The sequence below is a fragment of the Tasmannia lanceolata genome, unplaced genomic scaffold (assembly GCF_043159265.1).
Source record: "Tasmannia lanceolata isolate RefF3 unplaced genomic scaffold, GAP_Taslan_0.1 ptg000018l, whole genome shotgun sequence".
Taxonomy (NCBI): Eukaryota; Viridiplantae; Streptophyta; class Magnoliopsida; order Canellales; family Winteraceae; genus Tasmannia; species Tasmannia lanceolata.
In genome coordinates, this window is record NW_027518695.1 from 16,043,066 (window position 1) to 16,099,894 (window position 56,829).

The 56,829-nt window shown below is 40.9% G+C and overlaps 3 protein-coding genes across 6 annotated transcripts; all 3 read right to left on the minus strand.

Moving 5' to 3' along the window:
- Positions 1 to 521: 521 nt before the first annotated feature.
- Positions 522 to 15,040, minus strand: LOC143851703 (uncharacterized). 2 transcript variants are annotated; one of them, XM_077361186.1, is made up of 9 exons: positions 14,828 to 15,040; positions 14,334 to 14,537; positions 9,062 to 9,147; positions 6,793 to 6,846; positions 3,221 to 3,484; positions 3,077 to 3,139; positions 2,751 to 2,819; positions 2,620 to 2,665; positions 522 to 776 (listed from the first exon to the last, which is right to left on the minus strand). In XM_077361186.1, the coding sequence occupies exons 1-9, from the start codon at positions 14,985 to 14,987 to the stop codon at positions 715 to 717; spliced, it is 1,008 nt and encodes a 335-aa protein (XP_077217301.1). In that variant the 5' UTR covers positions 14,988 to 15,040; the 3' UTR covers positions 522 to 714. The 2 variants fall into 2 exon arrangements, with proteins under 2 accessions (XP_077217301.1, XP_077217302.1); XM_077361187.1 differs by having other exon boundaries at positions 14,853 to 15,019.
- A 1,240-nt stretch (positions 15,041 to 16,280) lies between these two features.
- Positions 16,281 to 24,589, minus strand: LOC143851959 (GDSL esterase/lipase At2g31540-like). Of its 2 annotated transcripts, none has more exons than XM_077361472.1 (3): positions 23,719 to 24,589; positions 17,596 to 17,857; positions 16,281 to 16,658 (listed from the first exon to the last, which is right to left on the minus strand). In XM_077361472.1, the coding sequence occupies exons 1-3, from the start codon at positions 24,325 to 24,327 to the stop codon at positions 16,468 to 16,470; spliced, it is 1,062 nt and encodes a 353-aa protein (XP_077217587.1). In that variant the 5' UTR covers positions 24,328 to 24,589; the 3' UTR covers positions 16,281 to 16,467. The 2 variants fall into 2 exon arrangements, with proteins under 2 accessions (XP_077217587.1, XP_077217588.1); XM_077361473.1 differs by lacking the exon at positions 23,719 to 24,589 and adding an exon at positions 18,866 to 19,519.
- A 6,755-nt stretch (positions 24,590 to 31,344) lies between these two features.
- Positions 31,345 to 38,388, minus strand: LOC143851823 (GDSL esterase/lipase At2g31540-like). Of its 2 annotated transcripts, none has more exons than XM_077361312.1 (3): positions 34,185 to 37,626; positions 32,919 to 33,180; positions 31,345 to 31,987 (listed from the first exon to the last, which is right to left on the minus strand). In XM_077361312.1, the coding sequence occupies exons 1-3, from the start codon at positions 34,791 to 34,793 to the stop codon at positions 31,797 to 31,799; spliced, it is 1,062 nt and encodes a 353-aa protein (XP_077217427.1). In that variant the 5' UTR covers positions 34,794 to 37,626; the 3' UTR covers positions 31,345 to 31,796. The 2 variants fall into 2 exon arrangements, with proteins under 2 accessions (XP_077217427.1, XP_077217426.1); XM_077361311.1 differs by lacking the exon at positions 34,185 to 37,626 and adding an exon at positions 37,672 to 38,388 and having other exon boundaries at positions 31,520 to 31,987.
- Between the last annotated feature and the right edge of the window lie 18,441 nt (positions 38,389 to 56,829).

Sequence of the window (56,829 nt, forward strand, 5' to 3'; positions counted from 1 at the left end):
TTTCGAGAGAAAACTAACAAGTTATCAAGTAACTTTGGCTAGGATGTCATGCTCGAAAAGAAAATGTTTTTCTGGTTTTTGGTTGTAGTTTGCATGTTGGGTTTCGGCCACTACCGGCAGTCTGAATCGGGTTTTGATTGTAATGCTTGTCGAAAATCTAACCCTGAAAATGTTCATATGGACATAACATTCATAAACTTTCTAAAATTCCAACTGTGTATAATGTAATGTATGTGGGTAAGACCTAGGACACTCTGATGGAATCGGATCCATTGACGAAGACATTAAAACTAGGATCCGATGCACACTCCACATAGGATCCGAAAAGAGATTCAAAAGGGCTCGAGACCCACATAGGTGGATCCGATCCAAATTGGATCCGTTGCTCATGTTCGTACAATTTGAGCATGAACCTGTCACTGAAATCTGTAGCAAGATTTAAGTGGCACGCCGAGGGGCTTGACCCATGGAGGAAGCAAGTAACATTCTGCAATCAACTCTGATAAAAGATGGATAAAAACTGATCCATAATTCTAAAATTTATTATTTCTCCCAAACAGTTGATTACTGAAAAATCTCTGAAAAAATATCACTTATTAAGTATCTACGCTCACTGGTCGGCAAAACAGAAAAATTATATTGATTGAGAAGCGGGGGGACATCCAAACCTGCATGAGAAAACAATGGAAGTAACCACTGCTTGAAAAATGAAGCTCACTTGATCCCATGAAATGAAGGCAAGACAGCAACAAGTGGATCTCCATAGCCAACTGCTTCTGCAAATCGGATAAAGCAAATAAAAGAAAATAATCAATGAGGGTTCTTTATTGTGTTGCAGGTGTATTTGTGTAATTCTGTGTAAGCTTCATGCCCCGTTTTTTTTTTCCTTTTTTTCTAATTTTTTGCTTTGAAAGACGAGAACTTTTCCTTAGTAGGTAGTCTCAGATTAAACATTCAACTCAAAGTTTTTTTTTTTTTTTAATAAGATAGCGTAATTTTCTTAAAGCACAAACCAACCATATCACGTACAGCAGGGACGAGACATCCCAACGAGTGTATATAGCCCCTAATCCCAAAACAAAGGTCCCACCTAGACCAACACCATCCCAACATCACTACCTTCTACCAGATAAGGGCAGGTAATCATCACCTCTTCTTTCTCTGCTCCCTCTTTCCCCAACTTATCTGCTTGTTCGTTTGTTGACCACTTCATATGAATAAACTCACCTATAAACAGGCATAGCTCACTAATTTCTGCTATTATGTCTGCCAACTTCCACAGACAAGAAGCCTTTATTCCTTGCCCAAGACATTAGCAGAATTCCCTTTAATAATTAAAGGACCAGTCATGAAGCTCATGAACCGTCTCAGTCCACAAAGAAGAGCTCTCTCTTCTGCCTCATTAGAATCACACACACCCATTGGTCAACAGAATGATAGTAGAGTGCGCCTATTGTTATTGCGGAATAATCCACCAATACCTGCTCATCTTACATTTCCTTTAGAGCTTCTATCAAAATTAAACTTCGCCATTCCTGAAAGAGGAAGGAGGAGGTCGCCATCTTGGAGAAATTTTAGTCTTCACCATTTTTTTCTTTCATAGCTGTTCTCCAATATCTAACAAAGCCCGCCTACGCTGTAAGTAAATAGTATCTCTCCATTTCTTCCCCATGAAATGAGGTTTATTTTTATTTCAGTTACTAATTGAGCTAAGTATGGGTCATTGGTTGAAACTGTGTTTAAAATATAGGTCTGGTTGCATCAGCCAAAAGTTTTGATTGGAATAATACTATTATCACGAGAAATACTAGGCGCATCCAGTCTATATGGATCTTCGGTTCAAAATGTGTTAAAAAAAATATATGTTTTGGTCGTATCAGCCAAAAGTTTCAGATGGCATAATAGCATTCTCATGAGAAATAATACAGTAAACCTATTACCTACCAAAAAAATAATAGCATTTTCATGAGATATTATACACTTGGTTTTGGGATCACATACTGAAGACACTGTGCCACGGGGACATTGATACTGACAAACTCATCTATCTAGGATCAAATGACTGCACATGTGAAACCGCTTTGGCACTCCTCTATTTATCATATTAAAGATGGCCATATTTTTGTTTGACCATTGGTTATGGTGTTCAAACGCAGATATAATTGTTGATACAGACAGACCTTAGAAATTTCATGGGAACATAGATACAGACGCAGCTGGAGATACTGTATCTATATCATATTGTATTGTATCTGCATGGACACCTTGGCATGGTAGAATAGAAGTGTCCAAGAAGCTTTCATGTGGATTGAGGGTGTAAATGGGCCAGTCCTGGACCAAAGTTATGGTCAAATAATGAAGTAGCAAAATCCCAAACCCCATTTGATTTGAATGTATATTTCGGGAGAGCATAAATTAACAACCCCCCCCCCCCCCCCCCCCCCATGACAAAAGACAAATGCAATCACTAAGGGGGGGGGGGGGGGCATTTACAGTTTACAGTTAAAAGGAGCGCGCGCGCACACACACACACACACACTATCTTACTTGGTGGAGCTGACATTAGAAAATCACACACACAAATTATCTTACTTGGTGGAGGTGACATTAGAAAATTACCTCCATCCTTGAATAGAAGCTTTAAAACTTCCCCAGCCACATCTGACTGCTCAGAAGAAGACAAGAAACAAGTATAAAAAGCATGCAATCACAAAATACAGCAATTGAGAAATGTGAGAGCAAAGACTCACTCTAACTGGAAGCTCATTGCCAAACTGATCCAAATAGCCAATAACTTGTCCCTCTTTGATTATGTCCCCCTGTTTATTTCAAGGCGTAATTTTCAAGAACTAAGTGACATTAATCGCTATATATACTAATGCAATCATCACGATAAGTTACAAATTGTGATCTACTTGTCTAAGGAAGGAAAATTTCATTGCAAATTGTCTTTGGCTCCGGTAACACAGCCGAGAACGAACTCTGTGGGTTTGGGGGTTATCAAATTTAAATATTTATCAAATGTTAAAAACTCTGGAAGACAAAAGAAAATCAGTGAGAGGTATTATAACCATACCTCTTTACAAATAGGAGGTTGTTTCTTCCCTTTCACTGTTCTCCCCCTTCTAAATGAACCAACCTAGCAAAACGGGAACAATGGAAATTTTGAGATTGCTATCAGATTAAGAACTCAGAGGACAATGTGATCAACAACCCATACCGTAGGAGATGATACTAGAACATATACATTTGATCCAGAACCTTCTAAAGCTGCAAGTTTTGATGAGATTGCCTGAGAGACATTTGCAAATGGATTGGTAGTAATTGGGGAGGAATTCTGTGGCAAAGCTGGGGGTGGAGCAGCAACAGATTCAATCATGGGTTTGCTTGGAACAGGTGGTGGTGTTGAAGGCGATACAATGGGGGGTGTTGGAGCTTTATTACTTCCTATGTTTCGTTTCAGATGCATTTCAAAGTCTCCAACCTGTAGAAGAATTAACCCATCATCAGTGTGCATTTATATTGGAAATCTATGCAGTTTAATGTTCTAACGGACCTGAAATATGGAAGCTGAAAATGCTCATCAAAATGAATAACAGTTTGTCATAATATTAAAATGGGATTTGCTAGGCAATTTTGCGGAAAGCCATTACGCAGCTGACTTTTGCATGAGAGAACAGCCACCTCAGATGAATTAAATGAATAAGACAAAATTTGTGGAAAAGGGAGCCTGAGGTGGCTGTTCTCTCCTGTAAAAGTTAGCTGCAAAATGGCTTTTCATGAAATTGCCTAGCAAATCCCTATTAAAATATATGTTTTGCAGTGGATGTCTTAAAATATGCACAGCTTAACCTTACCGAGAATATCATGTATGCTAGAAATCCTGAAGAATTTCAAAGGATAGTTTTTACTAGATTCAAAAATGCATAAAGCTGTTTGAATCTAATATATTTTCTCATGAAGCACGCATATTGCAATTGCTGATAATAATATGGTTAATGTTACATAGGTGGTCCACCGTGAGAATCCTAGCAAGGCACAAAGTCCAACATAATGCAAGAACACTGGGCGACATAGAGATTATCTGATGCATGCAGCCACACTGTTGAATGTAAACTGACTCAAATCCTTCGTTCACTCTATCGAAAAATGTTTGTGAAATCTGACATCCTGCATGATCATATCATTCTTTTTTTGGAAGGATTTGCCCACGCTCGCCTCATGGGAGGCCATTTGAACAAGGCAAGATAATCCTTCAAGGGTCGACGCAGCACCATGGGCCAAGCCAAAGGCACACTCTGTCACCAAAACCCAAACCCATGCAGAATCTGCAGCTCTTATGAAAAGCCTCCAAACCACACATGATCACTGTCCAAACTGTGGCTCCAGAGAAGTGGTAAGTGTCGCTGGAAGCCCATCCACCCCATCTGATACCGTACTTCTCCACCATCATTGCGCACCGTAAGTGACAACCTTCCTCTCTAAATCTCCGAAGTCACTTACCTTGCACAGCCTTATTCATTGCTCTAAGACTCCTAATACCAAGGCCCCCACCCTGCCTCCCAATAGACCAGATTGTAACGCACGCTCCCATCCTTGTAATCCCACAGAAAAATCGTCTACAGCGGGTCGATCATATCAATCACATTGATTCGGCAATAGAAAATAAATATGAAATACACAACGGCATTTTCAGTAATAATGGGGTCATGGCAGCTGTTCTCCCAAGTTACTAATTATATTTCCTATTATTCTCAAGGTTCCAAAAGAAAATCACTTTGGAGAAGTTCTATACTGTCAAATTTGGAGTTAGTTATACTGAATTGATAATATCAGACCACCACCTCTTCTAGATCCTTCTATCTAGGACTATCTCTGTATTCTCATTTTTCTTTAATAAAATTAAGCCCCCCCACTCCCACCTCCCACTCCGCCCTTTCCCCAACACACACACAAACGCACACCACCACCACCCAAAAAATACGGTACACCTATTCTTTTTGTGCACTTTCTTTCAACTTTATTTCTACTTGTATTACCCGTCAAAAACAAAGGAAAAACAAATAAAAAATTAATATCTCTAGAGGAATACAATTAATGAGAAATTTTCAACAACAATATCTGTTAATATGCGTAAAGACATCAAGCAACCAATTCCATAAATCCAATCTGTTTTTTCAAAAGTCCTTAAAGCCTACACGAAACCATGAAATTTTTACATTCATTAAATATGTATGCATCTATATTCCAGCAGGAGAAGGTATAATATTTCTAACTAGACACCATGTGAAGGTAATACTAGTGAGTTAGAGGACCTTAGATGTTAAACCTCAAATAGGGGATCACATGCAATTCCGAATTCAGGTAAACCTAAAATAACAAGGATATACACAAATGTTATGGTACCGAAAGATTCTATCAATGAGAAAGAATTTTATGATAGCGACTCACTCACAGAATAAATTCTTCCATTTTTATTTTTTTTGAGAAGTAACAGTTTTATTAAGAGTTGTAAGTGAATTCCATTACAGGGGAGGAGGCATCCCACCCAATGCAAGAAAAAAATCAATGATCCAAACCCGCCTACCCACTCCCCTTTTATATACAAACAGCTCAACTACCTACCTCCAGATCCAAGATCAGCGCCTGATATAGGTACAATTCAATCAACTGAAACCAGATAAATAAAGGTAAGAGAAGTTATTCCTTACAGCCTGTTCCTTGACCATTTAGCTGGTGATGATCCGTAAGGCATTTAGTTGGCGGTAGAGTAATTACTACCATTATCTTAGTGAGGCTTTGTCAATATATATTGCTTTTTTCTAATGGAAAAGCATTTTATTGAAGAAAGGAGAGAAACCTGCAACCAAGATGGTCGGATACAAGCCAAAGGCAAAAAACAGGATACACCATTTCAAAAAAAAAAAAAATCCATTTCAAAAAAAGATGGTCGGATACAAGCCAAAGGCAAAAACAGGACCACAAATATATTTATCCGAAAATGAAGCAGCTGCCATCTTAAGTTCTTAACCTTAGATATCAATTGCACCGGCGAAAAGTATAAAACAAGCTATTTTAGGACCTAAAGGAATCATGTATTCATTACCCCAGGTAAAAGATTCTTGCAACTATCATTCAAAAAACGAAAAAAAAATCTTGCAACTATAATCTCCAAATACTCCTTTATCCATCCATAGAGCCCGAAACTGGTATGGAAAGCATCCCAAAGACTACACAGTAGGGTCTAATATTAATGTTAAGTGCATTGATCACTTCCTTTTAAAAAAAATGCATTGATCACTTGCGTTAGCAACAGAATGCTGTCAAAGCTTGATCCCACATTCCTGAATATGACGACATGTCTCCCCCCTCCCTCAACTAAAGTAAAAACCAACAAAAAGAAACCACTGTTTGGGCTACTTTCTCTATCAATCCTCCATGCATGCCAATGTGACCTAGTTGAAACAACTCACAACAAGTCTTAAATACTGATAGGGAACAATTTCCAGGAAAATAAAAAATAAAAGAAGCCTATATCAAGAAATCTGTAATACTGTGATGCAAAAGACTGACCCATAGAACTAATGCCACATAATGTTCTAGAAAAATCATAGATTCACAGTTAGTTGATAACCAACAAATAGATTTCAAACATTTATCGTTTTAATTTGGTAGCTAAACAAAAATTATTATTCTCTGATAGAAGACATTGATTGGCACTTCTGACATACACTGTTGAATGACAAAAAATGCAAATAAAGCAGTCATAGAACAATTAGAAAACAACCGCACCTTTACTTTTAGTTCCGCAACATCTGTCTCGTCACACACTTCCAGGATCAATGCCTGCAATGGGAACCAGAGGTCATGAATTCTATCCATGTTCAAGATAAAAAATGGAAAAAGCATACTTTTTAAAAAGAAAAAATGGTACGAGATGTGGTGATTAAATCTGACCCAAATACAGACCTAACGTCAGTATGTGAACCTCAGAAAATTTGATCCAAATACAGACCTAACGTCAGTATGTGAACCTCAGCCTGAATAAAGCATCAAACATATATTTATTTATTGGTAGTGAGCATACAAAAAAGAATTGCTGCGAGAAAAGGAAACTAAGGCACTAAAACAAACATATTTGGAAGGTTCAGAGAAGTTAAAAGGAGAACCATAAATGGTTTTACATTAACCCACAGGTGCCCGCCCTGTGAGGCCAAAGTGGGCTCAGCGGTCAGCCCCCATTTGAATGACGCTAGGGGTGTTTCACCTAGAGGAGATACTACGAGTCATCGGTCCCATATTCCCTCTCCGCCCTGGTTGATTGGACTTTGTAACCTAAAGCAAACTTTTTAATTTTTCTTTCAACTGGAAGAACCTCCCTAACTTAGATCCAACAGAAACCATGGAGTTCATGAGAAATATCATTAGATTCGATGTCACTATTGGGATTAGGCCTTTCTTTCTTTCTTCTTCTTTTCGAATTGCTAGGCCTATCAACCATAGAAGACTGAGGACGGTGTAAATGTTCCATTCATTACGGCAGTTAGAACGGGAGAATGAAGGCTTTCCAATGAGCAGGAATTGCAACTCATTGGATCTGAACCACCTCAAGAAGTCTCATGTTTTATAAATCATAATATCAAAATAGAAGTCAGATATCTCTGAATACAATTTTCTAGGGTGTCTATAAAGTATATGCCTCGAGGTAATAACATCTGCATTCCCATGCTTTGATAATGGCACAGAGATAGTACGACCTATTATAACCATATTATTATGTAAAAGTATTAACTTTTTATAATTGATTAAAATATATTGCCAAATCCATGAATGAATCCATTGCTTGAGATTTGCCGAATTCTACATTCAATGCCCGTGTCAGATTCTAACACTCATGAACCCGTCTAACACTCATGAACCCGTACCCATCAACATAAATTGCTTCTCCCGGTAGCCATGGTGCATCATCTGCAATATTTTGATTATACAATTACTTAAATAGAAGCTTAGGAGGAGCAAGGCAGAAATATTGATGTAGTCAAAAATTAGCTTTTGAGTTTTGACTAAGGACTTGTTTAAACTTTAAAGGAATTTTTAGCAGTGGAGAAGGACAAAATTGGCTAGATGACGCGAATGTAACATCTCAATAAAATAAAGGAAATTTGGTCATTTAACCTTAAATGCGTAGACCTCCAGCTTGGAGTAATTATGATAGTTTTCATGAAAGTTGTTTCATTAAAAGTGCAGTTTGTTCTTTTCGATGTATTGAAAATTGTATGTGCATGGGGTATTAGAGTTTTCAGCATGCCGTGAAACAAGACTTTTACTGTTATCCTAGCTTTTATAAATTGTGTAGGTTCTAGGTTTCATTCATTAATGTTTTTTAGGGCGTTGTATAAGCAATTTATCTCTTGCAGAAGCACGCATGCACGCACAGACACACACACACACATGCGCACGCACACACACACACACAATATATATATATATATATATATATATATATATATATATATATATATATATGGCTGGACTTCCCTTTTGTAAGAGTGCTATTTTGATTAATGGAAACTATATTTAATTGCTAAAACATTTTTGTTCAGTAGAGGTCATCATTGGTCACTAAGGTTCTTCTTTGTATTTAATTCCCCTTTGTTGTATAGCATTAATGTTATCCTAAGGTGTGGATTCACCATTACACGGATACAAAAACAAAGAAGTACCATGAAACAAAAATACAAATTGAAAAAATTTAGCCCAAAATTTGTACATCGATCATATTGAAGAATTGCCTAATACAGAATTTATTGCAGAAACATAGACCAGAATTGCATCTAAATCATTACCATAATTATTCATGGAGTGAGCAATATATTAGACTGACTTTGCAGCACAGGCTTACCACTTTCCCCCAAATAAAAACCTCCCTCATCTTGACCAGTGGCCAGATTATATGAAATACACTCGAGTAACAAACCGAAACAAGCAGTTTTCATGTGCAACCAAAATTTTGCATTGTTGCACTAAACTTTAGAAAAAAAAAATAACACGTGAATCTGACCTCAAAACCACGAGGAAAAGTAGTACTCCGCAGATTTTTCTTCTCCAATGGTCCTTGTGAATTAATCTCTGAAGAAACAGGAACAGCTGCATGGAAGACACGCTTTAGAATGCAAGTCCAGATATTAATTGTAGAACATATATAAATTATACTTTCAGCATATTCTTCGGATCAATACAAAAAATCAGTACCCAACTCTGGTCATAAGAAATAAGCCAATAATACCCAACTCTGTTCATAAGAAATGAGCCTAATACTACCATATAATTATCCAATATCCCTTTTGTTAGAGGGTATTTCAGTCCTTTTACATGTAACCCTATTCACTTGTGTGTGTGTGTGTGTGTGTGTGTGTCATTTTACATGGGAGCTTCCTCAAGAAGACTCCATCTTCTCCCTCACTTCTTCTTCTTCTTCTTCTTCTTCTTCCCCACAATAAGATGGTATTGGTGCTGATCCATTGAACAAAAGAAAAAAGAAAAAAGAAAAAAAGGAAGAAAACCTCCCTCACTCCCTCCCTCTCTCACTCTCTCACACCCCCTCCCTCTCTCGCGCGTTACCCCCCCTTCCATTCTCGAGTGCATCACAGCCCCCCTTTGTGGCTAAATCGAGCGCAAAGGGAGAGTATCGAGCTATGGCTCACTCATGTGGAGAGTTGACATGGTTGAGATCTCTTCTGACACAGATTGGTGTTAATTCTTCTTCTTCATCTCCAGTGCCTTTGCATTGTGATAACAGGCCAGCGCTTCATATCGCCTCTAATCAGTAGGGGTGGACATGGCTCGGTTTGGTTCTACCCAGAACCGAACCAACCCCTATCGGTTCCCAAAACCTGGAACCAGAACCGAGCCATTGACCCATGGAACCTAACCAAACCAGAACTGAACTTGATCGGTTCGGTTCGGTTCTGGGTTTGCCCAACTTTTTTTATGTTTTTATTTTTCATTTTTTTGCTGAAAAATTCATAAGAATAACTTCATCTGCGGTAATTATGCACCAAAGCATTCATTTCATAAACTCAGAATCATCAAAATTAATTTCTATTCCTCAATCAATAACAAAAACCCAACACCCAACACCATAACCCCCAATCAATATCCACCATAAATGCCACAAATCTCGAACCAGCTATACAAACAAGAAATACATCAATTGTTTAAACAATCCACCAAAGTAAAATTCAAAACCCTATTCTTTCATTGTTTTCTAAAAATTTTAATGTTTTTGGTTCTCGGTTCCATACTCCAAAACCACAACCGGACCAAAACCACACGGTTCCCAAACCTTTGAACCAGAACCGAACCACCATCTTTTAGAACCGAACCGAACCAAAGAGGCCGGTTCGGTTCGGTTCCTCGGGTTGGACCCGAACCGTGTCCACCCCTACTAATCAGTGTTTTATGAGAGGACGAAGCATATTGAGGTTGATTGTTTGTGAGAAGCTTCAAAATGGAGAGATTAGTACCATCTTCACTGGGTCTGCAGATCAATTGGACAAAGTGTTCACTAAACCATTGAAAAAATCCACGTTGAAAGATATTTGTAACAAGCTGGGGTTGTATGATACATAAACTCCAGCTTGAGGGGGAGTGTTAGAGGGTATTTTGGTCTCTGTACTTGTAACCCTATTCTCTTGTGTGCCTGTGTGTCTATATATATAGAGAGAGAGAGAGAGAGAGAGAGAGAGAGAGAGAGAGAGATGTTTGTGCGCTCGAGCACATCTAGCTTATATGCGCTCGAGTGCACAAAACTCATGTGGGATGATCCAAAGCATTCATTTGAAATGCCCTTACATAGATAGGCTGTGTACCAAAAATCAGCTCCATAGGATTATCCTAACCCATCTATTTGTATCTGTCCATTTTGACCTCCACAAATGGATGGGTTAGGATAATCCTATGGAGCTGATTTTTCATAGACACCCTATCTATGTAAGGGCCTTTCAAATGAATGCTTTGGATCATTGGAAAAATGTGGGCCCACACTGTTTGTGCACTCGAGCGCATATAAACTTATAAGTGCTAGAGCGCACAAACAGTTTGCTCATGTGTGTGTGTATCATTTTACATGAGAGCTCCCTCAATCTCCCTCACTTCTTCTCCACAATAAAACCTTTCAAAAGAGGATGATGCAACAGTTAACTAGAGATTTTTTCTCTTTTTGGGTAGGTATGCTAGGCTGACCCCACAACCTCTTAGATGCCACACCCTCACAATGGACCTTTTAAATGAGATACGAATCATTCCATGTAACCTAGAGATATTGAGACCCTGTTCTCCATTTTACATCTTTTCCATTCAATGTGTTTTTAATTTGGGTAATTTGATTATGGTCTACGACTTAAATATGTAAAACTTTCATATGGTTCTAAGATAAGGATACGGACACAGACAAGGGCATAGAACAGAGATGCGACTCAGCAGTTTTTCAAAATGGATATGGATATGGGTATCTTGTACCATGAGATAGCTCATTAAGATCATATTGGCATACTCTCCCAAAAAAGAAAGAGCAGACCCCATTGAAGACAGGAGTGAGGTACAACAAGGCCATTTCCGTCCACCACCCTTCTCACAGAGCCGTACATGGACGTTACCGCTCATACAGCTCCCAGAACACAGGACATCTATAAATGAAATTCTACAAACTAGATTTAATATAAACGGCGGAATTGATAATGATTTAATATAAACGGCGGAATTGATAATGAATTTACCACCTTAGCCAAGTCAAGAGACTACTACCCCTATAGCCTGTAAAGCCGCCCTAACTTCCGCCTCATTAGAATTAGCAAAACCTATAGGATTGGAGAAAGCCCAAATCATGGCACCAAACTCGTCTCTAAGGAGACTACCAATCCGAGAGGGACCAGGGTTGCCAAGACTACATCCATCAAAGCTCAGTTTGAAGCATTCAATAGCCGGAGGACTTCATTGACGGCCACCAATCTTAGCACGGTCGCCACTAGAACAAACCTCCCTCCAACCATACCAAGGTCATGAGCCGAGATAAATTTAAATTTGGGAAGGGATCTAGCCCGAGAGATAGTCAAAGCCATAGCCATGGTGAAGATATGATGAGGACTTTTGCTGACAGCTTTAAATACTCTAGTATTTCTCTCCTTCCATACCAACAGCTAACAAAGTCCGCCAACTGAGCAGGAAACACCCAATTAAGTCCAAACTGAAAATGGGTCTTGCACGACTCTGATTTTGGATCCCCTTCAAATGGAAACCACCAGCTACAATTAGTTAATGGCATCCATCAACATATATCATTTGGAGTTCAGCCGATTTAAGCTAGTATTACCTTAAATACTCTAGTATTACCATTAAAAAAAAATCATATGGAGTTCAGCCGATTTAAGCTACAACCAACCCACATTCCAGCCATACATGGGTGTACCCTTGATGAACTCAGAACACATGAAATTACCAACATCTGTCTTTTAGTTTTACTAAAATCAGTGTTTAAAAACGCGGATTTGACGCGGAATGCGGCCAGGAAAAATCCTTGTCGACTCAACGCGGACGCGGCCAAGAACGCGGTTGACGCGGTCATAACTTGGGAGTGTCGAAGGAGTTTAATGACTATGTAGGGCAAAACGCGGAATGCGGATGTGGTGCAATGCGGAACGCGGCCAAGGCAAAAAGGAGTCAACTCGGGGGAGTTCCTTGTCGAGTCAAGGAGTTTTTAAACACTGACTAAAATGTAACAAAAGAAACACATAGAAACAGATAATGTCTCAGAATAATGAATCACAACCAAGGGGTGGCTGGGAAGTAAACGATGACTAAATAGATGGAAATAACTTGCTTGCAACAAGGAAAAAGTATTGAAAATTTCAGGAGGCAGGGTACTTGCAATATCTGCTCTTGGCATTCTCATTTTCAAGATACCCCGGCCAATTTCCTTGTCTTCTTTGATCAGTCCAAGACGTCCTCCTAAACCTAAGTTTTCATTGTTACTTATACTAAATCTATGAGAGTTGAAAAGAGAAAATCGCCCTCACTTAAATTGCTGCCAAAACACGATGGTTTTGGGTAAAAATGTCCAAAACTTCTCTTATATAATGATAGGAGCAACCTCTCTAATAGAATCAAAGAAAATATCCTTGCCTTAGCTCGCCGACGGCCAAACAACCTTACTCCAATGCCAAGTCTAGTAGCTCTGCGTCACACCTACATGAAGATTTTCTCATTTGTTGACAAGATCTACAATCGGCTGGAGAGGGAGTCGGTGTCGTATCAGCATGTTCGTAGATCGGCTAATTCCAATGCCGATCAACTAGCTCAGCCGGGTGTTGAAAGAATAGTTTCAAAACTCCCTTGCATCATCGTGGACTCCCCTGAGTCTACACCCTTTTATCATGGCCGAATTCTTGTCCGTGTCCACGTTTTGCCCTAAAAAGTCATTCAAAACTCCTTTGACTCTCTCAAGTTATGACCGCTTTATGTTTGTTTACAATACCTCTCTTTTATTTTTTATTTTTTTTACCAATCGAGATCATTCAGAAAAGTGATGAGTGAATATGTATGTATTCATTCAAAGGATTAAAGAAAGCTATCAGAATATGGTAATATGCAACATAAATAAGAACATTTGATGGATCAAAAGATAGTCTACCAGTCATAAGAAGAAAATGCATGCATATTTAGGAAGATTATTTAAATATGTGTTAAAGTATAAAAGATAAATAATGCCTTTCTCCAACAGCTTAAGCTTTTGGGGAAGTTGGTAAGTTAACAATAAGCATGCCTACCACTTTTTTTACCAGAAGTGAAAGATGTGTGTGTGTGTGTGTGTGCGCGCGCGCGCGCACTTGTTGCACACTATGCCACAGTTCTAGCAATCGCCAGCCACAATTCTAGCAATCGTCATCTAGTCAGAAATAACCTTATCAGTCAAAGATAAGCACACTTGAATTTTATGAAATAACCAACTTCTGAACTTTTTCAGATGATCAAACCCTAAAGTTTTTAAAGAAATGGACCAAATAGTCAAATGCCGATGTCCCAATGCCTAAAAAACCTTGCAAGTTTTAGAAACAAGAAAATACCCATGTTTATTCAGAAGATAATCTGAATCTCCACAAATATATTAGACCAAACATAAGTGATTTAACAGAGAAAAACACAAATTCATCTACTCTGAACAATCAATCTCTCACACTCCTAAGAATTCAATGAATGGTCACCAAAAAAAAAAAAGGGAAGATCACGACGGAGATACCAGATCCCCAACAGATAATTGAAACTAGAAAGAAACTCACCATCAGATGCCAAAGCTGATGTTGTTTCTGAGGCCTTAATATATGGCAGAAATGATCCTTTTCTATCAATGGGAGAGGTAATGAGCCTCTGACCTATTGTCATCCCTTGAGTGAGTAAAGGCTTGTTTGAGACAGCATTATGTATAGGAATCGCACCAGGCTTCTCAAGGAAGGACTGCCCAAGTGGAATTATCCTAAAATTACCTGTCATTTAACAGTAACATATAGAATGTGAATTGCAGAAACAGCACTTTCATGAAAAATCAAAGCAGAAACATCGTTTGTAATAGGTTAAAGGAACTAAAAGATAAGATCAAATACTGAAATATTGAAATCAATATTGAATGATTATCAAAATCAACAATCACAGGGAAAATCATAGACCAACGTGAGCTCCAATGCTTTCATTAGATCTAACTAAAGATATCACCAAAACAAGAATACAGACAACTGCCACAAACATTTCGCTAAATTAAATGAAGAGGTGCACATACAGAGAGAGTGGGGGTGCGAAATTACAGTGAAAATAACGAAGAGACGCTGCAGCTTCCATGGGGGAATCGGAGGAGAAGAGCGAGGGGTTGTTGCTGATAACGGTTGAGTTTGATTTTTTAAGTGTAAATGTCCTCGAAATGTCCGCCCCCTCCCCAGCATTAGTTTCTCCGCCCCCCTTTATTTCTGAACAAGGGGGTTTTGCTAAAATGTACCCCCGGTGCGTATTACGCACGACTTTGCTTCTTTGGTCCCGTACCAGTATTTAAATAATGTGGGACCCATCACTAGTAAAGGGTTCTTTTTTAACAGAGAGAAATTGTATGATGCCCGACCGTTAAAATAAAGGGCGGATAGAGACAAATCCTATCTCTTGATTTTATTTCACCTTTTCTCAGTTCAAAAACCAAGGCAGCAGATTTTGTCTTCTTCCGCCCTTTACATTTTGACAGTCGGACATCCTATTACGGGACGAATCACCTTATAATGTTCCTTTTTCAGTTTCCTTTCTTAGGGAAGGCAACCAAAGTGAGACTAAATATTATTTTCAATGAAATGACAAAACATTATATTCCATGTTGAATCACTCCGTCTCTCATAAATGACATACTTCCTTTTCACAGAGGATGGTTTGATTGGTTCAGACTGCCAAGCAAAGGAAGTTATGGAACCCACACTTCCATATAATATAGGGGTTGTTAAGATTGCTGATATCACAGTAATATTGGAAATTTTCACATCCCCAATCTACTACAGCATGTCTAGTGTCATATCTCAGTTGTTCTTGAAAATCCATTAATCTACATACAACCCCTTGAGCTCGAAAAATAGGTATAGGTCCAAACTTCACCTTGTTTTAAGGTATAAGTAGGATTCAGGGTTATAGGAAGAGATTATATGATGCGAGCGTGAAATCCGGTATTTTTCATAATTAGGTTGTATGCCGTACATCATCTCCATAGGATGATTCCTAACCATCTGATCTATAGAACTTTCTCTAACGTGCAATCCCTCTACATGATTGGCATAGGATTTAGGATCATTCTATGGAAATGGTCTACAGGGTACGGCCTATTTAGTTGTCGCCAACAAATGAACGGCTTGGATCATCATGTAATTGAGCAGCAGTGTCCTCTTTGGGTGGAAAATTTTTTATAACAATTTTTGCCTCTTTAATTAAAAAACCTAATAAAACTTCATTTCATTCTGTCCTCTTTTTAAGCAAACGCTGGAATCTGCCGAAACCGTAATACGATGCCGATTCCAGCGGAAGCAATCCAATCCCACCTATGTTACACGAATGGAATGCTTAAATAGTAGGGCCTAATGACACCAAAGCCAACCCTAATCACACAAATCTAAGACCCAATTAAATGTACCCTCTCATTCCTCGCGTATGTGATCGGATCAATCGCGACCGCAAACAAGAAAATCATGCGGGTTGGGAAGAAGATCTAAACCGTTGATTTTTGTAGTCCTTTATCTTACTCGAGGAATGTCGATATTCTACAAGATCATCGGTCTTGATTTCACACACATGTCACTCAGTCTTGATTTCACATACGTGGTCTTTCTCAAGTATTATTGGATAAAAGTAATAACACAGAATCAATGATATTATTAGGGAGGGGTGTGGAAGTTTTTAAACCAAGTTTTTGAGGATGTTATCAACCAAGGAATCGGTAACTATTCGATACACAGCTTCAGTGGGATGAACAGCGTCCCAAAACAAGCTTTTAGAAGAATCTGGGCACGGTGGAGTGAGAACGTTGCAGAGGGGTCCCACCTCCAAAAACCCTGTCCCACAACATCCTCTTGCAGTCGTAACAAACCCTGTAATAGACAATGAAAAATGTATAAAACAGTAAGAGGAGTGCTGAACTGGTAATATCAAAACAATAAGCAGCAATGCTGGCGGGGCCCATATATATGGGTGATCCTAACCCCTCAATTCAGAGACGTTTCTGCCTTCACAATCATGTTTAATCACTACAAATGTGAGGGTTAGGTTCATAGTATGGAAAATATTTTCCAACTCATTCTATATTTGGTAGGACCCGCCCCGGAATACTATTCTTGGAGAAATATTATGGTGCCCGATCGGGGCATGCTCTTGTAAAAGAGTGCCGCCCTTAATTATACTAGTTGAAAAAAGGGGGCTGTCGTTGGATCAAATATCAAGGGTGGTGCCTCTTGCACGAGCATGCCTGATCGGGCACCGTATAAACACTCAATATTTTTGCTCCTGTGTAATGGTTTTCGAAAACAAATACATTTGTTGTGTGGTCAGGTTACCTTTTGTAGCAACCATGACAAAAACCACAAAGGAGAGTTAGCTTATATGGTAAAAAACTTGTTTCATACAATCACAAATCATAATTAATAATAAGGGATTTGCTAGGTTATTACATGGAAGAGTTTTTATATGGTGGTCAACCGTGAAAATCAGACGAGCAGGGTGTCAAAATCCTACCCCTTAATTTTTTATCCTGGTCAAACCACCTTTTTTGACTTCCCACTTAGATGAAAAATCAAGAGGCATGGTGTCAGCCCTTTTGATTTTCATGATCGGGTACCATATAAATTATCTACATGGAAAGCCATTTCTCAGCTCGCTTTTCCAGGAGAAGAACCATTAAATCTGCTAAAAGGCCTATGGGCATGTTCTCTCCTGCAAAAGGACACGGCCCAAATTGCCTAGAAAGTCCCTAATAATAATCTTTCAAGCATAAACAGTTCAAAGTTGAGAGAGAAAGAGAGAGATGGTTACCATATTTGTTAGGATTGTTGATCATCTCCATGGTCGGATCGTAAATGTTGACGTAGCTGAATTTGCTTGTTGAAAGCTCAGCTTGCATTTTAGGCAACAGATTTTGGAGCTTGGAATTATAAACAATGGCGTCTGCATTCTGGTCATGGAGGCATTTTCGTTCTGATGGCTTCTTGAATTTTGCAGTTATTTGTAAGGGCACGCAGCCGATTGGAGGAAGGCCAGCTATGATGAATTTTCGACCTCCAAGATCATAGATTAGCTACACATGAATAGTAATAATATTACAAAAAAAATGTTGTGAATCTAAAGTATTTAGCCATGTAAGAAAAGAACAATATAAAATATCTAGCTAATTATGAAAATAGTTTAATTGATCAATTTTCATTAGGAACACATTTCCATTAATAAAATAGGACAGTGATCAACGAGTGCAAGTTTTAGGTTAGAAAGTCATGTAAAACATCAATCTAGAGTTTGACGGAGCCAAAAACTAACAAAGAAATCAAGCAAGCATATAAGATCACAAGTACACTTTACCATCGACAAGCAAGAATTTATACAATATCCCAACGGTAATCTTAGGGGCCTTTTGGATGCGCGTATTTTAGAGTCCTGGATTTCCTTAAAATTGTAGTTGGGAGACAAGAGAAGGAAGAGAGCAGTTGTCGTTTTCTGATTTCTAGCCCTTCTTTCCCACAGCAAGAGAGCTGGCGATCGCCGCATATTTCCAGGTTTAAGAAATCGCGGGATGTGGGATCTCACATATTCTAACAAAATTGTTTCTCATTTGTATCTCATATTGTTGCTTCTTGTCGTGACAATTTCCCATACTATATGTGTTAGCCCAAGGGGAAGGATACTATGAGAACCTTGGCATGGCCAAATGACACTATGTCGACGATACATGGCCATCCTCAACTTGTAGCCAATGGAATGTGAAAATCAGAACCTACAAACATTTCTAGAAATTGAATTATAGAATTTATACTTGAAAATATATTACATGAAATATTTATGGGTCCACTTGTGAAAGAGGGCAGAAGATTGAGAAACTTGAGAACGTGGGAGTGAGGGGGGCATATAAAGCTCCTAAACATCAGGGAAAAAAAAATTCAAATAAGTAATTTTTTTCACTATTTTTAAGGATTTTGGATGTTCTCTCAAGTCTCAACTGCCACCAACTCAACTCAACCTTAAATAGAGAGAAAGAGAGAACTCTTTAAGAAATATTTCCCAATCAATCCTTAAATAAAGAAAAAGAGAGAACCTTGACAAGATCATGCAGCTTTTGTTGTAGAAAATCTTGATATTCACTAATGTTAAACAGCACCCTCCTTGTGGGCAAATCATAGAAGTTGAAAACGAAGTCATTTGTTCCTGCACTAATCAAAATCAAAGCACCATTAATAATCTTAGAACTCTCTTCATCACCTACCACTCCTCTAAGCCTATGCAGATAATCCTTAAACATGTCCAGTTGCCGCATCACGGGAATAACGCCGGAGAACGCGGTGGTCAGTTCATCGAATCCCGACCCCGACGATGCAAAACAGACACCCGTACGAACATCATTGTCGGTTAGTGTAGGATCTAAGAATGGAGGAATGGTTTTCTTAAGTCCTAATCTAGAGGCTAATAAATCCGGCACGAGCATTCCATCGGAAAATCTTCCAGTCGCCTTTTTTCCCAGGAATTTAAGTCCATATGGTGGGTGATCAGCTCTAAATATGGTTCCCACATAGTTGTTGTTGCCCGTATCGACGGTCGAGTCGCCGAACACTAGGATGGCGGGGAATTTCGCCGACGCTGAAGATTGGCATGTGGAAAGGGTAATAGTTAAGTGCAATATGAGGAGGGAGAGAAGAATCGTAGACATGGTTGTGTGAGATATTTGAAGGGAGAGATGGGTTATATTAAATAACTGGGTTAGGATCAATGGAAGATTGCTTTAATTTGGACAGACAATCTTAATTTAGATGTAAAGGTTATCCTCGTGACTCTGAAAATCTTCTGAATCTTCTAAATTTAGATGGGAGATTTTGAAAAATCTTCTAAATTTAGATCGAATTCTTCTTCACTGTAAAGTCCTAATATAGCTTCTAATCCAACTTAGAATTACTAAAACCTCTACAAAACCCCGTAAATTTATGTTTGTCAGTATTAATTTTACAAAGAGCTTTGATTTGTGAGAAAGATTATAACGGATTTTTGAAATTTTTATATTTAGTAACGTGGAAAGAGGCATTACAGCGTGTAACGTGCATGGATGTGAAAGGACTACTCCTTTATCTCATGAATCAAAATAAATTAACTCGTGCCCCTTATTTTTTAACGTGAAAAAGGTATGTTTAGATGTGTGTCATTATCATAAATAAAGTCTGGGCTAATACAAGACGTATTAGAGACAGTTAAAACAAAGGCGTTTTCATATGGTGCAAGGCCCCCGTAGAGTATAATATTTTTCAAAAAAGTATAGTACGGTCCACACTATAGGAAGATAGAAACCGTCCATTTGATGGGCTACGACTTAAATAGGTTGTGCCCTAAAAATTATTTCCATAGGATGATCCCAACCCTCCGATCTTTAGAGGCTTCGATAATATGTAGTATCTAGTACTTTTCAAAAAGTATTGTACGGCCCATGCCATTGGATGATCCAAAGCGTCAATTTGATGGGCCAGACCTGGCAAACGGGTGGGCCGGGCCGGGCCGGGTCAACCCGCGGGTGATGCGGGTGCGGGTCACACGGGTCGGGTCAGGAAATGACCCGCATTTTTGCGGGTCAGAATTTACGTGACCAGCGCGGCCCGCGGGTGGGCTGGGTCAACCCGCGGGTCACCCGCAAATTCAAACAGTGGTTAAATTCAAACGATTTTTTTAATTTAGGAAAATGTTAAAACTTAAAAGTAGGGTATGGCCGTCACCGTGGGATGATCCAAACCGTCCATTAGATGGCCCACAGCCTAAATAGGTTGTGCCCCAAAAATCATTTCAATAGGTTGATCCCAACCCTCCAATCTATAGAGGGTTAGGATCAAGCGATCAACCCTCTAACATTCAAATCGGAGGGTTGGGATCAACCTATGGTGCTAGCCATAACCTATTCAGGCATCAAACCCTTAAAAAATAGATTAGCATGACAAAATTACCATCCTTTGCATTAGAAAAAAAAGCCATCTAACTAGATTAGCATAACAAAATCACCACCCTTAAAAAAGCCAAGTGACTTGCAGGTGCCCGCGGGTTGACCCGACCCGACCCATGTTTTTGCGGGTTGGGTCACCCGCGGGTTAGTTTTGACGGGTCACTAAAACTCAGACTCGTGCCCCCAAATTTGCAGGTGGGTCGGGTCGACCCGCCGGCACGGGTCGCTTTTGCCAGGTCTAGCCACAGCGTAAATAGGTTGTGCCCAAAAAATCATTTCCATAGGTTGATTCTTGACTTCCAATATATATAGAGAAGAGCATATTGTGGAATCCTCTAAAGATGGAGGGGTTCATATCATCTATGAAAATGACTTTTGGGGACAACCTATTTACTCTGTGACCCCATCAAATGGATGGTTTGGAGGAAGGCTAGCTATGATGAATTTTCGACCTCCAAGATCATAGATTAGCTACACATGAATAGTAATAATATTACAAAAAAAAAATGTTGTGAATCTAAAGTATTTAGCCATGTAAGAAAAGAAAAATATAAAATATTTAGCTAATTATGAACATAGTTTAATTGCTCAATTTTCATCAAGAATACATTTCCACTAATAAAATAGGACAGTGATCGACGAGTGCAAGTTTTAGGTTAGAAAGTCATGTAAAACATCAATCTAGAGTTTGATGGAGCCAAAAAATAACAAAGAAATCAAGCAAGCATATAAGATCACAAGCAAGAATTTATACAATAGCCCAACCGTAATCTTAGGGGCCGTTTGGATACGTGTACTTTAGAATCCTGGATTTCCTCAAAATTGTAGTTGGGAGACAAAAGAAGAAAGAGAGCAGCCGTTGTTTTTTTTTAATTTCTAGCCCTTCTTTCCGACAGCAAGTGAGTTGGCAATTGTCCAATGTTTCCAGGTTTTAGAAATAGCGGGATGCGGGAGAGATTTCTAATTCGAAAACCTGGTTTTCTTACTTAAAATTCAAGAAACGCTGCCAGGACAGCATACCGGCAATTTGATCATGACCCTCTTTTACCTCTTTTCAAACTAAAACCTGGATTCTAAAATCCGAGTATCCAAACGGCCCCTTAGTGTAAAAGATTTTTGCATTACAAAAATACCCGTATAAGACCTCGTAGCTGGCATCATAAATGTTGTCCTTTAGGCCCATGTTGTAATTGCAAGGAGCCGTAGGTAGGAATACACACGGGATACATTTCGTGACATAAATATAAAAAAACGTCTTTGTTATGGACTCCACTTGGTAAACAGTACTCCAAATTATGCAAATGCCACATGAGTGATCCCCACAAGGAGAAGCCTTGCCTCATCTCATGCACGTGCATCTGAAGCTATCACATAAAAGCTTAGCAAATCCCCTTTTCTACATATGTACGTAGGCTAATTCTTACTTACGGTAAAATTTGATAAATTTAGGATTTCACTAATTCTTAGATGAATTACAAAGAGAATTAATGGTGCTTATAAAGAGCACTTACATGATAAATATGGAATGAAATCAAGATAACTGTGGAAAGAGAAGAGAATGGAAGATTCTATTATAGCCTAATTTCTAATTCAATCTTATTGCTTAATCTAGCTAGGTTACCTTTCTAAACCCACTTGCCTAATCTAGCACCATGGTGATCGACCGGTGTGATTTCAACAAAATCTGACTGTGAGATCTTGCATATTCTAACATGCCCCCTCAAACGTAGGATTTCACTAACTCTTAGATGAATTACAAAGAGAATTGATGGTGCTTATAAAGAGCACTTACAAGAAAAATATGGAATGAAATCAAGATAACTGTGGAAATAGAAGAGAATGGAAGATTCTATTCTAGCCTAATTTCTAATTCAATCTTATTGCTTAATCTAACTAGGTTACCTCTCTTAACCCACTTGCCTAATCTAGCACCATAGTGATCCACCGGTGTGATTTCAACACCATCCGACTGTGAGATCTCACATATTCCAACAAAATTGTTTCTCATTTGTATCTCATATTGTTGCTTCTTGTCGTGACAATTTCCCATACTATATATGTTAGCCCAAGGGGAAGGATACTATAAGAACCTTGGCATGGCCAAGTGACACTTTGTCGACAATACATGGCCATCCTCAACTTGTAGATGATGGAATGTGAAAATCAGAACATACAAACATTTCTAGGAATTGAATTAGGGCTCGTTTGGATGCGGAGAAGATTTTGATTTGGATTTATCACATTTGCAGCTCTTTTTGCATTGTAATTTGGATGGGATCAAATTCTTGGATTTCCAATTCAGCAACTGACAGTGAAAAAAATCAGATTTCCAAATAAGCTGTGGAAATAAGAAATTGGAAATCCACAGATCTGGCAGTTTCCTTCACCCTCTTTGCTCCTTGACCTCTCCGCTCCAATAGGAAGCACCCACTTCCCTCTCTCTCTCTCCCTCAACATGTGCTGCCGGATCTATTCATTTTGTATTCAAAACTCAATTCCAAATCCAAATACAATATATGAGGTATCCAAACGGGCCCTTATAGAATATATACTTGAAAATATATTACATGGAATATTGATGGGTCCACACGTGAAAGAGGGCAGAAGATTGAGAAACTTGAGAGAGTGGGAGTGAGGGGGGCGTATAATGCTCCTAAAAATCAGGGAAAAAAACCAAATTCGAATAAGTAATTTTTTTCACTATTTTTAAGGATTTAGGATGTTCTCTCATCTGCCACAAACTCAAAGTCTCCCCCCCTCCTCTTCCCCCTCATACAATTGGGTCCGCGAATATTTGATGAAATGATTTTCCATGGTTTCCAAACATGACCTTAAATTGCTAATCTGTAAATACCAATAATGATTGAGCCAAACGTTTAGTTTTTTAAGAAATATTTCCAATCAAAACTTAAATAGAGAGAGAGAGAGAGAGAGAGAGAGAGAGAGAGAGAGAGAGAGAGAGAGAGAGAGAGCACCTTGACAAGATCGTGCAGCTTTTGTTGTAGAAAATCTTGATATTCACTAATGTTAAACATCAACCTCCTTGTGGGCAAATCATAGAAGTTTATAATGAAGTCATTTGTTCCTGCACTAATCAAAATCAAAGCACCATTAATAATCTTAGAACTCTCTTCATCCCCTACCACCCCTTCAAGCCTAGCTAGATAATCCTTAAACATGTCCAGTTGCCGCAACACCGGAATAACACCGGAGACCGCGGTGGTCAGTTCATCGAATCCCGACCCCGACGATGCAAAACAAACACCCGTACGAACATCATCGTCAGTTAGTGCAGGATCTAAGAATGGAGGAATGGTTTTCTTAAGTCCCAATCTAGAGACTAATAAATCTGGCACGAGCATTCCATCGGAAAATCTTCCGGTCGCCTTTTTTTCCGGGAATTTTAGTCCATATGGTGGGTGATCGGCTCTAAATGCGGTTCCCACATAGTTGTTGTTGCCCGTATCGACTGTCGAGTCGCCAAACACTAGGAGGGCTGGGAATTTTGCCGGCACCGGAGATTGGCATGTGGAAAGGGTAATAGTTAAGTGCAATATGAGGAGGGAGAGAAGAATGGTAGACATGGTTGTGTGAGATAGAGGTGGGTTTTATTAAATTACTGGGTTAGTATCAATGGAAGATTGCTTTAATTTTGAATAGACAATCTTAATTTAGATGGAAAGGTTTTCCTCGAGAGTCTGAAAATCATCTAAATTTAGATGGGAGAGACCATATCGAATTATTCTTCACTGTAAATTCCTAATATAACTTCTAATCCAGCTTAGAATTACTAAAATCTCTACAAAACCGCGTAAGTTTATGTTTGTCAGTATTACTTTTACAATGAGCTTAGATTTGTGAGAAAGATTATAATGGATTTTTAAAAATTTTATATTTAGTAACGTGGAAAGAGGCATTATCGCGTGTAACGTGCATGAATATGAATGGACTAGTGGACTACTCTGTATCTCATGTATCAATATAAATTGGAACTCGTGCCCCAAATTTCTTAACGTGAAACAGGTATGTTTGGAGGTGTGTCTTATCAAAATAAGTCTGGAGTTAAAACAAAGGCGTTTTTATATGGTGTAGGCTCCGTAGAGTATAATATTTTTCAAAAAGTATTGTACGGTCCACACCATAGGAAGATAGAACCGTCCATTTGATGGGCCACAAGTTAATAGGTTGTGCCCCAAAAAATTATTTCCATAGCATGATCCCAACCCTCCGATCTTTAGAGGCTTCTATAATATGTAGTATCTAGTACTTTGTAAAAAGTACTGTACGGCCCATGCCATTGGATGATCCAAAGAGTCAATTTGGAGCTTGGAGCCATGGAAAGTGGAGCTTAAGTTGAAGATTTCAAGACCAAGAGAAGATCCATGGAGTTAGCCTTACTTAAGATAGAAGACCTAACGCCATGAAGAATTGAAGATCAAGAAGTCGAGTCAAGTCTTAGTGTGTAATTCTAGTCACTCTGTATATGTAGATAATGGCACTAGAGAAGTTTCAAATCATTCTAAAATAATTTTTAACAAAAAGTAAAGTGTCTAAGGTTGTCAAAATACACAAGAACGTCAAAATCCGATAAGAAAATAGGGAGATGTGATTTTTCGAAGTTGACATAAATATTCTACAAACATGTAGAAGATCGTGGCCCTGCATGCAGTGGCGGAGCCAGAATTTATACAAAAGGGGCGCAGGTTACACATAAGGGGGGCAAGTTATACATAAGGCTGGGCCCAATTGAGTTGGGCCTATTAAGGAGTTCGGCCCAACTCAACAGGTGCCTCTGCCCCCATATGCTACATGTAGCTCCGCCCTGCCTACATGGTTAACCATAAAATTTCCAGAAACATGCATAGACAACCGTGGCACTGCACGGTAGACCGTCCACGGTCGAACGTGGAACGGGACGGTCGACCGTCCGAGGGACTGGCCCAACAGGTACTATACACTAGAATTAGCAAGTTCATTTAATTAAAATGCCCCCTTCTCTATAATTGATATCAGAGGATATTAATGGATCTAAATGACTTCATTACTAAATCCAAATCTCCCGTTTTGAAGACCAAAGATTTCTTTGTTAAAGCAATTCCATTTTAAGTCTCCATATACGTTACACAAGTACTACTTATGATAGATATTAATGGATTTTCTTCTAAATTGACACCTTCCCTTTGGCATCTATCTATTATATATATATATATATATATATATATATATATATATATATATATATATATATATATATATATATATATGTGTGTGAGGGCCTTTAAAGTGGATGGCTTGGATCACCCAAATAATGTGGGCCCCCACTGTATTTTAAGCTAGTGGGTAGAGAACTCTCTACACATATGTGTATGAACCGTTCTCTCTCTCTCTCTCTCTCTCTCTCTCTCTCTCTCTATATATATATATATATATATATATATATATATATATATATATATATATATATATATATATATAAAGCTGAATGTGGTAATTAAGCTAGGGTGGCACCCCTACTGCATAGAATGAATGTTGCAGACTTTCGGCTTCTTTCCGTTTTTATGTTCATAATTTATTGCTGATTTATTGCCCTGCCCCGTTTTCAATTTTTAAGTTGAGGGCTGTCGAATCGGGGATTTGCACAATAAATCTGCTTCAACTCTTATTCTTGCGCTTTCATCATATAGCAATAAATCGGTTTTTAATAGAAAACGCAATCCTAATACAACATAATAGTTATCTTTCCTCCACTTTTTAAGAAACGATTAACATAGCTTCTTAATAGCAGTCTTCTAAAACGTTTCCCCATTAAATTAATACATTACATCCCCATACCACCGAGAGAATGTTGTTTTCTTATTCATTCTTCTCTAATCATCGGGTAAATAGGTTTCTTTGATTATATGATAGCTCCAGATGTGAGACTAAAACCATAGTAATATTTTGGAGTGACAGAAATCTACTCTAGTAATATTCTTTTGGCTTAGATCATCAGTTCTTCTTAGTAATATTCCTTTGGCTTAGATCATCAGTTCATCTGTTGCTCAGTAGATTTGCCGGGCTACAAAAATGGGAGTCATAGGATGATCCTAACCCTTCGATTTGTGGGCCCATATTTGGACGGCATGGCATGGTGTAGAAAACACCACAACCCTTTGGTATGATCATTGCTTACAATGCATGCATTAGCAATAACTGGCCTTCTTTTTGACAAATCATAGAAAATATAATAAACAGATTCATTGACAAATAATTGAAATTATTTGCTTTACCATGTTTTAAGCAGTTTTTGCATTTATATTTTCTTTGTCACTTTGCATGGGGTTTCTAATAATATTTCATTATTATTAGAATCAAATAGTAGTTCATTATAAGAGAAATCATTAGGATCATGAGAACGACTATTAGAAACTATATTTATCTTGCTCTTACAATTTTTTTCTTCCCCATTAATACCTAATTATTTTGTACAATTAGCTCTTTTTTTTTTCCCTTTTTTGTAAATTCATTTCTATTTTTTAGCTGTGTTGTTTATTGTTACTTTCTTCCTATTATAGCTTATTTTTACTTTTTTAAATTTCTTTATATTTTGGCCATTTTTTTGCTGTATTTTTTTTGTAAATTCCTTTCTATATTTGGCTTTAAACTTTCGTTGTATTTTTATTTATTTCATTTTCGCTTTATATTTATTGTTAATTTCTTCCTAATTTGGGCTTCATTTTTATTTTTTTAATTTTTTCCGAATTTCTGATTAATGTCTGATATATATATATATATATATATATATATATATATATATATATATATATATATATATATATATATTATTTTATTTATTTATTTATTTATTTTTTTCCCCGTAACTGTTTGTGCTAATGTTCTTATTTTGCTTCATTCTTTCTAAAGTTAAGTGTTTTTATTTTGGATTTTGCTTTGGATTCATGTTTTTTTTGGCGAGATTTTATGAATTCCATTGTTTTTGCACTTAAATTTGTTATGTATTTCAATTATTAAGTATTTTAATTATTCAATATTTTTGGTTCAAAATATATGTACTTGCTTCTTTGGATGGTTTTCTTATGGCCTCTTCTGTTGAAATCTTTTCTATATATTCTGTATGAATGTTTCTTCTTTCTTTTTTTGTTATTATTTATTTTTTTAATTATAAAGCTTTCTTTTTTGGACCGCATCGCACGGGTCTGCAACTAGTTTGAAAGTATTTTCCTCAGCATCGCACGGGTTTTACCAAGGAGCCTTCGCCACAACCTTTAATTGGCTTTCGGTATTTCTAAGGTTATATAAGCTTCTTTGCAGCTTCCAACTACCTTTTTCTGGAAATAACTATTGATGTTGGCTTGAACATTTGGTAGTGTTTAGAAATGGTTTCTATCTATTTTTTTCATTTGAATAATTGGTAAACTCTCCCTCTCTCTCTCTCTCTCTCTCTCTCTCTCTCTCTCTCTCTCTCTCTCTCTCTTCAGTGAGACTTTTTGGAGATTTCCAGTCCTGATTCCTTACAAGCACTCCAGGAATCCTCCTCTTAAAATCACTCCAGAAGATAGTTTCTTTCTTTCTTTATTACTTGCCCCTTTTCCTTTTCTCTTTTTGAATATCTGTTTACTTAATTTTAGTAAATATGTGTATGTCTTCCAGTTTATTATAGTGGTTGTTTGGTTTCGTTCTTCTTTTCTCTTTTGTTGTGAATTTCTCCTCCCTTCCCCCACATTCTTTCTTTCTTTCTTTTTAAATGATACCAGTAGTTTAGCTAGAGGTGCACTTCTGAGTTTGAGGCTTTAGTTGTTCTACACGATGGAGTGTTTTTTCCTTTGTAATTTTAAACTAATCACTTGCGCCTGTTCTAGCCCTCATGTTATTTCTTGATTTCCAATTGCATGATTTGACTTGAATGTACCATGTTATAATTCTAACATTGAAGGAATCACAAAATTGCACAGTATGGGGGAATTTGGGTTGATTTTTTGGGTCATGGGAGATCTAAAGCAAGGCCTCTAAAATGTAGAACCTAGATCAATCAAAGGGGGGCCATAATAAAAATAAAATCACGGACATTAGAAGTGCATGCTTCTAATTGTCATACCAATATGGATTTTTTTGAGGAAATATCAGTCATGTCCCCAAGATGATGTGGTCTTGTTTGTACTAGCCCTTGGAGAACAATTCATGCCCCTCAATTACCTCATATGCCTCTCATTCCTAAGGGTGCCCAAGTCACCCACCCTTGTGATATCTTATAGGTTCGATTTTTGGGCTCCTTTCACAGTCCATACTCCATGGCATTGCCCACCTAATTTTTTTTTTTCTTTAATCAACTTTTTAATTTCCTTTCTATCCTAAATGATTCTCAAACCGGGCATCGCACAGTTGGTCCCACTAGTTTCTAATAAATACACGTTATATGGTGCACGTATTTCAAAAAACACTTGAGCCCACCTTATTCATTAGAAATCTCTATAGATCGGAAGGTTAGGATATCATTAGAAATCTCTATAGATCGGAAGGTTAGGATCATCATATGGAGATGATTTTTGGGTACGAGTGTATGACCTATTTATGTTGGACCTAACATATAAATAGCTTAGATTTTTGAACAAGGTGGGCCCCACTCTATTTTTTTAAATATACGTGCAAGTGCATGTACACATACACAATACAATGCGTATTTATTAGAAATTCATTAGGACCCCTTGTTCAAAGATCCAAACCGCTCATTCCTCGGCCTTTATGTTAATAGGCATCCCCAAAAGTCATCTCCATCTATCATATGATTTCTTTTGTCAATAGATCAGAGGGTTAGGATCATCCTACGGAGATGATTTTAGAGGCAAGGACTACTTCCATTGGGGCCCAGCAAATGAATGGTATGGGTTTCGACTTTCAAATATGGTGGGCCCAAGTTTTTTTTTTTTTTTTTTTTAATACGTCTTATATGGTCTCCGCATGTAGGTGCTTGTAATTTTTAAAAATAAAGTGGGGCCTACTTATTCAAAGATCTAAAAAATTGAGTTTGTGGGCCCCACCAAGTACTTGTGTTGAGACTTGAGAGGGAGAGAGAAAATGAGAGTAAGGGTATGAAAGTTGTGAGGGGTGTGGATCGCTTGTGAGAGGTAAGAGAGGATAAGGGAGAGAGAGAATAAGGGGTAGGTCTGTACTCTGTACTGTTTGGAGGGGGGGAGACACTGAATGTAGGGGGGCGAATGCAGAATGAGAGGGAGCGAATTTATCACCATCCTTTTGACATTTGACAAGGGCTATAATAATGGAATATAGGTAGTATTCTATTTTCCACAAGGGGCCCAGAGTGTCAATCCACTGCTGGCAAGCACTGATTTTCCGAGAGAGAGTAGATTACTTTACCAGAAGAGCATTTATCGAAGAGGCATTTATAGAGAGTGAAGGTTTGAGTAGTTAGAGAGAGAGAGAGAGAGAGAGATGCCTTGCCTAAACATATCGACTAATGCGAGCTTGGAAGGGGTGAACAGGGGGGTTTTGCTAAAATGTACCCCGGGTGCGTATTACGCACGACTTTGCTTCTTTGGTCCCGTACCAGTATTTAAATAATATGGAACCCATCACAAGTAAAGGGTTCTTTTTTAACAGAGCACCGATAACATGTTTTGATGAGAAATTGTATGATGCCCGACCGTCAAAATAAAAGGCGGAGAGAGACAAACCCTATCTGTCTTGATTTTGTTTGACATTTTCTTAGTTCAAAAACAAGGCAGCAGATTTTGTCTTCTTCCGCCCTTTACATTTTGAGAGTCAGGCATCCTATAATTTCTCTGTTTTGATTATGGGACGAATCACCTTATAATGTTCCTTTTTCAGTTTCCTTTCTTAGGGAAGGCAACCAAAGTGAGTCTAAATATTATTTTCAATGAAATGACAAAACATTATATTCCATGTTGAATCACTCCGTCTCTCATAAATAACATACTTTTCATAGAGGATGGTTTTATTGGTTCAGACTGCCAAGCAATGCAAGGAATGGAACCCACTCTTCCATATAATATAAGGGTTGTTAAGATTGCTGATATCCCAGTAATATTGGAAAGTTTCATATCCCCATTCTATTCAATCTTAAAACTACAGCATGTCTAGTGTCATATCTCAGTTGTTCTTGAAAATCCATTAATCTTCATACAACCCCTTGAGCTCGAAAAATAGGTATAGGTCCAAACTTCACCTTGTTTTCAGGTATAAGTAGGATTCAGGGTTATAGGAAGAGATTATATCATGCGAGCCTGAAATCCGGTATTTTTCAAAAGTACAATGGGGCACACTTTATTGGATGATCCAAACCGTTCCTCTGTTGGGCCAGAACATAATTAGGTTGTACGCCCGTACATCATCTCCATAGGATGATTCTAACCATCCGATCTATAGAACTTTCTCTAACGTGCGATCCCTCTACATGATTGGCATAGGATTTAGGATCATTCTATGGAAATGGTCTACAGGGTACGGCCTATTTAGTTGTCGCCAACAAATGAACGGCTTGGATCATCATATAATTGAGCCCTAGTGTTCTCTTTGGGGGGGAATTTTTTATAACAATTTTTGCCTCTTTAATTAAAAAACCTAATAAAACTTCATTTCATTCTGTCCTCTTTTTAAGCAAACGCTGGAATCTGCCGAAACCGTAATACGATGCCGATTCCAGCGGAAGCAATCCAATCCCACCTATGTTACACGAATGGAATGCTTAAATAGTAGGGCCTAATGACACCAAAGCCAACCCTAATCACACAAATCTAAGACCCAATTAAATGTACCCTCTCATTCCTCGCGTATGTGATCGGATCAATCGCGACCGCAAACAAGAAAATCATGCGGGTTGGGAAGAAGATCTAAACCGTTGATTTTTGTAGTCCTTTATCTTACTCGAGGAATGTCGATATTCTACAAGATCATCGGTCTTGATTTCACACACATGTCACTCAGTCTTGATTTCACATACGTGGTCTTTCTCAAGTATTATTGGATAAAAGTAATAACACAGAATCAATGATATTATTAGGGAGGGGTGTGGAAGTTTTTAAACCAAGTTTTTGAGGATGTTATCAACCAAGGAATCGGTAACTATTCGATACACAGCTTCAGTGGGATGAACAGCGTCCCAAAACAAGCTTTTAGAAGAATCTGGGCACGGTGGAGTGAGAACATTGCAGAGGGGTCCCACCTCCAAAAACCCTGTCCCACAACATCCTCTTGCAATCGTAACAAACCCTGTAATAGACAATGAAAAATGTATAAAACAGTAAGAGGAATGCTAATATCAAAACAATAAGCAGCAATGCTGGCGGGGCCCATATATATGGGTGATCCTAACCCCTCAATTCAGAGAGGTTTCTGACTTGACAATCATTTTTAATCACTACACATGTGAGGGTTAGGGTCATAGTATGGAAAATATTTTCCAACTCATTCTATATTCGGTAGGACCCGCCCCGGAATACTATTCTTGGAGAAATATTATGGTGCCCGGCCGATCGGGCGCATGCTCTTGTAAAAGAGTGCCGCCCTTAATTATACTAGTTGAAAAAAGGGGGCTGTCGTTGGATCAAATATCAAGGGTGGTGCCTCTTGCACGAGCATGCCTGATCGGGCACCGTATAAACACTCAATATTCTTGCTCCCGTGTAATGATTTTCGAAAACAAATACATTTGTGGTGTTGTCAGGTTGTCAGGTTACCTTTTGTAGCAACCATGACAAAAACCACAAAGGACAGTTAGCTTATATGGTAACAAACTTGTATCATACAATCACAAATCATAATTAATAATAAGAAATTTGCTAGGAAGAGTTTTTATATGGTGGCCGACCATGAAAATCAGACGAGCAGGGTGTCAAAATTCTGCCCCTTGATTTTTTATCCTGGTCAAACCACCTTTTTTGACTTCCCACTTAGATGAAAAATCAAAAGGCAGAGTGTCAGCACTTGTGATTTTCACGGTCGGGTACCATATAAATTCTCTACATGGAAAGCCATTTCTCAGCTCGCTTTTGCAGGAGAAGAACCATTAAATCTGCTAAAAGGCCTCTGGGCATGTTCTCTCCTGCAAAAGGACACGGCCCAAATTTCCTAGAAAGTCCCTAATAATAATCTTTCAAGCATAAACAGTTCAAAGTTGAGAGAGAAAGAGAGAGATGATTACCATATTTGTTAGGATTGTTGATCATGTCCATGGCCGGATCGTAAATGTTGACGTAGCTGAATTTGCTTGTTGAAAGCTCAGCTTGCATTTTAGGCAACAGATTTTGGAGCTTGGAATTATAAACAATGGCGTCTGCATTCTGGTCATGGAGGCATTTTCGTTCTGATGGCTTCTTGAATTTTGCAGTTATTTGTAAGGGCACGCAGCCGATTGGAGGAAGGCCAGCTATGATGAATTTTCGACCTCCAAGATCATAGATTAGCTACACATGAATAGTAATAATATTACAAAAAAAAATGTTGTGAATCTAAAGTATTTAGCCATGTAAGAAAAGAACAATATAAAATATCTAGCTAATTATGAAAATAGTTTAATTGATCAATTTTCATTAGGAACACATTTCCATTAATAAAATAGGACAGTGATCAACGAGTGCAAGTTTTAGGTTAGAAAGTCATGTAAAACATCAATCTAGAGTTTGACGGAGCCAAAAACTAATAAAGAAATCAAGCAAGCATATAAGATCACAAGTACACTATACCATCGACAAGCAAGAATTTATACAATATCCCAACCGTAATCTTAGGGGCCTTTTGGATGCGCGTATTTTAGAGTCCTGGATTTCTTTCAAATTGTAGTTTGGAGACAAGAGAAGGAAGAGAGCGTCGTTTTCTGATTTCTAGCCCTTCTTTCCTACAACAAGAGAGCTGGCGATCGCCCCATATTTCCAAGTTTAAGAAATCGCAGGATGTGGGATCTCACATATTCTAACAAAATTGTTTCTCATTTGTATCTCATATTGTTGCTTCTTGTCGTGACAATTTCCCATACTTTATGTGTTAGCCCAAGGGGAAGGATACTATGAGAACCTTGGCATGGCCAAATGACACTATGTCGACGATACATGGCCATCCTCAACTTGTAGCCAATGGAATGTGAAAATCAGAACCTACAAACATTTCTAGAAATTGAATTATAGAATTTATACTTGAAAATATATTACATGGAATATTTATGGGTCCACTTGTGAAAGAGGGCAGAAGATTGAGAAACTTGAGAACGTGGGAGTGAGGGGGGCATATAAAGCTCCTAAAAATCAGGAAAAAAAAAATCGAATAAGTAATTTTTTTCACTATTTTTAAGGATTTTGGATGTTCTCTCAAGTCTCAACTGCCACCAACTCAACTCAACCTTAAATAGAGAGAAAGAGAGAACTCTTTAAGAAATATTTCCCAATCAATCCTTAAATAGAGAAAAAGAGAGAACCTTGACAAGATCATGCAGCTTTTGATGTAGAAAATCTTGATATTCACTAATGTTAAACAGCACCCTCCTTGTGGGCAAATCATAGAAGTTGAAAACGAAGTCATTTGTTCCTGCACTAATCAAAATCAAAGCACCATTAATAATCTTAGAACTCTCTTCATCACCTACCACTCCTTTAAGCCTAGCTAGATAATCCTTAAACATGTCCAGTTGCCGCAACACCGGAATAACACCAGAGAATGCGGTGGTCAGTTCATCGAATCCCGACCCCGACGATGCAAAACAAACACCCGTACGAACATCATCGTCAGTTAGTGCAGGATCTAAGAATGGAGGAATGGTTTTCTTAAGTCCCAATCTAGAGACTAATAAATCTGGCACGAGCATTCCATCGGAAAATCTTCCGGTCGCCTTTTTTTCCGGGAATTTTAGTCCATATGGTGGGTGATCGGCTCTAAATGCGGTTCCCACATAGTTGTTGTTGCCCGTATCGACGGTCGAGTCGCCGAACACTAGGATGGCGGGGAATTTGGCCGGCGCTGAAGATTGGCATGTGGAAAGGGTAATAGCTAAGTGCAATATGAGGAGCGAGAGAAGAATGGTAGACATGGTTGTGTGAGATATTTGAAGGGAGAGATGGGTTATATTAAATAACTGGGTTAGGATCAATGGAAGATTGCTTTAATTTGGACAGACAATCTTAATTTAGATGGAAAGGTTATCCTCGTGATTCTGAAAATCTTCTGAATGTTCTAAATTTAGATGGGAGATTTTGAAAAATCTTCTAAATTTAGATCGAATTCTTCTTCACTGTAAATTCATAATATAGCTTCTAATCCAACTTAGAATTACTAAAATCTCTACAAAACCCCGTAAATTTATGTTTGTCAGTATTAATTTTACAAAGAGCTTTGATTTGTGAAAAAGATTATAACGGATTTTTGAAATTTTTATATTTAGTAACGTGGAAAGAGGCATTACAGCGTGTAACGTGCATGGATGTGAAAGGACTACTCCTTTATCTCATGAATCAAAATAAATTAACTCGTGCCCCTTATTTTTTAACGTGAAAAAGGTATGTTTAGATGTGTGTCATTATCATAAATAAAGTCTGGGCTAATACAAGACGTATTAGAGACAGTTAAAACAAAGGCGTTTTCATATGGTCCACACTATAGGAAGATAGAAATTATTTCCATAGGATGATCCAAACCCTCCGATCTTTAGAGGCTTCGATAATATGTAGTATCTAGTACTTTTCAAAAAGTATTGTACGGCCCATGCCATTAGATGATTCAAAGCGTCATCAACAGCGTAAATAGGTTGTGCCCAAAAAATCATTTCCATAGGTTGATCCTTGCCTTCCAATATATAGAGAAGTGCATATTGTGGAATCCTCTATAGATGGAGGGGTTCATATCATCCTATGAAAATAACTTTTGGGGACAACCTATTTACTCTGTGACCCCATCAAATGGATGGTTTGGAGGAAGGCCAGCTATGATGAATGTACGACCTCCAAAAAATAACAAAGAAATCAAGCAAGCATATAAGATCACAAGTGCACTATACCATCGACATTCGACAAGCAAGAATTTATACAATAGCCCAACCGTAATCTTAGGGGTCGTTTGGATACGTGTACTTTAGAATCATGGATTTCCTCAAAATTGTAGTTGGGAGACAAGAGAAGAAAGAGACCAGCCGTTGTTTTTTTATTTCTAGCCCTTCTTTCCGACAGCAAGTGAGCTGGCAATTGTCCAATGTTTCCAGGTTTTAGAAATAGCGGGATGCGGGAGAGATTTCTAATTCTAAAACTTGGTTTTCTTACTTAAAATTCAAGAAACGCTGCCAGGACAGCATACCGGCAATTTGATCATGACCCTCTTTTACCTCTTTTCAAACTAAAACCTGGATTCTAAAATCCTAGTATCCAAACGGCCCCTTAGTGTAAAAGATTTTTGCATTACAAAAATACCCGTATAAGACCTCGTAGCTGGCATCATAAATGTTGTCCTTTAGGCCCATGTTGTAATTGCAAGGAGCCGTAGGTAGGAATACACACGGGATACATTTCGTGACATAAATATAAAAAAACGTCTTTGTTATGGACTCCGCTTGGTAAACAGTACTCCAAATTATGCAAATGCCACATGAGTGATCCCCACAAGGAGAAGCCTTGCCTCATCTCATGCACGTGCATCTGAAGCTATCACATAATTAAAAGCTTAGCAAATCCCCTTTTCTACATATGTAAAATTTGATAAATTTAGGATTTCACTAAGAAAGAGAATTGATGGTGCTTATAAAGAGTACTTACATGATAAATATGAAATGAAATCAAGATAACTGTGGAAAGAGAAGAGAATGGAAGATTCTATTCTAGCCTAATTTCTAATTCAATCTTATTGCTTAATCTAGTTAGGTTACCTCTCTTAACCCACTTGCCAAATCTAGCACCATAGTGATCCGCCGGTGTGATTTCAACACCATCTGACTGTGAGATCTCACATACTCCAACAAAATTGTTTCTCATTTGTATCTCATATTGTTGCTTCTTGTCGTAAACAATTTCCCATACTATATATGTTAGCCCAAGGGGAAGGATACTAGAAGAACCTTGGCATGGCCAAGTGACACTTTGTCGACAATACATGGCCATCCTCAACTTGTAGATGATGGAATGTGAAAATCAGAACATAAAAACATTTCTAGAAATTGAATTAGGGCCCATTTGGATGCAGAGAAGATTTTGATTTGGATTTATCACATTTGCAGCTCTTTTTGCATTGTAATTTAGATCAAATTCTTGGATTTCCAATTCAGCAACTGACAGTGAGAAAAATCAGATTTCCAAATAAGCTGTGGAAATAAGAAATTGGAAATCCACAGATCTGGCAGTTTCCTTCACCCTCTTTGCTCCTCGACCTCTCCGCTCCAATAGGAAGCACCCACTTCCCTCTCTCTCTCCCTCAACATGTGCTGCCGGATCTATTCATTTTGTATTCAAAACTCAATTCCAAATCCAAATACAATATATGAGGTATCCAAACGGGCCCTTATAGAATATATACTTGAAAATATATTACATGGAATATTGATGGGTCCACATGTGAATGTGAAAGAGGGCAGAAGATTGAGAAACTTGAGAGAGTGGGAGTGAGGGGGGCGTATAATGCTCCTAAAAATCAGGAAAAAAAACCAAATTCGAATAAGTAATTATTTTCACTATTTTTAAGGATTTAGGATGTTCTCTCATCTGCCACAAACTCAAAGTCTCCCCCCCTCCTCTTCCCCCTCATACAATTGGGTCCGCGAATATTTGATGAAATGATTTTCCATGGTTTCCAAACATGACCTTAAATTGCTAATCTGTAAATACCAATAATGATTGAGCCAAACGTTTAGTTTTTTAAGAAATATTTCCAATCAAAACTTAAATAGAGAGAGAGAGAGAGAGAGAGAGAGAGAGAGAGAGAGAGAGCACCTTGACAAGATCGTGCAGCTTTTGTTGTAGAAAATCTTGATATTCACTAATGTTAAACATCAACCTCCTTGTGGGCAAATCATAGAAGTTTATAATGAAGTCATTTGTTCCTGCACTAATCAAAATCAAAGCACCATTAATAATCTTAGAACTCTCTTCATCCCCTACCACCCCTTCAAGCCTAGCTAGATAATCCTTAAACATGTCCAGTTGCCGTAACACCGGAATAACACCGGAGACCGCGGTGGTCAGTTCATCGAATCCCGACCCCGACGATGCAAAACAAACACCCGTACGAACATCATCGTCAGTTAGTGCAGGATCTAAGAATGGAGGAATGGTTTTCTTAAGTCCCAATCTAGAGACTAATAAATCTGGCACGAGCATTCCATCGGAAAATCTTCCGGTCGCCTTTTTTTCCGGGAATTTTAGTCCATATGGTGGGTGATCGGCTCTAAATGCGGTTCCCACATAGTTGTTGTTGCCCGTATCGACCGTCGAGTCGCCAAACACTAGGAGGGCTGGGAATTTTGCCGGCGCCGGAGATTGGCATGTGGAAAGGGTAATAGTTAAGTGCAATATGAGGAGGGAGAGAAGAATGGTAGACATGGTTGTGTGAGATAGAGGTGGGTTTTATTAAATTACTGGGTTAGTATCAATGGAAGATTGCTTTAATTTTGAATAGACAATCTTAATTTAGATGGAAAGGTTATCCTCGAGTGTTAGACCGAAAATCGGTAACAGGTACAGCAGTGGCGTAAGAACAGAGAGCGAGTGATGAGGGAGATTGAGTATGAGACCTGAGTGCTTAGTCCTGAGTGCTTAGTCCTGCACAAGGCAAACGAGGTCAGAAGACCAGACCGGATTTTACTCCGGACAGGTCCTTCGACACTCAAGTCAGTATGAGCAAGAGTGAAGGGAAATGTCAGAGAGTTTAGGGAGAGAAGGGATTTTCGCATTACCCATGAGTCTGAGCTTTAGTCCCCTATTTATAGGGAAGATCTGTTGAGGTGTCCTGGACAGGTGTCCAGGACAGGTGGCGGCTTGTGAGAGGCTGGATCTCACCTACTCTGAACAGGTGGCAGCCTGTGAGAGGCTGAGTCTCACCTACTCTGGGACAGGTGGCAGCCTGTGAGAGGCTGGGTCTCACCTACTCTGGGACAGGTGGCAGCCTGTGAGAGGCTGGATCTCACCTACTCTGAACAGGTGGCAGCCTGTGAGAGGCTGGGTCTCACCTACTCTGGGACAGGTGGCAGCCTGTGAGAGGCTGGATCTCACCTACTCTGAACAGGTGGCAGCCTGTGAGAGGCTGGGTCTCACCTACTCTGGGACAGGTGGCAGCCTGTGAGAGGCTGGTGTTTTCACACCCTATCAGTTGCCCCCCAGTTTTCCAAGTCATTGAAGGACTTGGGAAAGTGTGATCACTCGTTTTTCTGAATGGGGAGACGTTCGGGGGTGAATCGAAGAATTTAGCACGGAGTCCGGAGTTCGCAGTCCGGATTTAGGAGTTCGGAGTTCGCAGTCCGGCGTCCGGAGTACGGCTTCAACCGGACTGGCTCCTGGCGCAACACAGAGTCAAATATCCAGTCCGGAGTTCGCAGTCCGGAGTCCGGAGTTGGGAGTTCGCAGTCCGGAGTACGGCTTCAACCGGACTTGCTCCTGGCGCAACACAGAGTCAAATATCCAGTCCGGAGTTCGCAGTCCGGAGTCCGGAGTTGGGAGTTCGCAGTCCGGCGTCCGGAGTACGGCTTCAACCGGACTGGCTCCTGGCGCAACACAGAGTCAAATATCCAGTCCGGAGTTCGCAGTCCGGAGTCCGGAGTTGGGAGTTCGCAGTCCGGAGTACGGCTTCAACCGGACTTGCTCCTGGCGCAACACAGAGTCAAATATCCAGTCCGGAGTTCGCAGTCCGGAGTCCGGAGTTGGGAGTTCGCAGTCCGGAGTACGGCTTCAACCGGACTGGCTCCTGGCGCAACACAGAGTCAAATATCCAGTCCGGAGTTCGCAGTCCGGAGTCCGGAGTTGGGAGTTCGCAGTCCGGAGTACGGCTTCAACCGGACTGGCTCCTGGCGCAACACAGAGTCAAATATCCAGTCCGGAGTTCGCAGTCCGGAGTCCGGAGTTGGGAGTTCGCAGTCCGGAGTCCGGAGTACGGCTTCAACCGGACTGGCTCCTGGCGCAACACAGTCAAATATCCAGTCCGGAGTTCGCAGTCCGGAGTCCGGAGTTGGGAGTTCGCAGTCCGGAGTACGGCTTCAACCGGACTGATTTTTGTCGTCTTGTGAGAACGCGTTATATCCAGTACGGTTTTTTCCGGACTGAATTTTGTCTTCTAGCGGCCAGTTCGGTGCGGACCGGACTGATTTTTGTCGTCTTGTGAGAACGCGTTATATCCAGTACGGTTTTTTCCGGACTGAATTTTGTCTTCTAGCGGCCAGTTCGGTGCGGACCGGACCGATTTTTGTCGTCTTGTGAGAACGCGTTATATCCAGTACGGTTTTTTCCGGACTGAATTTTGTCTTCTAGCGGCCAGTTCGGTGCGGACCGGACTGATTTTTGTCGTCTTGTGAGAACGCGTTATATCCAGTACGGTTTTTTCCGGACTGAATTTTGTCTTCTAGCGGCCAGTTCGGTGCGGACCGGACTGATTTTTGTCGTCTTGTGAGAACGCGTTATATCCAGTACGGTTTTTTCCGGACTGAATTTTGAGTGCGGAGGGCGGAGTGCGGAGTGCGGAGTGCGGAGGGCGGAGTGCGGAGTGCGGAGTGCGGAGTGCGGACGGAGGGCGGAGTGCGGAGTGCGGAGATTCATCTTTGGGACGTAAATGTTTACGCGCGTGCTTGATCGTATTGATGGTGGGAGAATGTGTCCGTCATAAATAGGGGACACGTGGCGCAATCCAGGTGGCCTCGAGATGCGTGCATCGCATTTATTACCCCACCGCCTCTGAAAAACTATATAAGGAGGTTTACCCCCCTTCATTTTTTACTTTTTACCTTTCATCTTTTTCCTCTTCTTGCTCTGGGAGTTTCCACTTCTCAGTTCGCAGTTCGCAGATCGCAGTCCACAGATTGCAGATCGCAGTTCGCAGTTCGTAGTCGCAGTTCGTAGCTCGCAGTCGCGTTCCAAGATCTGTTAAGGGCTCCACTCACCGGTATTCCTCTCAGCCCTTCCTTTTACTATGTCTGGTAGTACTTCCAATTCCGAGTCCGGTACGGGGTCCTCCACTAGCAGTATTTCGGAGTTTAGGATGCCTCAGGAGCCTTTTTTGGCTAGTCCGTCTGATAGGATAGACCTTGTAGATAGTGACGATGGAGGGGATAGGGATGAAGTGATCTTAGACCTGAATGCCACTCCTCCCTTGACTGGCAGTCTCCCGCAAGCAGGAGGGAGTGTTGAGAGCGACGTTAATGAAGCGTCCACAACATTCCGTCCTGGCCGGGCGGTGGAGGTGATCGCTAGAGCGCGGATGGATGCCGATCCAAAATACAACTTGCGAGCTCTAGTCGAGGAGAACTACCTCACCAGGTCTATGCTGGGAGATATCAGGGATAAATACTGCGTGCCCCCGAGATTTGAACTGAGGGCAGCTATAGAGGGAGACAGAGCCTGCAACGAGAGCCAGGATCTCTGTATTTATGAGGAGTCACTGAGGGCAGGACTCCGATTTCCGTTGCACCCCTTTTTCTCAGCGGTGCTACGTTACTACGGACTAGCCCCGGCCCAGGTAGCTCCGAACTCATGGAGATTATTAGTTGGGTTTTTATACCTCGTCCACGGTCGGTTAGAGAGGAGTGTGACTTTGTCACTGTTCCGTGCTTGTGCACACCTGAAGAAGCATAAAGAAGGGGGCTGGATCTACATTAGCCAGCGCCCTGAACGGAAGATAATCACTGGCATTCCTTCGTCGATTCACTCGTGGAAGAATAGATTCTTCTATGTTGTGGATCAGGAGGCCAGTGAGCCCTGGTCCGTCCCTCTAGTATGGGACACTCCAGATACCTCAAAACTGAGTCGAAAGCCGCTCCTCGAAGGTGAGGACAGGATAACATTCGCCTTGATGCGGAAGGAGATCGAGCAATCGGGCCTCATCCGTTGTAAGGAGTTTTCTGAAGAGGCGATTCTGGTCGGGCTGGGCGTGAGTGCCGCGACTCCAGGACGTATGTAGCTAGACTTGTCTATGCAATCTGTTTATTTTTTATATACTTGCTTCTGACCGTTGGCTGCTCATTTGTCATGCAGAGATGAAGAAACAATCAACCGTCGAGAAAATCAGGCAGGGAGCTCAGCCGCGGGCACAAGAAGGTGCTCAACAGGCGCAGCAGGAGCGCCAGAAGAGAAAAGCGACTGTGCTGGGGAGTCCGGCCCCGTCACAGGGCATTCCTCCCCCATCCCAGAAGCCCAAGACTAAGGTGAAGCTAATAGGCCCCTTTGCTCAGGGCGGTGGCTCTTCTAAGTCCGGTGGTGCTTCTACCGGAGCCGGTTCTGGGGCTCGCCCTCCTGCGGGGATTAGTGAGCAAGTCTTTCGACCCAATTGGGCCGTTCTGAAGGATGACACTGCCTTAGGCGAGAGCCGGGTAGCAGCAGAGCTTATGAGCAAGTGTTTGCTGCAGAAGGACAAGCAACAGGTCCTTTACGAGCCGCCAGCGACAGGAGAGGAGGCTGTGTTGTCCTCCGCTTACCAGGTAAGGAAGTAGTGCTTCGATTTGCTAACTTTCTGCCCATTTCTTCCTTTCACCATACTGATGCCTGTTTCTTTCTGTTCTTTCTTCAGATCTTGCTATACTATAATGACCTCAAGGAGAAGAGTAAGAGCTTCTCCCAAGCCATTACTTCATCTGAAGAGGTGAACGGAAAGTTGGCCGTTGAGGTGCAGGAGCTTCAAACGAGCATCGGGCGAATAGAGGAGGAGAGGAAGTTGTTAAAAGAAGATCTGGCCGCAGAGAAGAGGAAACTGGCCAAGGCTGCCGAAGCCATGGAGGCTCAAAGAGGAAGGGCCACTGACAGACAGGAGAAGGCAGTAAAAGAGGCCACAGAGGCAAAGGAGGCTGAACTTTTCAGCCTGTCGAGCGAGGCTTACAGTCTTGGATACTACGACTGCCTCCAGGAGCTCCAGGCCTGCAATCCAAATCTGTTGATGCAGAACATGACTCTCCCTGCCAGGCCGAAGATTACTGATGAGGAGCCAGATACTCCTGCTGATACTCCTGCTGACATCACCTCTCTTCCAGATGCTTAGAGAGATTTTTTTTTTGTTTTGGCCTCTTTTTGTAATGGTCCTTGAGACCCTACAGCTTTTACCAGCATGTTTAAAGTGAATGTTGTAATGGCCCTCGAGGCCCCACATATTCTAATCAATGAAATTTGTCTGTCTCTGATACTTCTCAGCTGAGTGATTTGCTTGACTTTGTCTTTTTATTTTGATAACCTGTGAGAGGCCGTTGATGGTCGAATTGCGACGAACTGGTCTTTTAACAAGTACCCAAGTTTTGTAAACTGGGTTTCCATCGAGTACCCAAGTTTTGTGAACTGGGTTTCCAATGCGTACCCAAGTTTAAGAACTGGGTTTCCAATGAGTACCCAAGTTTTGTGAACTGGGTTTCCAGTGCGTACCCAAGTTTAAGAACTGGGTTTCCAGTGCGTACCCAAGTTTAAGAACTGGGTTTCCAGTGAGTACCCAAGTTTTGTGAACTGGGTTTCCAGTGCGTACCCAAGTTTAAGAACTGGGTTTCCAGTGCGTACCCAAGTTTAAGAACTGGGTTTCCAGTGCGTACCCAAGTTTAAGAACTGGGTTTCCAGTGAGTACCCAAGTTTTGTGAACTGGGTTTCCAGTGCGTACCCAAGTTTAAGAACTGGGTTTCCAGTGAGTACCCAAGTTTTGTGAACTGGGTTTCCAGTGCGTACCCAAGTTTAAGAACTGGGTTTCCAATGCGTACCCAAGTTTAAGAACTGGGTTTCCAGTGCGTACCCAAGTTTAAGAACTGGGTTTCCAGTGAGTACCCAAGTTTTGTGAACTGGGTTTCCAATGCGTACCCAAGTTTAAGAACTGGGTTTCCAGTGCGTACCCAAGTTTAAGAACTGGGTTTCCAGTGAGTACCCAAGTTTTGTGAACTGGGTTTCCAGTGAGTACCCAAGTTTTGTGAACTGGGTTTCCAGTGAGTACCCAAGTTTTGTGAACTGGGTTTCCAGATATAAAAATGACACTGAATTTGCAAGAAGATTATTTATTCATAACAACAAATATACAAATATACAACTTTACAAGATCACCTTTTCACGCCGGATAATTCGACTACTAATAATATTTCCTGAGGTTTTTGGAGTTCCATGCATGAGGTAATAGGTGCTCCTCCAGTGTCTCTAGCCTGTAGCTTCCTGGCCGGATAACTTCCTTCACTCGATAGGGTCCCTCCCAAGTTGGGGAAAGTTTCCCTACTTTCGTCGGCTGGGAGACGGCTGCCTTTCTTAGGACCAGATCCCCTGTCCTGAATTCTCTGGGGCGGATTTTGGAGTCGTGATAATTCGACACCTTCTGCTTATAAGCGGCGACCCGGATTCGAGATTCCTCCCGGATTTCTTCTAGTAAGTCGAGGTTGGCGCGGAGTCCGTCGCTGTTCAGTTGCTCATGGAAACTGATGACTCTGGGAGATGGGGTGCCTATATCAACAGGTATCACGGCTTCAGTTCCAAAAGAGAGGTTGAATGGTGATTCACCAGTCGTCGTGCGAGGAGTGGTGCGGTAAGCCCACAGAACATGGTAGAGCTCATCTGCCCATCGGCCAGCCTTTTCATCCAGCCTTTTCTTTATCCCTTGAAGCAAGATCCTATTGGTTACTTCCGTTTGCCCATTGGTCTGGGGGTGAGCTACCGAAGTGAATCTCTGTTCAATCTTTAGGTCAGAGCAGAACTTCCGAAAGTTCCGGCAGTCGAACTGTTTGCCGTTATCTGTGATTAAGGCACGGGGAATCCCAAATCTGCAGACCACTGCCTTCCAGAAGAAATTCTGTATATTCTGCTCAGTGATCTGGGCTAGAGGTTCTGCCTCCACCCACTTGGTGAAGTAGTCGATTGCCACCACTACGAATATGCGCTTTCCGGAAGCCGGTGGAAAAGGACCCAGAATGTCCATCCCCCATACTGCAAAAGGGAGTGGACTGATAATTGGGGCCATCGCCACAGCAGGCTGGTGGATGGTGGGGGAGAATTTCTGGCATCTCTCGCACTTTTTAACCAGATTCAGCGCGTCTTGTCGTATGGTGGGCCAATACAATCCTCTGAGGAGTACCTTGATCGCCAGGGCTTTGCCCCCCAGATGTTCTCCACAGATTCCTTCATGAGTCTCTTGCAATGCGTACGCGGCGTTACTTGGTCCCAGACACTTCAGGTACGGGAGAGTGTAGGACCTTTTATACAAAATGTCACCGCTGAGGGAGAATCGGGCGGCTCTCTGTATCACCTTACGGGCTTCCTTCTTATCTTCGGGAAGTTTCGCGTCCCGTAAGTAATGAACGATCTCATCCATCCAGCACGGCTCGTTCTCCACCTGCATTATATCTGCGGCTTCTCTTTCGATGCTAGATCTTTGTAGAAATTCCATACGTATGCTTCCAAGAGTGGTGTATCCAGAAGCAGCCAGCTTCGATAGTACATCTGCTTTGGCATTTTCTGTCCGTGGTATTCTGATGACCTCGAAACTGGCAAACCGGCTGGAGAGTTGATGAACCTTAGCAAGATACTTAACCATACGCTCATCTCGAGCTTCGTAGACCCCTTGGATCTGATTTGCTACCAGCTGTGAGTCGCAGTATGCTTTTAATTTCCGGGCGCCGGTATAAATTGCTAGGTTCATTCCGGCAAGGAGGGCTTCATATTCTGCCTCATTGTTGGACGCACGGAATCCGAATCTCAGAGCATAATCCGCAGTGAACTCCTCAGGCCCAGTGAGGATGAGGCCTGCTCCACAGCCGTTTTTATTTGAAGAACCATCGACATATACTTCCCAAGTTGGTGTGCTGGTCATGGAGTCCTGCTCTGCCAGGGGTTGCAAGATTTCTGTCTGAGTTTCTGCTGTGCATTCGTCAGGAACCGCTTTCTCTGCAACTGGGAGTTGTACCGTTTCAGGGTCGGCGACTTGCTGGGGGATGGTGCACTCTGCTACGAAATCTGCCAGTACTTGGGCCTTGATGGCTGGCCTTGGAGCGTACTGGATGTCGAACTCGCTCAGCTCTACGGCCCATTTCACAAGTCGTCCGGAGATATCTGGTCGATGGAGTACTTGCCGGAGCGGCTGGTCAGTCAAGACCTTTACAGTATGAGCTTGAAAGTACGGTCTTAATTTTCTTGCAGCCATTACCAGCGCGTAAGCCAATTTCTCGACCCGCTGGTACCTTGTTTCTGCGTCGTGAAGAACCTTGCTGACATAATAGATTGGTTTTTGCTGGCGGTGCTCCTCGCGGACGAGGACAGCTGCCAGTGCCGTGGAGCTAACGGAGAGATATAGAAATAACTCCTCACCTGGCTCCGGCTTTGTTAATAATGGCGGGGAGGACAGATACCTTTTCAGCTCGTCGAAGGCAATCTGGCATTCTTCCGTCCAGGGCGCAGTTTTGAGGCCCTTAACCGCACTGAAAAAAGGCAGGCATCTCTCCGCCGATTTGGAGATGAAGCGACCCAGCGCCGCTATCATTCCCGTGAGCCGCTGAACTTCTCTGATGGTTCTTGGGGCGGTAAGCTCTATCACAGCTCTGATCTTCTCGGGATTTGCTTCTATCCCTCGCTGACTCACCATGAATCCCAAGAACTTCCCCGAACTGACACCAAAGGTGCACTTGGTGGGGTTGAGTTTCATGTTGTGCTTCTTGAGGACCTGAAATGTTTCTCTGAGATCAGACACGTGGTCCTGTGCGCTTCGACTTTTGACCAGCATATCATCCACATACACTTCCATATTTCGGCCGATCTGGTTCTGAAAAAGTCTGTTCACCAGCCTTTGGTAAGTAGCTCCGGCGTTTTTGAGGCCGAAGGGCATGACTCGGTAGCAATAAGTCCCTTGATCTGTGACGAATGAGGTCTTTGGTATATCCGATTCGTACATCCTGATCTGGTTATATCCGGAGAAGGCGTCCATGAAGCTCAACAGTTCATGACCCGCTGTGGCGTCGATGAGCTGATCAATCTTCGGGAGCGGATAGCTGTCCTTGGGACAAGCCTTATTCAGATCAGTAAAATCGACGCAGGTTCTCCACTTTCCATTAGTCTTCTTGACTAGGACTACATTTGCTAGCCAGTCCGGATATCGAATCTCACGAATGAAGTCAGCCTTCAGAAGCCTCTCCACTTCTTCTTTTATTGCCTGTCGCCTTTCAAAAGCAAAGTGTCTCCTTTTCTGTTTCACCGGTCTGCAGGTTGAATCGACACCAAGCCTATGAGTGCTGATCTCTGGATCGATGCCGGGCATATCGGCAGGAACCCATGCAAAGACATCTGCATTGCCCTGGAGAAACTCGGTGAGTTGATGTTGAATGCTACTACTAAGGGAGGAACCGATCAGAGCGACTTTCTCACCGTCCGCCGGGCACAGTGGGATGGAGAGTAGGTCCTCAGCGGGTTGAGTACCCCTGAGTTCGTCCCTTACATCAAGCAGTTCGATTGGCAGTGATTCCACTGCGTTTTTTCCTTTCAGTGCCATTGCATAGCACTCCCTTGATTGAGGCTGATCTCCGCGAACTTCCCCCACGCCATTAGGGGTTATGAATTTCATTTTTTGGTGGTAGGCTGAGGCGACTGCTCGGATCAGATTCTGGCCAGGCCGTCCCAAGATAGCATTATAGACCGAGGTGGCCTTCACTACCAGGAAGTTAACCATGGCGAACGCTTGACATGGTGAATCTCCGACAAGAACAGGGAGCTCGATCTGTCCTACCACTTTTACGACCTCTCCGGAGAAGCCGAACAAATCTGAGTTCGCCGGCCTTAGACGGTCGTCGCCTATCATCATTTTCTCGAAGGCATGGTAGTATAGAATATCCGCTGAGCTCCCGTTGTCCACAAGAATTTTCTTTACCTCCCAGTTGGCAACGAGCATGGTTAACACCAATGCATCGTCGTGGGGCAAAATAAGGCTGTCCAGATCTGCGTCTGAGAAGGAGATCTCATTCTCCGTTCTTGACTTTTTGCTGGTTGTGTGAACGGCGTTAACTTGCCGTGCATATGCTTTTCGAGCAGCAGAGGAGGTGCCCCCGGCGGCTGACCCGCCCATGATTGTATTGATTACCCCCCTTGGTTGAGATCGGGGTGCCTCAGGCTGCGCGTCGGTGACCTGAGAAGTCTTATCCTGAGGAGGGGGCTGCGGTGATCTTCGAGGGCTACGGCCCTGGGGACTCTTTCCTTTGCGCCCTTGGGTGCGGCCGTCATTCTGGATGTATTTTTTCAAATAACCCCGGCTGATCAGCTGCTCAATTTCTCCCTTGAGTTGCCAGCAATCCTCTGTGTCATGGCCGTGGTCCTTGTGGAACCGACAGTACTTTGAAGGATCTCTTCTGTTTCCTTTGGAGATCATTCTAGGCGGCCACTTCACAAACTCCTCCTCACTGATCGCCGCCAGTATGTGCTTTCTAGAGGTATTGAGAGGTGTGAAGTTCTCTTCTCTTCTCTGAGGGGGTGGAGACTTCTCTTTCCTGGGAGGTTTATCCTCCCTACGCTGTTTAGGCAGATTCTTTTCTTCAGAGGTTATCCTCCGGTTTGAATTAAGAGCTGCCAGTGTTTCTTCCACTGTTATGTACTCTTCTGCCCCGGCCATGAGATCCGCCAGTGAGCGCGGATTTTGCCGAGCCACCGCTCGACGGAAATCATCAGATCTTGCACCGGTGAGGAGTGCGTTCATAGCCGCTGAGGGATCTAAATTGGGCACCTGTAGTGCCTCCCTGTTGAAGCGGCGGACGAACACCTTCAGGGGCTCATTGTCTTCCTGTCGCAAGGCCATCAGGGAAGCTGTTGTTTTCTTTGGCCTGCGGCTGCTCATGAAGTGGCGGACGAGGTCCTCTCCAAAATCATCGAAATTGTTGATGGAGTTTGGTTTGATCCTGGAGTACCAGTCTCTTGCCGCGCCAGTGAGCGTCGTTGGGAAGGCTCTGCAGATGAAGCCGTCGGAGGCGCCGTGGAGGAGCATCATTGTTCTAAATGTCTCCAGATGATCCACGGGATCGGTAGTGCCGTCGTACTGAGGGACGGCGGGCATCTTAAATCCTCTGGGTGCTGGAGCACTCAGGACATCCTTAGTGAAGGGCGTTCTGCTTGAGAACGCTCTAGAGGCGGGCCGGCTCTGATCCTTCGCCAATTCCTCTATCCGGTGGTTCATCTCCTCCATTCTCTGTAGCAGCGGATCCGTTCTGCGGTCTGGGGACCTGATTCTTCCCGCAAATGGGCTTGCCGCAGAACCGGACTGACTTTCCGGACTCCTACGACGAGGCCGAGATTTTGCCGGTGGCAAACGATCTTCGTGAGGCCGGTGCCTCTGCGTGGAGCGAGACCGCGATCTTTCGCGGTGATGAGGTTCTGTCTGGGCGTGCCTCACTATGGGGCGATAAACTTGTCTAGCGGAGTGATGAGTTCTGCCCTCCCCATGACGTGATGACTCTCCCCTGTGGACTCCTTGGGCAGATCGCGGGGCCTCCGGAGGAGGTGGAGGGGGTGCTTGAAGTAGTTGTTGGTACTGACCAACAAGGGCCGTCATCTGCTGGAAGAGGGCTTGGACTTGCTCCGAGGTGGGCACGGGATTGTGGTGCTCCGAGCGAGAAAGGCTTTGGTCGGCAGAAGCTGCCACTACCATCGAGGCGATTCGACCGCTCCGGGTCCTGCGAGGTAGCGCGGATTGGTCGTTCTGCGCAGAAGCTAACCGCGCACTCTTGCGCCCTGCCATTTTGTAAGTGAGATGTAAGAACAGCTTTTAGTTCTAGGTCCCACGGATGGCGCCAATCTGTTAGACCGAAAATCGGTAACAGGTACAGCAGTGGCGTAAGAACAGAGAGCGAGTGATGAGGGAGATTGAGTATGAGACCTGAGTGCTTAGTCCTGAGTGCTTAGTCCTGCACAAGGCAAACGAGGTCAGAAGACCAGACCGGATTTTACTCCGGACAGGTCCTTCGACACTCAAGTCAGTATGAGCAAGAGTGAAGGGAAATGTCAGAGAGTTTAGGGAGAGAAGGGATTTTCGCATTACCCATGAGTCTGAGCTTTAGTCCCCTATTTATAGGGAAGATCTGTTGAGGTGTCCTGGACAGGTGTCCAGGACAGGTGGCGGCTTGTGAGAGGCTGGATCTCACCTACTCTGAACAGGTGGCAGCCTGTGAGAGGCTGAGTCTCACCTACTCTGGGACAGGTGGCAGCCTGTGAGAGGCTGGGTCTCACCTACTCTGGGACAGGTGGCAGCCTGTGAGAGGCTGGATCTCACCTACTCTGAACAGGTGGCAGCCTGTGAGAGGCTGGGTCTCACCTACTCTGGGACAGGTGGCAGCCTGTGAGAGGCTGGATCTCACCTACTCTGAACAGGTGGCAGCCTGTGAGAGGCTGGGTCTCACCTACTCTGGGACAGGTGGCAGCCTGTGAGAGGCTGGTGTTTTCACACCCTATCATCGAGAGTCTGAAAATCATCTAAATTTAGATGGGAGAGACCAAATCGAATTATTCTTCACTGTAAATTCCTAATATAACTTCTAATCCAGCTTAGAATTACTAAAATCTCTACAAAACCGCGTAAATTTATGAGAAAGATTTGTGAGAAAGATTATAATGGATTTTTTAAAATTTTATATTTAGTAACGTGGAAAGAGGCATTATCGCGTGTAACGTGCATGAATGTGAATGGACTAGTGGACTACTCTGTATCTCATGTATCAATATAAATTGGAACTCGTGCCCCAAATTTCTTAACGTGAAACAGGTATGTTTGGAGGTGTGTCTTATCAAAATAAGTCTGGAGTTAAAACAAAGGCGTTTTTATATGGTGTAGGCCCCGTAGAGTATAATATTTTTCAAAAAGTATTGTACGGTCCACACCATAGGAAGATAGAACCCATAGGAAGATAGAACCGTCCATTTGATGGGCCACAAGTTAATAGGTTGTGCCCCAAAAAATTATTTCCATAGCATGATCCCAACCCTCCGATCTTTAGAGGCTTCCATAATATGTAGTATCTAGTACTTTGTAAAAAGTACTGTACGGCCCATGCCATTGGATGATCCAAAGAGTCAATTTGGAGCTTGGAGCCATGGAAAGTGGAGCTTAAGTTGAAGATTTCAAGACCAAGAGAAGATCCATGGAGTTAGCCTTACTTAAGATAGAAGACCTAACGCCATGAAGAATTGAAGATCAAGAAGTCGAGTCAAGTCTTAGAGTGTAATTCTAGTCACTCTGTATATGTAGATAATGGCACTAGAGAAGTTTCAAATCATTCTAAAATAATTTTTAACAAAAAGTAAAGTGTCTAAGGTTGTCAAAATACACAAGAACGTCAAAATCCGATAAGAAAATAGGGAGATGTGATTTTTCGAAGTTGACATAAATATTCTACAAACATGTAGAAGATCGTGGCCCTGCATGCAGTGGCGGAGCCAGAATTTATACAAAAGGGGCGCAGGTTACACATAAGGGGGGGGGGGGGGGGGCATGTTATACATAAGGCTAGGCCCAATTGAGTTGGGCCTATTAAGGAGTTCGGCCCAACTCAACAGGTGCCTCTGCCCCCATATGCTACATGTAGCTCTGCCCCTACCTGCATGGTTAACCATCAAATTTCCAGAAACATGCATAGACGACCGTGGCACTGCACGGTCGACCGTCTGAGGGACTAACCCAACAGGTAGTCCCCAACGACTATACACTAGAATTAGCAAGTTCATTTAATTAAAATGCCCCCTTCTCTATAATTGATATTAGTGGATATTAACGGATCTAAATGAATTCATTCCTAAATGCAAATCTCCCGTTTTGAAGACCAAAGATTTCTTTGTAAAAGCAATTCCATATTAATGGATTTCCTTCTAAATTGACACCTTCCTTTTCGCATCTATTCTATCTATCTAGTCTAGATATATAAAGCTGAATGTGGTGAGCTGGGGTGGCGCCACGTGACACCCCCTACTGCATAAAAGGAATGTTGCATACTTTCGGCTTCTTTCCGTTTTTAATTTCATAATTTATTGCTGATTTATTGCCCCATTTTCAATTTTTAAGTTGAGGGCTGTCGAATCGGGGATTTGCACAATAAGTGCGTGTTTGGCGTACCTTTTAAAACACCGTTTGGCGTTTGAAACACCGTTTGGCGTTTGAAACACCGTTTTGGGGCCAAACGGCTGTTTGGGAGTATTTGGCTGCGCAGTCACCGTTTGAAACGCCGTTTTGAACGGAGTTTTTGGGCTGTGGGTTTTTACATGTTTGCCCTTACCAAAATCCATTTTTACGTAGATGCGTGCGATTTTATGCGTTACGTCAAATACCAAAAAAGTAGGGGTGTTAATATCATTCTTGAGGACACAAATTTGTTAAATTGTTAATATTTAATTCAAAACAAGGGGCTGCTGATATCATTATATGATCTCTTAATTTTGATTTTTTAAAGACAAAAGAATTAAAAGAAACCCTAGTTTCTTACTTTCTTCATCTACTTTGCAAAGTTGTAAACCCTCTCACGCCTCACTGCCTCATCGCCTCCACTCGTCCGTCAAATCCGGCCGTTGAGAAGAAGAAGTGAAGAACCCCAAAGGTATAGCCGTTTTTTTTTTTGGTAATGATGTTTAATTTTAATAGTGTTTGAATGAGATCCTAATGACCTTTTAATATTGAGTTACATTCAGGCCAACCAAACAATGCCCTTTTTGGTCATTTTACCACTAAAACTCCATTTTGGGGCATTTGCAACCAAACACACAATACCTCCGTTTGCCGTTTAAATGTCATTTTGATCTGGCCAACCAAACATGGAAATGCCGTTTGGCAAAACGTCGTTTTGAACCAAAACGTCGTTTTGCAAAACGGCGTTTTAAACGCTATTTCAAACGGTACGCCAAACACATCCTAAATATGCTTCAACTCTTATTCTTGCGCTTTCATGAGATAGCAATAAATCGATTTTAATAGAAAACGTAATCCTAACGTTAAAAGTTAGGGATACAACATAATAGTTATCTTTCCTCCACTTTTTAGGAAACGATTAACATAGCTTCTTAATAGCAGCCTTCTAAAACGTTTCCCCATTAAATTAATACATTACATCCCCATACCACCGAGAGAATGTTGTTTTCTTATTCATTCTTCTCTAATCATCGGGTAAATAGGTTTCTTTGATTATATGATAGCTCCAGATGTGAGACTAAAACCATAGTAATATTTTGGAGTGACAGAAATCTACTCTAGTAATATTCTTTTGGCTTAGATCATCAGTTCCTTAGTAATATTCCTTTGGCTTAGATCATCAGTTCATTTGTTGCTCAGTAGATTTGCCGGGCTACAAAAATGGGAGTCATAGGATGATCCTAACCCTTCGATTTGTGGGCCCATATTTGGACGGCATGGCATGGTGTAGAAAACACCACAACCCTTTGGTATGATCATTGCTTACAATGCATGCATTAGCAATAACTGGCCTTCTTTTGACAAATCATAGAAAATATAATAAACAGATTCATTGACAGATAATTGAAATTATTTGCTTTACCATGTTTTAAGCAGTTTTTGCATTTCTGTTCATTATAAGAGAAATCATTAGGATCATGAGAACGACTATTAGAAACTATATTTATCTTGCTCTTACAATTTTTTCTTCCCCATTAATACCTAATTATTTTGTACAATTAGCTTTATTTTTTTCCCTTTTTTGTAAATTCCTTTCTATTGTTTGCTTTAATTTTTAGCTGTGTGGTTTATTGTTAATTTCTTCCTATTATAGCTTATTTTTACTTTTTTAAATTTCTTTATATTTTGGCCTTTTTTTTTTGTAAATTCCTTTCTATATTTGGCTTTAAACTTTCGTTGTATTTTTATTTATTTCATTTTCGCTTTATATTTATTGTTAATTTCTTCCTAATTTGGGCTTCATTTTTATTTTTTTAATTTCTTCCGAATTTCTGATTAATGTCTGATATATATATATATATATATATATATATATATATATATATATATATATATATATATATATATATATATGAGAAAACGGTTCCTACACATATGTGTAGAGAGTTCTCTACACACTAGCTTAAAATACAGTGGGAGCCCACATTATTTGGGTGATCCAAGCCATCCATTTTAAAGGCCCTCACATAGATAGGGTGTCTACAAAAAATCAGATCCATAGGATCATCCCAACCCTACGATTTGTGGAGGTAAAATGGATGTCTTTAAACCTTCACAAATTAGTCCATTTTTTGCCTCAACAATTCGAATGGTTAGGATGATCCTATGGATCTGATTTTTTATTGACACCCTATCTATGTGAGGGCCTTAAAAATGAATGGTTTGGATCACCCAAATAATGTGGCCCCCATTGTATTTTAAGCTAGTGTGTAGAGAACTTATCTACACATATGTGTAGGAACCGTTTTCTCTCTCTCTCTCTCTCTCTCTCTCTCTCTCTCTCTCTCTATATATATATATATATATATATATATATATATATATATATATATTTATATATATATTTATTTATTTATTTCTTTATTTTTATTTTTTTATTTTTTTATTTTTTTTATTTTTTTTTATTTTTTCCCCCGTAACTGTTTGTGCTAATGTTCTTATTTTGCTTCATTCTTTCTAAAGTTAAGTGTTTTTATTTTGGATTTTGCTTTGGATTCATGTTTTTTTTGGCGAGATTTTATGAATTCCATTGTTTTTGCACTTAAATTTGTTATGTATTTCAATTATTACGTATTTTAATTATTCAATATTTCTGATTCAAAATATATGTACTTGCTTCTTTGGATGGTTTTCTTATGGCATCTTCTGTTGAAATCTTTTCTATATATTCTGTATGAATGTTTCTTCTTTCTTTTCTTATTATTTTAAAAAAAAAAAAATTTATAAAGCTTTCTTTTTTGGACCGCCCCACGGGTCTAAAACTAGTTTGAAAGTATTTTCCTCGGCATCTCACCTCTTATATGGTTTTACCAAGGAGCCTTCACCTCGGTATTTCTAAGGTTATATAAGCTTCTTTGCAGCTTCCAACTACCTTTTTCTGGAAATAACTATTGATGTTGGCTTGAACATTTGGTAGTGTTTAGAAATGGTTTCTATCTATTTTTTCATTTGAATATTAGAAATAGTTTCTATCTCTATCTCTCATTATCTTTCCTCTCTAAAAACTCCCTTTTGATGTCTTTTTGGATTTCCCCAATTTAAGTTGTTTTGGACATCACTCTACAATCCGGCCAAAGGAAGAAGAATCTGATCAGGCCATCCAAATTCAGCAATGAAATTCACTCTTCTAGGTTTCTAATGCAAGTTTCTTTGTGAAACCTTGTGATTTTGGGCTAATTGGTAAACTCTCTCTCTCTCTCTCTCTCTCTCTCTCTCTCTCTCTCTCTCTCTCTCTCTCTCTCTTCAGTGAGACTTTTTGGAGATTTCCAGTCCTGATTCCTTACAAGCACTCCAGGAATCCTCCTCTTAAAATCACTCCAGAAGATAGTTTCTTTCTTTCTTTATTACTTGCCCCTTTTCCTTTTCTCTTTTCTCTTTTTGAATATCTGTTTACTTAATTTTAGTAAATATGTGTATGTCTTCCAGTTTATTATAGTGGGTGTTTGGTTTTGTTCTTCTTTTCTCTTTTGTTGTGAATTTATCCTCCCTTCCTCCACATTCTTTCTTTCCTTTTAAATGATATCAGTAGTTTAGATAGAGGTGCACTTCTGAGTTTGAGGCTTTAGTTGTTCTACACGATGGAGTGTTTTTTCCTCTGTAATTACCTCGGACAATTCATGCCCCTCAGTTACCTCACATGTAGGGCTGCAACTCGAGCCGGGTAAAACCCGACCCGCATCGACCCGACCCGAAAATAGCCTGGGTCGGGTTCAGGTTTCATGGGTTTCGGGTCGAGCCGGGTTCAGCATTCAAAAGCCCGCATGAATCTCGGGTCGAGCCGGGTTTGAAGGGGCCCGACCCGACCCGACCCGAGTTACATAAGTTATAGTATGTATATTTTTTTCTATTGTTAGTTAAAAATTAAAGGGATAATTACATTTACACCCCCTCTAGTTTCTGACACATCCACTTCCACCCGTATAGTTTAAAACGTGACAAATACACCCTTGTAGTTTCAATTTGTTTAAGGTAGGCCCCCTTAGCTGAAGGTTCGTCCATAGATTGAAGGGTTAGGATGATCCGATGGAGCTGATTTTTTGGGCACACCCTAACTATGTCATGACCCATCAAATGAACGCTCTGGATCATCCAAACAATGTGGGCCCACATTATTTGGATGATTTTTTGGTAGTGTTTGGATTCGGGTAGGGGCCCACATTATTTGGATGATCCAAAGCGTTCATTCGATGAGTGCTGACATAGATATGGTGTGCCCAAAAAATCAGCTCCATCGGATCATCCTAACCCTTCAATCTATGGACGAACCTTCAGCTGAGGGGGCAAACCTTAAACAAATTGAAACTACAGGGGTGTATTTGTCACGTTTTAAACTATAGGGGTGGAAGTGGATGTGTCAGAAACTAGAGGGGGTGTAAATATAATTATCCCAAAGTTAAAAGTGAAAACCCACGCACCCACTGTTACTGTATGTGAGTGTAATTTCTACTTCTATGAGTTGAGTTGATTCAAGTGTTTGATTCGGCATTGTTTGATTGTAATTACAACATTGTTTGATTACAGCGTTGTTTGATTCAACTGTGATGTGAGTGTAATTACATCATTGTTTGATTCAAGTGTAATATGAGTGTAATTTCTGCTTCTATGAGTTGAGTTGCCTTGCCAAACAAGAATTTTCCTTAAAAATTTGCGTCAACGTGAAAAAACCCGACCCGACCCGAACCGACCCGAGATTTATCATGGGTAGGGCCGGGTTTGGGAATCGTGGGTTTTCCGAAAAAAACCCGACCCGACCCGACCCGAGATATTTCTCGGGTAGGGTTGGGTTCTCCAAAACCCGACCCGCCCGACCC

Bases quoted from the DNA above. Each gene is read 5' to 3' on its own strand.
- LOC143851703 (XM_077361186.1), bottom strand. From the start codon at position 14,987: ATGCTGGGGAGGGGGCGGACATTTCGAGGACATTTACACTTAAAAAAT. The intron at 14,538-14,827 runs GTATGTGCACCT...GTTAAATGACAG, and splicing joins TTCGCACCCCCACTCTCTCT to GTAATTTTAGGATAATTCCA. The intron at 2,820-3,076 runs GTATGGTTATAA...TGAAATAAACAG, and splicing joins AACCTCCTATTTGTAAAGAG to GGGGACATAATCAAAGAGGG.
- LOC143851959 (XM_077361472.1), bottom strand. From the start codon at position 24,327: ATGTCTACCATTCTTCTCTCCCTCCTCATATTGCACTTAACTATTACC. The intron at 17,858-23,718 runs GTGCTCTCTCTC...ATTCATGTGTAG, and splicing joins AGCTGCACGATCTTGTCAAG to CTAATCTATGATCTTGGAGG. The intron at 16,659-17,595 runs GTAACCATCTCT...TGTCTATTACAG, and splicing joins CAACAATCCTAACAAATATG to GGTTTGTTACGACTGCAAGA.
- LOC143851823 (XM_077361312.1), bottom strand. From the start codon at position 34,793: ATGTCTACCATTCTTCTCTCGCTCCTCATATTGCACTTAGCTATTACC. The intron at 33,181-34,184 runs GTTCTCTCTTTT...ATTCATGTGTAG, and splicing joins AGCTGCATGATCTTGTCAAG to CTAATCTATGATCTTGGAGG. The intron at 31,988-32,918 runs GTAATCATCTCT...TGTCTATTACAG, and splicing joins CAACAATCCTAACAAATATG to GGTTTGTTACGATTGCAAGA.